Source organism: Bubalus kerabau, chromosome 1, assembly GCF_029407905.1.
Source record: "Bubalus kerabau isolate K-KA32 ecotype Philippines breed swamp buffalo chromosome 1, PCC_UOA_SB_1v2, whole genome shotgun sequence".
Lineage (NCBI taxonomy): Eukaryota > Metazoa > Chordata > Mammalia > Artiodactyla > Bovidae > Bubalus > Bubalus kerabau.
Window position 1 is genome coordinate 177784173 of NC_073624.1, and position 60580 is coordinate 177844752.

Below are 60580 nucleotides of genomic sequence, written 5' to 3' on the forward strand. Positions count from 1 at the left end.
TAATCTTCCTTGGTCCTGGCAGCATTCCAACCTTAATTATTTTCCTTTGATGCCCAGAAAAATAATAAGAGATCCAAAATGAACTTGTCTGAAAGACAATAGTAGTGATACCTCTATGATGTCAAAAGATATCCAAAGACATTTTACTTATTGTTCCCCCTAAGAGAAAATGAGCAAAGGGAGAAACTAACACTTCATAAAACAAAATATACAAAGTATAACAAAACTGGGCATTTTTAATATCAAGCCATAGAAGACTTGTTTCTCCTGGTCCTGTTTCATAATTACTTGACCAGTTAGTTTTTGTATGGTCTGATAAGGGATGAGGTTAGCTCCTTTCTCACTTTTCTCATGTAGCATCTTTCCTTAGCTGTTCTTGGACTTTGGTTTTTGAGAAACCCAATGGGCATACTCTGATCCTGGTTCTGAACTTCATCCAACTTGCAGAGGCCTCCTTGGGCCATGCTTTGTAAATCCATGGTGTCCTACACCATGACAATTCTGTATTTTTATGCTAAATAACTTCCTTCATATAATTAAGTCTAAGGACATTACATCATGACACATTTATTTCATTGTACTCTGACCTTATTGTTAGACTGTGTGACCCAAAAAGGCAGGGACCTTACCTGCTTTGTTCACTTTTGTACTTTTCAGAAAGGTATATGAATATATGCTTATCCAGAAAAACACAGAAGAGTGTGAAAAGCTATATAATGAAAGAATAAAGGATAGTACGTCAAGGCTGTATATTGTCACCCTGCTTATTTAACTTATATGCAGAGTACATCATGAGAAACGTTGGGCTGGAGGAAGCACAGGCTGGAATCAAGATTGCTGGGAGAAATATCAATAACCTCAGATATGGAGCTGACACCACCCTTATGGCAGAAAGTGAAGAACTAAAGAGTATCTTGATGAAAGTGAAAGAGGAGAGTGAAAAAGTTGGCTTAAAGCTCAACATTCAGAAAACTAAGATCATGGCATATGGTCCCATCACTTCATGGCAAATAGATGGGAAAACAGTGGAAACAGTGTCAGACTTTATTTTTCTGGGCTCCAAAATCACTGCAGATGGTGACTGCAGCCATGAAATTAAAAGACACTTACTCCTTGGAAGGAAGGTTATAACCAACCTAGATAGCATATTCAAAAGCAGAGACATTACTTTGTCAACAAAGGTCCATCTAGTCAAGGCTATGGTTTTTCCAGTGCTCCTTTATGAATGTGAGAGTTGGACTATAAAGAAAGCTGAGCACTGAAGAATTGATGGTTTTGAACTGTGGTGTTGGAGAAGACTCTTGAGAGTCCCTTGGACTGCAAGGAGATCCAACCAGTCCATCCTAAAGGAAATCAGTCCTGAATATTCATTGGAAGGACTGATGTTGAAACTGAAAGTCCAATACTTTGGCCACCTGATATGAATAGTTGACTCATTTGAAACGACCCTCATGCTGGGAAAGATTGAGGGCAGGAGGAGTAGGGGATGACAGAGGATGAGATGGTTGGATGGCATCATCGACTCAATGGACATGGGTTTGGGTGGACTCCAGGAGTTGGTGATGGACAGGGAGGCCTGGTGTGCTGCGATTCATGGGGTTGCAAAGAGTCGGACACGACTGAACAACTGAACTGAACTGAACTGAAACCAGGTTAGAGTGAAAAGTTTCTAAAAACTGTAGTGAGCAAAATTGAATGAAGAATCAGACTAAATGAAATGCGATATAAAATAGCAGTAATTTAATGGCATGAATATGTGCTGATATTTAATGCAGCAAAGGCCTGATAGAAGAGAATATAACGTGTAATGTACCGAGGACTTCCTGGCACATAGTGGATGTTCCATTATTTATTTTTGAATGATCAGGAATTAAGTCATAATAGTTTTGAATAGTTAGCAAATAGCAAGGTCATGTTTCCATTTAGTTGCAAAAGATTATATTGTCAAATAAGATCTGGCCTGAAGCTGATTCATATGATGTTTAATAGAAACCAAAGCAATACTGTAAAGCAACTACCGTTTAATTAAAAGTAAAAAAAAAATAAATAAAACAAATACTTACCAAAAAAAAAGAAAAAACAAGATCAATCATGAATGACTAGCTATCTGAAAGATTATGAAGTTGGTGTCCTAGCTCACTCATTTTACAAAAAATGAGGTATTACAATGTTAGTGTAAAGTGACCAATACATTTCAGATGAACATTCTAGAAAAGTATACATAAAATTTACTTGTGGCAAAATGAAAACCAAAAAACTCAGAAGTCAGAAGATAGATATTTTGAAATAAAATAAATATTTTATCATGAAAATATCCTCCAAAAGTGAATTGAGAAATAGTAATCCATAAATTTATTTATTTATTTTTAAATATAAATTTATTTATTTTAATTGGAGGCTACTTTACAAGTTGTAGTGGTTCTGCCATAAAATTTTTTGAAATGCTGATAACTGGAGAAAACTGGATAAATGATATATGACATAGTAATAACAGGCAAGTCAAAATGAGGATCAAATATGTAAAGTTTGCTGAAGCTGAGCCACAGTTTATGAAAACAAAAAAATGTCTTTCATAACCATTAGCCTGAGAAATAAGTGTAAAGACCTGTCACACTGCTTGGGGTTTGAACTTTTAAACCAGTAGCAAAAGCAGTGTTGCTAATTTTGCTGCCAGAAAACTAAAGTCTTACAGATTTGGGAAACAACCTGAAGACAGCTATAAATGTTATCGTGCAGATATTCTCTAACTCAAGTTTTCTGAGTCTCAACACTACTGACATTCCCAGTCAGATCAGTCTCTGTTGCTCTGTTTGTCCTGTGCATTGAAAGATGTTGAGAGCCTCTGTGGCCTCCACCCAACCCTCTCCAGTGAGACAGTCAAAATGTTCCTGGACGTTGCTCAGAATCTTCTGCATGAGAAAAATCCTTCTTGATGTGAACCACAGTTTGAGCTTAAAATCTCAACATATTTCTGTGGCATGAATGATATAGCACTTTAATGATAAAGAGTATGAAAGGCCATTCACCAAAAGTGTGAATAGCATAGCCACACTGTGAAATATTACCTAGCCACTGACACAAATACTTTAATTAATCAAGCAAACAAACAGACACAGCGATCTTTTGCTCTGGGCTGAGTTGAACTGGCTTCTTTTCTTTCTGACCTCATGTACCATCAACTAGATTGGAGACTCACCTGGATGGGGGAACTCTGGGAGAAAGGTCTCCTAGGGGGGAGTCTGAATTCTTCTCTGGAAGGCTAATGATGAAGACAAAGGCTCTGTCCCCAGACAAAACAGCAGGAAGGGATGAAGCTACAGCTCACTCCCAACCCCAGTCAGGATTAGGACTCCAAACAAAGGAAATAAAGTGTCCATCCAGCTCAAGATTACACACACTGAGAGACTGCAGATGTTAGTGTCTATAGGTCCCTCTACCTGCTCATTAGGCACATTTCTTGTTATTTCAACCTCTAAGCACGTAATTCCCCTGTGGAAACCTGTTCAGGAAGGAAGGAAGGAAATTTTCCCTAAAGATTCTCTATTCACAAGGGATCAGGGTAGAAGTCAAGAGAATCCACTTTTTTTTTCTTGTTTTTTTACTCCTTCTCCATAAAATTTCCTCCCTTTCAGGTCTCTAAATATCCTAGCGCCTTGTTTCAACCCTAAGTTAAAGTTTTCTCCAAGTCTAAGACTGAGTGTCTGAATTAGGTCTCTTGTATCTCCAAAGTTTTTTTTTTTTTCTCAAAGTTTTGATTTATGATGGGGATACAGACTCTAAATCTCCAGGAAATTTCTATTCTCTTTTTCAATAAGGGGAAGAACTGAGTTCTTTTGTTAATCAACCTTGGGGTACTACATATGTTGTCTTCATGACACTTTTGCCATAACATTTAGGAACTTCATACTTACATCTCTAGTTCTGAGCTTTCATGTAATTCTTCATTATAAAATATTTGTTGATGATAGTAAATATACTTGAATATTTTGTGCTAAAGCTTGATCTTAGTGCCTGATAAGAATTGCTTGATCGAATATTTACAGGTGTGTCATCTGTGAGGAAGTACATTTAAGAACTCCATTCTCCACTGCAGAAATGGAGCTTGGAGGTGTTTAATGATATGGCCAAAGTTAATATATGAGTATTTGATGGTCCTTGATTGTAAACCTGTCAGGGTGTGTTTAGTTTCCAAACTGTACACCAGTAGTTCTGAATCATAGGGGATTTTCTCCTGGGATGTTTGACAACATCTGAAATGATGCAGCCAAACATCTGAAATCTGTGGGAAAGCATCCCCAGAATAGCATGCTTCCTCAAAATGCAACAATAAAGGGTAGCAAAGTTATTCTAAGTCAGCCCTTTTCTAACTTCATTGTAGCTGCAAATCAACAACAATCCTACTACAAGTTCAGAATCTGGTCCTGGTGGGTCCAAAGACTGCATTTCTAACAAGCTGCTGGATGATGCTGACTCTACAGGTCCTGGTCTGTGGACACTCTTTGAGTAGCAAGGCTGTGATCCCATGATACAATTAGTTGTAGATAGTTTTAGGTCTTCTTCCCCAAAATGTGTCTTGGCATTTAACTTTGAAGATAGTGTATTCACTCATTTCAGAGGCTGTGGTTAATTCTGTGTCTGTTTCTTTTATAGAAGGGTTCTTGAATGATACAAAATGATACGCTTACAAAAATGACTGTATAGTAGGCAGAATGTTGTTTAGTGGCTAAGTCATGTCAACTCTTTGTGACCCCATGGACTGCAGTGCGCCAGGCTCCTCTGTCCATGGGTTTTCCCAGGCAAGAATATTGGAGTGTGTTGCCATTTCCTCCTCTAGGGGATCTTTCTGACCCAGGGATGGAATCTGTGTCTCCTGCTTGTCAGACAGATTCTTTACCACTGAGTCACCTGGAAGCCCAATCAGCGTAATAAGCCAGCTAATGTGTGTCATATTACAATTGACTGCCTTCACCCAGTTTGCCCAACTACCCCAATCCCCTTCCTCTCTGATAAACATCAATCCGTTCTTTGCATCTATAAGTTTTGGTCCATTTTTTATTTGTTTTGTTTTTTAGACTTCTTGTGCAAGTGAAATCATACTTGTATTTATCTTTCTCTGTCTGGCTTATTTAGTATGGCATAATACCTGGAAGTCCCATCCACATTGTCACAAATGGCCAGATTTTTATTTTTTATGGCTGAGTAGTATGCCATTGTGTGTGTGTGTGTGTGTGTGTGTGTGTGTGTGTGTATTTCACATCATTATCCATTCATCCATTAATGGACATGTAGGTAGCTTTCATGTCTTCGTCCATGTAAATAATGCTGCAATGAATACAGGGTTGCATATATCTTTTCAAATTACTGCTCTCATTTTATTCAGAGAAATACCCAGAAGTTGAATAGCTAGATAATATAGTAGTTCTATTTATAATTTTTGAGGAATCTCTGTACTGCTCTCCATAATGGCTGTACACATTAACATTTCTACCAACAGTGCACTAAGGTTTCCTTTTCTCCACATCCTCACCAACATTTGTTATTTCTCCTTTTTCATTTTTTAAGAAGCTTTAAAAAATTAGCTTTATTAAGGTATAGTTAATATTTATAATTCTAAGATACTTAAAGTGTACATAATGATGATTTGATTTATGTATACTTTGTGAAAGGAATTCTCCTTTAACTTACACACTGATTACTTTACACACTTATCTTGTTTTTTTGTGTGTGTGTGTGTGTGTGAGAAAATTTAAGTTCTACTCTCTTCAGTTCAGTTCAGTCACTGAGTCGTGTCTGACTCTTTGCTACCCCATGAACTGCAGCACGCCAGGCCTCCCTGTCCATCACCAACTCCTGGAGTTTACTCAAACTCATGTCCACTAAGTCGGTGATGCCATCCAACCATTTCATCCTCTGTCATCCCCTTCTTCCATTTTCAGTCTTTCCCAGCCTCAGGGTCTTTTCAAATGAGTCAACTCTTTGCATCAGGTGGCCAAAGTATTGGAGTTTCAACTTCAACATCAGTCCTTCCAATGAATATTCAGGGCCCATTTCCTTAAGGATGGACTGGTTGGATCTCCTTGTAGTCCAAGAAACTCTCAGTTCAAAAGTATCAATTCTTGGCTGCTCAGCTTTCTTTATAGTCCAACTCTCACATCCATACATGACTACTGGAAAAACCATACCCTTGACTAGATGGACCTTTGTTGGCAAAGTAATGTCTCTGCTTTTTAATATGCTGTCTAGGTTGGTTATAACTTTCCTTCCAAGGAGTAAGCATCTTTTAATTTCATGGCTGAAATCATTATCTGCAGTGATTTTGGAGCCCCCCAAAATAAAGTCTGCCACTGTTTCCACTGTTTCTCCATCTATTCACCATGAAGGGATGGCAAATATGCTACTGTCTTAGCAAATTTCAATTGCACAATGCAGTGTTGTCAAAATAGTCATCATGATTTATTTGGTTGGCCAAAAAGTTCATCTGGGTTTTCTGTATGATATTATGGGGTGTGTGTGTGTGTATGCATATAAATTTAGATTAATATTAGACTACCCAGATGAATGGAAAAAGAAGATATGGTACATATATGCAATGGAATATAGCTCAGCTATAAAAAGGAAAGCATTGAGTCAGTTGTAGTGGGGTGGATGAACATAGAGCCAGTTATACAGAGTGAAGTAAGCCAGAAAGAGAAAAACAAATATCATTTATTAATGCATATACATGGAATCTAGAAAAAATAGTACTGATGAACCTATTTAGAGAGAAGAAATGGGGATGTAGGTTAGAGAACAGACTTGTGGGCACTGTGGGGGAAGGAGAGGATAGGACCCACTGAAAAAACAGCACCGATATATAAACACTACCATATGTAAAATAGGCAACTAGTGGGAAGCTTCTGTATAACACAGGGAGACCAGCCTGGCACTCTGTGATGACCTAGATGGGTGGAAGGGGGGAGTGGGAGGGAGATTCAAGAGGAAGGGTATAATAAATATATGTATATACATTTATGGATATAAATATATGTATATATATATAATTATGACTTATTCACATTGATGTATGGCAGAGACCACCACAACATTGTAAAGCAATTAACCTCAAATAAGAAAAAATGTCAAACACATGAAAAGATGCTCAACATCACTCATTATCAGAGAAATGCAAATCAAAACCACTATGAGGTACCATTTCATGCCAGTCAGAATGGCTGCGATCCAAAAGTCTACAAGTAATAAATGCTGGAGAGGGTGTGGAGAAAAGGGAACCCTCTTCCACTGTTGGTGGGAATGCAAACTAGTACAGCCACTATGGAGAACAGTGTGGAGATTCCTTAAAAAACTGGAAATAGAACTGCCTTATGACCCAGCAATCCCACTGCTGGGCATACACACTGAGGAAACCAGAAGGGAAAGAGACACGTGTACCCCAATGTTCATCGCAGCACTGTTTATAATAGCCAGGACATGGAAGCAACCTAGATGTCCACCAGCAGATGAATGGCTAAGAAAGCAGTGGTACATATACACAATGGAGTATTACTCAGCCATTAAAAAGAATACATTTGAATCAGTTCTAATGAGGTGGATGAAACAGGAGCCAATTATACAGAGTGAAGTAAGCCAGAAAGAAAAACACCAATACAGTATACTAACGCATATATATGGAATTTATAAAGATGGTAACAATAACCCTGTATACGAGACAGCAAAAGAGACACAGATGTATAGAACAGTCTTTTGGACTCTGTAGGAGAGGCAGAGGGTGGGATGATTTGGGAGAATGGCATTGAAACATGTATAATATCATATATGAAATGAGTCACCAGTCCAGGTTCGATGCACGATACTGGATGCTTGGGGCTAGTGCACTGGGATGACCCAGAGGGATGGTATGGGGAGGGAGGAGGGAAGAGGGTTCAAGATGGGGAACACTTGTATACTGTGGAGGATTCATGTTGATATATGGCAAAACCAATACAATATTGTAAAGTTAAAAAATAGAATAAAAGAAAAAGAAAAAGAAAAAGAAAAAAATGTCAGGTGGTATACTTGTAACTCTGGGCTTCCCTCGTGGCTCAGATGGTAAAGAATCTGCCTGCAATGTGGGAGACTCAGGTTCGACCCCAGAGTCAGGAAGATCCCCTGGAGAAGGGAAAGGCAACCCACTACAATATTCTTGCCCTAAGAATCCCATGGACAGAAGCCCTTGGAGGCTATATTCTGCTGCTGCTGAGTCACTTCAGTTGTGTCCGACTCTGTGCGACTGCATAGACGGCAGCCCACCAGGATGCCCCGTCCCTGGGATTCTCCAGGCAAGAACAATGGAGTGGGTTGCCATTTCCTTCTCCAATGCATGAAAGTGAAAAGTGAAAGTGAATTTGCCCAGTCATGTCCCACCCTCAGCGACCCAATGGACTGCAGCCTTCCAGGCTATTCCATCCATGGGACTTTCCAGGCAACAGTGCTGGAGTGGAGTGCCATTGCCTTCTCCACTAAGGGGTCACAAAGAGTTGGGCACGACTGCATGACTAAATATTTGTAACTACATAGAAAAGTTGTAGGGGGTGGAGATAATAGGGAGAGTGTAGTAAAATCTTCCAGTTACAGGATGAATAAGCTCTCAGGCTCTCATCTTTCTTATAATAGCCATTCTAAAGAATGTGACATGATTTCTTTCTGTTTTGATTTGCATTTTCCTGGTAATTAATGATGTTGAAACATCTGTTTATGTGTCTGTTTGCCACTTGTATGCCTTTTTGGAAAAATATCCAGGTCATTTTAAGAATATTAATGACTTCAATCCATGAACTTAAGGTATATTTCCATTTATTTGTGACTTCTTCAATTTCTTTCCTCCATGTTTTTTAGATTTCAGTGTATAAGTCTTTTCCCTCTTTCATAAATTGTGCCAAGTTACTTTATTTTTTATGCAGTTTTAAATGGGATTGTTCTCTACATTTCTTTTTCTGATAATTCATTATTAGGGTCTAGAAACACGAGAGGTATCTGTATGTTGATTTTGTATCTCATAGTTTCATGAAATTTATTTATTAGTTCAAAAAGTTCTTTGTTAGAATTTTTAAATAAATAAATATATATATAGTATCATTTTATCTGTAAATGCTGCTGCTGCTAAGTCGCTTCAGTTGTGTCCAACTCTGTGTGATCCCATAGACGGCAGCCCACCAGGCTCCCCTGTCCCTGGGATTCTCCAGGCAAGAACACTGGAATGGGTTGCCATTTCCTTTTCCAATGCATGAAAGTGAAAAGTGAAATAGTGACAGTTTTACTTCTTCCTTTCTAATTTGGACTCTTTTATTACATTTTATTGTCTAATTATGGTGGCTAGGATTTCCAATACTATGTTGAATGAAAGTGGCCTGAGTGAGCATTCTTTTCTTTTTTTTGATCTTAGAGGAAAGGTTTTCATCTTCTCACCACTGGGTATAATGTTATCTGTGGACTTGTATATATAGCCTATATTATGTGGTGATATGCTTCCTCTGTACGCATTCTGTTGAGGGCTTTTATCATAAACAAACATTCAGTTCAGTTCAGTCGCTCAATCGTGTCCGACTCTTCGCGACCCCATGAATCACAGCACGCCAGGCCTCCCTGTCCATCACCAACTTCCGGAGTTCACTCAGACTCACGCCATCGAGCCAGTGATGCCATCCAGCCATCTCATCCTCTGTCGTCCCCTTCTCCTCCTGCCCCCAATCCCTCCAAGCATCAGAGTCTTTTACAATGAGTCAACTCTTCGCATGAGGTGGCCAAAGTACTGGAGTTTCACCTTTAGCATTATTCCTTCCAAAGAAATCCCAGGGCTGATATCCTTCAGAATGGACTGGTTGGATCTCCTTGCAGTCCAAGGGACTCTCAAGAGTCTTCTCCAACACCACAGTTCAAAAGCATCAGTGCTTCAGCACTCAGCCTTCTTCACAGTCCAACTCTCACATCCATACATGATCACAGGAAATTGCCTTGACTAGACAGACCTTTGTTGGCAAAGTAATGTCTCTGCTTTTGAATATGCTATCTAGGTTGGTCATAACTTTCCTTCCAAGGAGTAAGCGTCTTTTAATTTCAGTGATTTTGGAGCCCCCCAAAATAAAGTCTGACACTATTTCCACTGTTTCCTCATCTATTTGCCATGAAGTGATGGGGCCAGATGCCATGATCTTCGTTTTCTGAATGTTGAGCTTTAAGCCAACTTTCTCACTCTCCTCTTTCACTTTCATCAAGAGGCTTTTTAGTTCCTTTTCACTTTCTGCCATAAGGGTGGTGTCATCTGCATAGCTGAGGTTATTGATATTTCTCCCAGTAATCTTGATTCCAGCTTGTGCTTCTTCCAGTCCAGTGTTTCTCATGATGTACTCTGCATATAAGTTAAATAAGCAGGGTGACACTATACAGCATTGATGAACTCCTTTTCCTATTTGCAACAAGTCTGTTGTTCCATGTCCAGTTCTAACTGTTCCTTCCTGACCTGCATACAGATTTCTCAAGAGGCAGGTCAGGTGGTCTGGTATTCCCATCTCTTTCAGAATTTTCCACAGTTTATTGTGATCCACAGAGTCAAATACTTTGGCATAGTCAATAAAGCAGAAATAGATGTTTTTCTGGAACTCTCTTGCTTTTTCCATGATCCAGCAGATGTTGGCAATTTGATCTCTAATTCCTCTGCCTTTTCTAAAACCAGCTTGAACATCTGGAAGTTTACAGTTCACGTATTGCTGAAGCCTGGCTTGGAGAATTTTGAGCATTACTTTACTAGCATGTGAGATGAGTGCAATTGTGTGGTAGTTTGAGCATTCTTTGGCATTGCCTTTCTTTGGGATTGGAATGAAAACTGACCTTTTCCAGTCCTGTGGCCACTGCTGAGTTTTCCAAATTTGCTGGCATATTGAGTGCAGCACTTTCACAGCATCATCTTTCAGGATTTGAAATAGCTCAACTGGAATTCCATCACTTGCACTAGCTTTGTTCATAGTGATGCTTTCTAAGGACCACTTGACTTCACATTCCAGGATGTCTGGCTCTAGGTCAGTGATCACACCATTGTGATTATCTGGGTCATGAAATCTTTTTTGTATAGTTCTTCTGTGTATTCTTGACACGTCTTCTTAATATCTTCTGCTTCTGTTAGGTCCATAGCATTTCTGTCCGTTATCGAGCCCATCTTTGCATGAAATGTTCCCTTGGTATCTCTAATTTTCTTGAAGAGATGTCTAGTCTTTCCCATTCTGTTGTTTTCCTCTATTTCTTTGCATTGATCGCTGAGCAAGGCTTTCTTATCTCTTCTTTCTATTCTTTGGAACTCTGCATTCGGATGCTTATATAGAGAGATTTACAGCTGACTACACACTCATGGGGAGCACAATAGAAGTTGGTACAATTCCCCAGTATATAATTTCATTTGGTAATAAAATGTAGAGGCCTTGAATTGAAAAAAATGAAAATTTGGGGAAGTAAGTAGAAGGATCAAGTTCTACTTGAGCAACCTGATCAAAGAATTGGGCTCTGAGGTTTTGAGCCCTAAAATCACAGGTATTTCTTCAGCCCCAAGAAAAATGGTCCTTATATAGCTGCCATCCCAACGATCATTTTCAGAGCCCTCTTTATGTCTTTATTCCTCAGACTGTAGATGAAGGGGTTCAGCATGGGTGTGACCACAGTGTACATCACCGAGGAAACAGCACCTGATTGTGAGCTGTGAGTAGCAGCAGAGCTAAGATATACTCCCAGGACTGTACAGTAGAATAAAGAGACAACTGAGAGGTGAGAGGCACAGGTAGAAAATGCTTTATACTTCCCCCGAGCAGATGAAATTCCTAGTATAGAGGAAACTACCTTAGAATATGAGTAAAGTATTCCAGTGAGGGAAATGCCACCATACACCCCAGTTGCAAAATACATCAACAAGTCATTAAGAAAAGTGTCAGAACAAGCAAGTTGAACCACTTGATTAACTTCACAGAAAAAGTGGGGGATTTCCAAGTCTGTACAGAAAGCTAGCCACAACACCATTATGCTTTGTATCAAGGAATTCAGAGCACTCATGATCCAGGAGAGCAGAACCAGCAGGCCACAGACCCGGGGTTTCATGATGACTGTGTAGTGGAGGGGGTGGCAGATGGCCACAAAGCGGTCATAGGCCATCACGGTCAAGAGGAACACGTCCAATGTCGCAAAAAGTATGAAAAAATGCATCTGGATGATGCAGCCTTCATAGGTTATTACTTTGTTCTGTGTCCTTATGTTCTTCAACATCTTTGGGATGGTGGTGGAGATAAAGCAGATGTCTACAAAGGACAGATTGGAGAGAAAGAAGTACATGGGGGTGTGGAGGTGGGAGTCTGAGCTCACAGCCAGGATGATGAGCAGGTTTCCAATCACAGTGATCAGGTACATGGAGAGAAAAAGTCCAAATATGAGCGGCTGCAGTTCTGGTTCATTTGATAATCCCAGGAGAATAAATTCTGAAATTGGTGTCTCATTTCTGGGTTCCATGTGATGCAAATGACTTCCTGGAAACAAAAAATAGCATGACTAGTTTTTCAAAAATTGGCATTGCAAACATAGGTGAACTCTAACATTTATATTTTGCATTCAAAAAATATTCATGACTTTGTATAGAAATTTCCCCTTCAATCCAATCTCTGTGCCATCTCAAAATAGGAAAGCCTATCTTACAGTCAGCTTTTTCCCCCAGTGGTCAGGTATTCTACATTTGTAATGAGGGATTTTGTCATGCATTTGAGGGAATACAAATTTAAGACCTACCAAATTCTGGAGAAAGAGGAGAGGGTGCTGAGAGACAACAGGTCATGTAGTTCAATGGTGGAGAAAACATATAAGGAAAAAATTTAAAAACTCATACAAATGATCATATGTTGACAAGTGCTGTAAAGGAAAATAGATCAAATATAAAGAAGAGAGTTGATGAGGGTATTATTTTTTACTGGGTGTTCAGGTAGCCTGGAAAACATTTGATCAGAGACTTCAAGAAAGAGAAAGAAGGAGACATGAGTCTCTCTGGGTAGAAGTGTGTGCTAGTCAGAGGGAACAGCTGTGTTTCAAAACAACCGACTTTCTGACTTCCTTCTCTCCCAGTGACTCCCCACTGTGAAACAAGCCCCAAATTCCACAGCTTCAAATCCTAGCCTTGACTCTCCGTGACTGAACCACCATTTCAGCCTTGTGCTGCCTTCACTCACATCAATCTCATGAGTATTCAACTTGAGTCACAGCTTCACTTGATGCCACAGGCTCAAGACTCAGAGCTGATATGCACCTCCTTAGAGAATCAACCACTCTATTTGGAATTTCCACCCCTCCCTATCTCCAAAACACCATCTTCTTTTTTCAGATCATTTCTTTCATGAATTCTTCTCTTTTTAAAACATGTGCACAGAAAACAGGGAATTTCACTTACAGTCATTTAGCTACAGGGTTATCATTATGAGGTTTTAATTAATTCTGCATCTGTTATTCTCTGCTAGACTATACGTGCCATACTCTTCAACCCCTTAGATTTTGTTTAGTTGTGAGCAGTACCTGAATAAATACATACTGCATGAAGGAATGAAAAAGACATGTTCTCACAGAAATCACCAAAAAGGACCAGGGAAACATTAACATAGTTTTAAAAGACATGCTGGAGAAACATTTCCCATATTCTGAGATTCACACCTATTGGAGGTTCAGACTATGTAGCTTGTAAGAATAAAATAGGGTAGAAAAAATAAAATGCAAAATTAAAATGTCAGACTGCATCAAATACAGTAGGATTTTTCTGATTCTCTTTGTTCAGATGCCTGTGTTTGTGTATGCTCATGCCCATGCATGCAGGTATGGTTGGATCACATATAAAAGGCATGTCTTAGCTGGGACAGAGTCAAAAAAGTTTCTTACCCACTGCAATAAATGCAAGAAGACACTGGTAAGAGACCAGTCCCTGCCAAGGGAGAAGGAGTATAAATTGAGGCCAAGGCAAGAGCAGGTTGCAGAAGGACCAGACGGCAGTGTGGGGCTGAAGTGACCTCAGACTCAAGGGCCCACACACTGACTGCACTTCTATTCCTCCAGTGCCTCACTACAGTGTCCACATGAGGCCCTTCGTCAATTCTTTATTCCATATTTATTCCTGTGTAGCTGTCCACACTTATTTTCATATGGTGCAGTAGTGAATGAGACTTTCCCTTGTATTGCTTTTCTTTCTTTTTTAAAAATATTTTATTTATTTAACTTTGGTTGTGTTGGGTCTACATTGCTGTGCGGACTTTGCTCTAGATGCAATGAGCAGGGACTACTCTCTAGTTGTGGTGCGGCTTTCTCGTTGCTGTGACTTCCCGTTGCAGAGTCCAGGCTCTAGGGTGTGTGGGCTTGAGTAGTTGCACCTCCTGGGCTCTAGATCACGGGCTCAATAGTTGTGGTGAACAGGCTTAGTTGCTCCACAACATGTGGGATCTTCCTGGATCAGGGATTGGACCATGTCTCCTACACTGGCAGGTGGATTCTTCACTACTGGGCCAGTACGTAAGTCCCCTATCACTTTTCTTAAGTGGCATTTTTGTTATTCCTGTGCTCTGATTTCTTTTTTTGGTGGCAAACCCCTTGGTCACAGTCTACTTCTGTACTTTTGTCCCACCTGTGTTAAACTCCTCATAATGTACCCTACAAAATCCTATAAACACCACAGAACATATCCCTTCCTTCATGTCATTTGTATCTGATGACACTTTGCAATATATGCATTTATTTTATTCTGAAATATTTCTCCATTAAAACATTAGATCCAAATAATCAGTGACGTCACCTGTTTTATACATTCTGTTGTCTTCATAGAGGTATGAATAAAATTACAGGGGAAATGATAGAGCAAAAAAGAAAGGAACAATAACTCTCAAATGCCAGTATAGTAAACAATGTGCATAGACAATATGTAATAGAAAAGCAAATGATTAATCACCCCCCCCAAATATATTCAGCCTCCCAGGTAACAAGCCTAATGAAAAATTAAGCCTTTTAGCATAATGTGACTCTGTATACTAAATTCAATTTTTTCAAGTGAATACTCAATGTGAGAAAAGATTCTATGAAATGTGTGTCTTAAGAACTGTAAGCTTCTGGGTAGTAGCTATTCCATTGATCTGGATCTTCTTTATGAATATAAAACATGCTCAAATATACCCCATCTCAAAAATCAAAAATAAATACATAAGATGTCATCACTTCACTGCAAGCCACTCTTGACCAAATAGTATGTTTCCCTACTCTCTTAAACTGCAAATCTCCTTGGAAATGTTCAAATTTTACTGACACCACTGTGCCTGCCATTTCTTCTTGAGTCTCCCCTAACTAGGTTTCCATCCCCATCACATAATTATCAACAATTCTTGAATTGCTGAATGCAATAGGCACTTGTCTTTTTTACATATTAAACAAATTGATTATAAATTATTAAGACAACCTTGGCTCTGGACCAGCAGTTTGGGCTTTCAGGTGACTTCAGGTAAATGTTTTTGGGTTTCATGCTCTCTGACTTTCTCCTGCTGGGCTTTCAGACTCACCCAGATAGGAAGTCTGAGAGGAAGGTCTCTGTGTGGAAGTCTAAATTCCTCCTGAAGGGTTGATGGTGGAGACTGAAGCTCTGAATCCAGACAGGAAAGAAGGAAAGAGTGAAGCGTGGGTCTCTGAACCATACTTAAGAATCCAAATGCAAAACCATGCCCCATTCAGCTCAAGGTGGAGCTACTCAGACACTGCAGCAGTGGAGATATTTATAGCTCTGTGTATTTGCTTTATCTGCTCATTATACATGTTCAGCACATTTTCCACTATTACCTCAATCTTCAAACACATCATTTCCTCAGGGGAACTTGTCTGGACAGAATGGAATTTTTTCAGCTGATTGGTCATTCCCAGGAGACCACGTTAGAAGTCAAGTGTATCCCATTCTTACTACTACTCCATGAACACGCCTGTATCCCAGAGTTGTAACAATGAAACTTTTTGCAACCGTGAGTCAAAGTGTCCTCCAAATCTAAGTCTGAGGAACCTGTCTGGACTAGGTCCCTTGGTTTCAAAAGCACTGTCTTGTGATGGGGAATGCAGCTCTTGATATCTCCGGAAAATTATTATTTCCTCCTCCATAATGGATAGAGCTGTGTTCCTTTGCTATGAAACCAAGGTAAAATAATCCCTGACTTCAAAACGCTTTTGACACATCAATTAGGTGTTTTCTGTTTTAACACAAGTAAAAAGCTAGGATTTAATCCTTTAATCATAAAAAAACTTGGTAATGATAAGAGATCCACATGGATCTTTTAATGCACAATGGACTGAGCTTAGCATCTTATATCTGTTGTCTCATTTGTTACTTTGCAACAGAACATCTTATGAGGATGTACAATTATAAGCCACATTCTAAATCTGTAAAATTGTGGTTCAGAAGGGTGAGGTGATTAAACTGATTATCAGGGAAATGCAAATCAAAACCACAATGAGGTACCATCTCACACCGGTCAGAATGGCTGCTATCCAAAAATCTACAAACAATATATGCTGGAGAGGGTGTGGAGAAAAGGGAACCCTCTTACACTGTTGGTGGGAATGCAAACTAGTACAGCCACTATGGAGAACAGTGTGGAGATTCCTTAAAAAACTGGAAATAGAACTGCCTTATGACCCAGCAATCCCACTGCTGGGCATACACATTGAGGAAACCAGAAGGGAAAGAGACACATGTACCCCAGTGTTCATCACTGCAGTGTTTATAATAGCCAGGACATGGAAGCAACTGAGATGTCCATCAGCAGACAAATGGCTAAGAAAGCAGTGGTACATATACACAATGGAGTATTACTCAGCCATTAAAAAGAATGCATTTGAATCAGTTCTAATGAGGTGGATGAAACTGGAGCCTATTATACAGAGTGAAGTAAGCCAGAAAGAAAAACACCAATACAGTATACTAATGCATATATATGGAATTTATAAAGATGGTAAGAATAACCCTGTACACAAGACAGCAAAAGAGACACTGATGTATAGAACAGTCTTTTGGACTCTGTGGGAGAGGGAGAGGGTGGGATGATTTGGGAGAATGGCATTGAAACATGTATTATATCATATATGAAATGAGTCGCCAGTCCAGGTTCGATGCATGATACTGGATGCTTGGGGCTGGTGCACTGGGACGACCCAGAGGGATGATATGGGGAGGGAGGAGGGAGGAGGGTTCAGGATGGGGAACACATGTATACCTGTGGCGGATTCATTTTGATATATGGCAAAACCATTCAATATTGTAAAGTTAAAAAATAAAATAAATAATTAAATTAAAAAAAAAAGATATTATTCTTAAGAAATTCACACAGACTCAAGAAATAAAAGGGACTTTGCAAATATTTCTGATATGTTTGGAAGAAAATATGTGAAAGCAGGAAAATGAAATAAATGGGAAAGATTAACAAACTGCATTATTTACATATAAACAGAAGTTGAAGTCAAAAAATGTAAAATTAAGGAAGCAATAGAAAAGACAAATTGTATATTTACAGTCTTATGGAAGAATGGCAATTTCTGGATCCGCTTATTAGCCGTAGAAGAGTATGTCCTTTTATCGCTCAATGAATCTTTTCAGAGCCTCTTTTATGTCTTTATTCCGAAGACTGTAGATGAAGGGGTTCAGCATCGGGGTGACCACAGTGTACATCACTGAGGCTATTGCACTTGAGTGTGAGTTGTGGGCATCAGCAGGGTTAAGGTACACTCCTAGGATTGTACAATAAAATAAGGAGACAACTGAGAGGTGAGATGCACAGGTGGAAAATGCTCTGTACTTCCCCCGAGCCGATGAGATTCCTCGTATGGAGGCAACTATCTTAGAGTAAGAGTAAAGGATACCAATGAAAGGACCACCACTCAGCAGCCCAGCTGCAACATACACCATCATGTCATTAAGAAAGGTGTCAGAACAGGCACTTCGGACTACCTGATTGAGTTCACAGAAAAAGTTGGGGATCTCCGGGACTCTACAGAAGGACAGCCGCAACATCATTAAGATTTGTATCAAGGAATTCAGGGCACTCATCATCCATGACACTAGAACCAGCAGTCCACAGAGCCGGGAGTTCATGATGACTGTGTAGTGCAGGGGGTGGCAGATGGCCACAAACCGGTCATAGGCCATCACAGTCAGGAGGAAGTCATCCAACCCTGCAAAGACTAGTAGAAAGTATATCTGGTTGATGCAGCCTTCATAGGTGATAACTTTGCTCTGCATCTGGATATTCCACATCGTCTTTGGGATGGTGGTAGAGATGAAGCAGATGTCTACAAAGGACAGGTTGGAGAGGAAGAAGTACATGGGGGTGTGGAGGTGGGAGTCTGAGCTGATGGCCAGGATGATGAGCAGGTTTCCAAACACAGTGATCAGGTACATGGTGAGGAAAAGCCCAAATATGAGGGGCTGAAGTTCTGGTTCATTTGATAGTCCAAGAAGAAGAAATTCTGAAATATGTGTATCATTCTCTGGCTCCATGTGGTAGAGGGAATGACCTGGAATTAAATCCCCCAAAATGATATGACCACTTTTCACAAAAATGAGCATTACTGGCATAGTCAAATGATACAATTTATATTTTGCAGTCATGAAATCAATGCCTAGAATTTTGGGGTGAAATCTTTCCCCTTCAGGGCATTCCCTGTTCCATGTCTGATTACAAATTCCTGTTCCTTTGCAGCCATTTCCCCAAGAGGTCAGGTATTGCATACTTTTAATGAGATTTCTGTCAATCCTTTGGGGCTCATAAATTGAGTACTTACCAGCTTCAAGGCAAGAGGTAGAGTGTGCTGAGAGACAAAAGTTCCTATAATTGGATGATGGAAAAATAATGTTAGCAAATATAAAATCATATAACATGTTAAATGGTGACAGGTAAAATGAAGAAAAAGGGGGCATAAGGGAGAGAGGCTGGGGTATTATTCTTTACTGGGTGTTCAGGTAGGCTGGCAAAGTAGGTAACATTTGAACAGAGATCTCAAGGAAGAGAGGCCTGCCTGGTAGAAGGAATGGCCGGTGCAAAGGCCCTGAAGGAGGCACCTGTTTCAGGTATTCAGGCTCCAAAGAAGCCAGTTTTCCAAGGGGAAGATACAAGAGGGAGGGTGATGAGAGAGGGGGCCAGAGGATGCTAAGGAATGAAGTGACCCTCCTGCTGCTACTCAACCTTAAGGTACTGCTGCTGCTGCTGCTAAGTAGCTTCAGTTGTGTCCGACTCTGTGCGACCCCATAGACAGCAGCCCACCAGGCTCCCCCATCCCTGGAATTCTCCAGGCAAGAACACTGGAGTGGGTTGCCATTTCCTTTTTCAATACATGAAAGTGAAAAGTGAAAGTAAAGTCGCTCAGTCACGTCTGACTTGTAGTGACGCCATGGACTGCAGCCTACCAGGCTCCTCCATCCATGGGATTTTCCAGGCAAGAGTACTGGAGTGGGGAGCCATCGCCTTCTCTGACCTAAGATACAGGGAGTCCCTAATTCACAAGCTGTTCTTTGCACCTTATTAATTATATTTCCAAGGAATCCTGAGCACAAAAATCAATCCACTTTTTGTTTTCATATTTGGCTGACATTTTGTCATCTGTATTTTCAGGGGAACATTTTGGTGTAGACCAGTTCATGTATCCTTCCTTTGAGGACTCTCATGGCCTACAACACACACACACAACACTGTGGTGGGGCTATTCTTCTCTCTGTGACTTGTATTTAATCCCACGTCTTTTTTCCCTGCTAGACTGTGAGAACCTTGACACATGGAGCAATGTTATACACATTCACTACCTTTTCCCTACCCCAATCTGAGCAGATTTAGTGGGAAACTGTAACTAATTCAATATATATTGCATGGACTTGAAAGAATATGGCCTCACAAAAATTGCTGCTAATAAAAGACAATAAGAGATAGAAAAGATGCAAGGGAATACTAGAATAGGCATGGAGAACAAGCAAGAGGAATGTTTTCATATTCTCAGATTAGGTCCCATTGGGGGTTTGAACTATGGTTTGCAAAAATTAAATAGAAAATAATAAATGAAACACACAAAAAGTATCAGAGTGTATTGTAACTAGTAAGGATACACACAAAATCATTTCTGACCCTCTTTGCTCAGTCATATGCATGGGTAGGTACCTGTCTGTGTGTGTATATGTGTGTTTGTCTATGTTTGTCTATACAGACATGCCAGTGTGCATGTGCAGTTGTGGAGTCACGTCTGATTCTTTGCAATCAACCCAGGATCAGGATGTGAAAGGCGTATCTTACTTTGGGACTTAGTCAAAAAGTCTGAAGTGCACTGCAGTAAAGGCAAGAAAACTTTTAAAAGGGCAGTTCCTGCTAATGAGGGAAAATCAATATGAATAAAGAGCCCAACAGAGGAGCCAGGTTTCAGAGAGAAGAGGCAGCTGTTTGGGTGCTGAAGTACCTTGGATTCAAGGGAGCACAGACCACTGGACCTTTATTGCTCCACTTGCTTCATCATGTCATCAGTGTCAGGTCCCTGATCTAGTTTTTAATCCTGTACCTATTCCTATTTATTTACCACACTAGTTTTCATATGGTCCAATAGTGAATGAGGTTGGCCTTTCTCTTATTTTTCTCTATGTAATTCTTCTTTGTTACTCTTGGGATGTAAATTTTTTTTTTTCCTTTTGGACACATCCAGTAGGCTTCCTTTTTGACACTAGTCCGGGTTCTGCTCCTTATACCTTGTGCAAAGTTCTCCCCAGCTCATACTCTGTAATATACTGTGTTTGCCGCAACTGTCTGTCTCCATTCTTCAGATGGATTATCCCTGAGGATGTTATGTTATTCATGCATTTATTTTATTGTGTTCTGTTTTCTCGATTATAATATCCACATGAGCAAGAATCTCCTCTGCTTGGTTCACATTTTTGTTTTCATAAATGTGTGCACACATACAGAAAAAAGTGGAAAATGAGGTGGAAACAAAACTAGGTAAATATGGCAGTATCAAAAATAATTAAGTGAAATATAATTAAAGTCTGGCAGGCAGATTCTTTACCACTGTGCCACCTGAAAATCCACTAATAAAGTACTTATAAATAAATTAGCCAACCAACAAAGAGACATGTCCAAGTCTTGGCTCTGAACTAGTCTCCTGAGAATCTCTTGTGACCTTGGGTAAAACTTTTCATCTTCCCTTGTCTCTGAATCTTACCTGAAGTATCTGTGAGTCCTTAGACCCACCTAGTTAGGTTCTTTGAAAGGAAGATCTTGTGTGGAAGTCTGAATTCCTTAAAGATGGTTTATGATGGAGTCTGAAGCTGTGTTCTCAGACAAGACAGCAAGAGGAACTAAAGCCCCTTTGCAGATGCAGGACTCCAAAAGCAATGAGCATGTCTCCTCTACTCTGAGGCGGCAGAAGCAGAAGGACTGCAGCATGTGAGATATTTATGGATGCCTAGATTTGGTCATTAGGGACATTTCCCTCTTGTTACTCCATCCTTAAGCACGTGATTTCTCCCAGCGAACTGGTCTAGAGAGAAGTTTCTCGTAATGATTTTCTGTTCCCCAGAGACCAAGTTAGAAGTCAGGTGAATCCTGTTTATACTAGTCCTTCTCCACGACTCTTCTTTTTTTTTTTTTAATTTTATTTTATTTTTAAACTTTACATAACTGTATTAGATTTGCCAAATATCAAAATGAATCCGCCACAGGTATACATGTGTTCCCCATCCTGAACCCTCCTCCCTCCTCCCTCCCCATTCCATCCCTCTGGGTCGTCCCAGTGCACCAGCCCCAAGCATCCAGTATCGTGCATGGACCATGACTCTTCTGCCTTCTAGAGTTCCAAACTTCTAGCACAGTTATCCCAAGTTTTCCCTTCCACACTGACTTTGGGGTCTTCTTGAAATAACCCTATTGTCACATATTTTGGTGTCTTGTCTTTCTGGTGCAGGTTCCAAGGGTTGACACATAAAATGTACTGCACAAACCTATCGTCTTTAAGGAAAAAGTGAAATCGCTCAGTCGTGCCCAACTCTCCGTGACCCCCATGGACTGTAGTCTGCCAGGCTCCTCTGTCCATGGGATTTCCCAGGCAAGAATACTGGAGTGGGTTGCCATTTCTTTCTCCAGGGGATCTTACCAGTCCAGGGATTGAACCTGGGTCTCCCGCACTGCAGGCAGACTCTTTACCATCTTGAGTCACCAGGAAAAGATCCCTGTAAATGTAAAATCCAGCTCATTTGTGGGTTACTATGCTGGGGGTGGGGTTTTTGAAGAAACTACTTCTCTGCCTCTTCTGCCATGTTGATGTGGTCCTATTATCCTTTGTTTTGGAGCAGATGTTCAGCTGGGGCTTCCCTGATAGCTCAGCTGGTAAAGAATCTGTCTGCAATGCAGGAGACACCAGTTTGATTCCAGGGTCAGGAAGATCCCCTAGGAAAGGGATAGGCTATCCATTCCAGTATTCATGGGCTTCCCTGGTGGCTCAGATGGTAAAGAATCTTCCTCGAATGCAGGAGACCTCGGTTTGACTCTGTGTTGAGAAGATCCTTTGTAGAAGGGCATGCAACCAGCTTCAGTATTCTTGCCTGGAGTATCCCCATGGACAGAGAAGCCTGGCAGGTTACATTCCATGGGGGTCACAAAGAGTTGGACACAACTGAGAGACTAAGCACAGCACAGCAGCACAAATATTCAGCTAGTTTTCTGAGGAAATTAATCCACATGTAGCTGTAGATTTGGCATGTCCATGGGTTGTGGTGAGTTTAGGATCTTTCTATGCTTCAATTTTGTACTGCCACCCCAACATTTGATATTAGCCCAACAAGACTCATTTAAAGCTTTTGACGCCCAAACTATAAAAGCATATATTTTCTTATTTTAAGCAACTTATTTGGCATTATTTTACAACAGCAACATGAATCTAATATAGACATTTATTCAATAAAATTTGTTTACAAGAATTGATTTTAAACTTCTCAATTTATTCATTAGCTAGCTGACCTTGGATAAGGCATTTTATGTGGAAAAGCGTATGTAGGAAAAAAAATCATTTAAATCAATTTGAAGATATTCCACTTCATTAGCTGATACAATGAACTCCTCATTACATAATTGTAAATATTGCCTGACCAAGATGCCTTGTGATATTATCGTAGAAAACGAACCCATTATGCAAGTTGAGGTCACCTATTGTACTTTAAAATTTTGTGTTTATAGTTCTACATTCTTATGCTTCATGATAATTCAAATGTTCAACCTTTTTTTGGGTCTCTACAGTGTACAGGCTCTTTGTTGTGGTGTGCAAGCTTCTCTATTTGCTGTGCATGAACTCGAGAGCAAGCAATCTCAGAAGTTGTTGCTTGTAGGTTTCTCTAGTTGTAGCATGTGGGCTCTAGTTGTGCATGGGTTTAGTTGTCCCGTGGTATGTGGTATCTTACTTTCCTGACTAGGGATTGAACCCATGTCCCCTGCATTGAAAGGCGGATTCTTAACCACCTGATCACCAGTGAACTCCCAAAATATTCATTGTTTTCATTTCTATTTCCCTCAGGTTTCCTTTTAACACAGAGGAATTAATAATTGTGTCCACGTGTGTATATGTATGTGTATGATTGTGTTTATTTGAAAGAAAAATGTATACAAGCACACAGATAATCAGATACAACATTTACCCTTGTGTTCTTTGGACTGAAAAATGAACTTCTACACCTTTCATTTATTTTTCAGAGCATCCATATGAAGTTTCGTTTAGCATCCCCCACAATACGTTCAGAAATATGCAAACTGAGGCTCAAGGAACTGAAATTTCTCATAATTATATAACAAAGCATTTAAAGATATGCTTTAAATTATACTATCAAATTACACAGAAGTGGAAACGTGCAATATGCTCTTTAATTTTTGTATAACTCCTTTAATTTATCAAATTGTACACTCTAAGTATGCAGTATTTTTGTGTGCAATTATACTCTGATTGGAAAAGGCAATGGCTCCCCACTCCAGTACTCTTGCCTGGAAAATCCCATGGATAGAGGAGCCTGGTAGGCTGCATTCCATGGGGTCACTAAGAGTTGGACACGACTGAGCGACTTCACTTTCACTTTTCACTTTCATGCATTGGACAAGGAAATGGCAACCCACTGCAGTATTCTTGCCTGGAGATCCCAGGGATGGGGGAGCCTGGTGGGCTGCCGTCTATGGGGTTGCACAGAGTTGGACACAACTGAAGTGACTTAGCAGCAGCAGCAGCATACTCTGATTATTTAATTAAATTTAAAGAATTCAGTGGTGTATGGCTAAGGGTAGGATGTAAGCATTGGTAGCTGGTTCTCATTTAACAAAGGTAGGAGATATGTCATCTAACAGGGAAGAAAGCCAAGTATTATTTATGGGTGTAGGAACAGTGGAACTAAATTTAAGTTATTTGCATGGTAAACTCGTTCTTTTCTGTAAATATATGACTAGTCTTAACAGAACTATAGTAAACTGAAGATAAATTGATTCAAGACAGAAAAGCACTACAGCCTTACTAACATCATGGATGAGCCTTAAAAACACAGTATAGAGACTGACAGCTGACTACACACTAATGAGCTACACAAAGAAATCAATACAACTTCCCAGCATAAAACTTCATTGGAAAGTAAGGATATTATGGTACCCAAATTGACATAGAATGGCTTGTTATGCAGCAACAGCTAACTGATACAATAATCCAAATGAACAGAACTGAGAGCAATTATAATAACCTACAGCATTTTTTTTGGGGGGGGGTATGGTCTTATATTTGAGGAGAACATCCATGGCCATTCCATTACCCAAGCTTATTTCAGGTAACTATAGTTACAAGTGACTATTTTATAGGAAACTAGGAGAGGTGGACAGACATGCCTGCTGTAACAGAAAAACTGGTGAATCTGAATCATATGACTGCACAGGCTGTCAACCTCTCTTGTGGATCATCCTCTGATCATGAGGAAAGAAGAGACTCCTGAGTTTGAAAGACATGGGAAATGGATGAATTGATGTTGTTCACTCACCATCTTTGTGTACTTGTGACACATCAGGAAAGAGGAGATATTTCATAAAACAACAGAAAGAGTCATGTTAGTAGGTAGCATTAGAAGTTTTCAAGCACAAACAGGACAAAAAAAAAAAGTGACAAAACGTAAAATACAGTAACCAACCCTTCACCTCAATTAATAAAACCTCTCACTTGTGGGGAGACATCTTATCAGTTCTGTTCAGTTCAGTCACTCAGTTGTGTCTGACTCTTTGTGACCCCACAAATCGCAGCATGCCAGGCCTCCTTGTCCATCACCAACTCCCGGAGTCTACCCAAATTCATGTCCATCGAGTCGGTGATGCCATCCAGTGATCTCATCCTCTCCTGTCCCCTTCTCCTCCTGCCCACAATCCCTCCCAGCATCAGGGTCTTTCCCAATGAGTCAACTCTTTAGATGAGGTGGCCAAAGTATTGGAGTTTCAGCCTTAGCATCAATCCTTCCAATGAACACCCAAGACTGGTCTGCTTTAGAATGGACTGGTTGGATCTCCTTGCAGTCCAAGGGACTCTCAAGAGTCTTCTCCAACACCACAGTTCAAAAGCATCAATTCTTCAGCACTCAGCTTTCTTCACAGTCCAACTCTCACATCCATACATGACCACTGGAAAAACCATAGCCTTGACTAGACGGACCTTTGTTGGCAAAGTAATGTCCCTGCTTTTGAATATGCTATCTAGGTTGGTCATAACTTTCCTTCCAAGGAGTAAGCGTCTTTTAATTTCATGGCTGCAGTCACCATCTGCAGTGATTTTGGAGCCCCCCAAAATAAAGTCTGACATGGTTTCCACTGTTTCCCCATCTATTTCCCATGAAGTGATGGGACCGGATGCCATGATCTTTGTTTTGTGAATGTTGAGCTTTAAACCAACTTTTTCACTCTCCACTTTCACTTTCATCAAGAGGCTTTTTAGTTCCTCTTCAGTTTCTGCCATAAGGGTGATGTCATTTGCATATCTGAGGTTATTGATATTTCTCCCGGCCATCTTGATTCCAGCTTGTGCTTCTTCCAGTCCAGCATTTCTCGTGATGTACTCTGCACATAAGTTAAATAAGCAGGGTGACAATATACAGCCTTGACGTACTCCTTTTCCTATTTGCAACCAGTCTGTTGTTCCATGTTCAGTTCTAACTGTTCCTTCCTGACCTGCATACAGATTTCTCAAGAGGCGGGTCAGGTGCTCTGGTATTCCCATCTCTTTCAGAATTTTCCACAGTTTATTGTGATCCACACAGTCAAAGGCTTTGGCATAGTCAATACAGCAGAAATAGATGTTTTTCTGGAACTCTCTTGCTTTTCCCATGATCCTGCGAATATTGGCAATTTGATCTCTGATTCCTCTGTCTTTTCTAAAACTAGCTTGAACATCTGGAAGTTCACGGTTCACATATTGCTGAAGCCTGGCTTGGAGAATTTTGAGCATTACTTTACTAGCATGTGAGATGAGTGCAATTGTGTGGTAGTTTGAGCATTCTGTGGCATTGCCTTTCTTTGGGATTGGAATGAACATGGACCTTTTCCAGTCCTGTGGCCACTGCTGAGTTTTCCAAATTTGCTGGTATATTGAGTGCAGCACTTTCACAGCATCATCTTTCAGGATTTGAAATAGCTCAACTGGAATTCCTTCACCTCCACTAGCTTTGTCCGTAGTGATGCTTTCTTTTTTTTTTTTTTTTTTTTATCTTGAATCTATAACATTTTATTTTTTTTTTATTTTTTTTTTAATTTTATTTTATTTTTAAACTTTACATAACTGTATTAGATTTGCCAAATATCAAAATGAATCCGCCACAGGTATACATGTGTTCCCCATCCTGAACCCTCCTCCCTCCTCCCTCCCCATTCCATCCCTCTGGGTCGTCCCAGTGCACCAGCCCCAAGCATCCAGTATCGTGCATCGAACCTGGACTGGCAACTCATTTCATACATGATATTTACATGTTTCAATGCCATTCTCCCAAATCTTCCCACCCTCTCCCTCTCCCACAGAGTCCATAAGACTGTTCTATACATCAGTGTCTCTTTTGCTGTCTCGTACACAGGGTTATTGTTACCATCTTTCTAAATTCCATATATATGCGTTAGTATACTGTATTGGTGTTTTTCTTTCTGGCTTACTTCACTCTGTATAATAGGCTCCAGTTTCATCCACCTCATTAGAACTGATTCAAATGTATTCTTTTTAATGGCTGAATAATACTCCATTGTGTATATGTACCACAGCTTTCTTATCCATTCATCTGCTGATGGACATCTAGGTTGCTTCCATGTCCTGGCTATTATAAACAGTGCTGCGATGAACACTGGGGTACTCGTGTCTCTTTCCCTTCTGGTTTTCTCAGTGTGTATGCCCAGCAGTGGGATTGCTGGATCATAAGGCATGTCTATTTCCAGTTTTTTAAGGAATCTCCACACTGTTCTCCATAGTGGCTGCACTAGTTTGCATTCCCACCAACAGTGTAAGAGGGTTCCCTTTTCTCCACACCCTCTCCAGCATTTATTACTTGTAGACTTTTGGATTGCAGCCATTCTGACTGGTGTGAAATGGTACCTCATAGTGGTTTTGATTTGCATTTCTCTGATAATGAGTGATGTTGAGCATCTTTTCATGTGTTTGTTAGCCATCTTTATGTCTTCTTTGGAGTGATGCTTTCTAAAGGCCCACTTGACTTCACATTCCAGGATCTGGCTCTAGGTGAGTGATCACACCATCGTGATTATCTGGGTCATGAAGATCTTTTTTGTACAGTTCTTCTGTGTATTCTTACCACCTCTTCTTAGTATCTTCTGCTTCTGTTAGGTCCATAAAATTTCTGTCCTTTATCGAGGCCATCTTTGCATGAAATGTTCCCTTGGTATCTCTAATTTTCTTGAAGAGATGTCTAGTCTTTCCCATTCTGTTGTTTTCCTCTATTTCTTTGCATTGATCGCTGAGGAAGGCTTTCTTATCTCCTCTTGCTATTCTTTGGAACTCTGCATTCAGATGCTTATATAGAGAGATTTACAGATATTTACAGAGATTTACACACTCATGGGGAGCACAATATAAGTTGGTACAATTCCCCAGTATGTAATTTCATTTGGTAATATAATGTAAAGGCCTTGAATTCAAAGAAATGGAAATTTGGGGAAATAAATAGAAAGATCAAGTTCTACTTCAGCAACCTGATCAAAGAATTGGGCTCTGAGGTTTTGAGCCCTAAAATCACAGGCATTTCTTCAGCCCCACGAAAACTGGTCCTTATATAGCTGCCATCCCAATGATCCTTTTCAGAGCCCTCTTTATATCTTTATTCCTCAGACTGTAGATGAAGGGGTTCAGCATGGGTGTGACCACAGTGTACATCACCGAGGAAACAGCACTTGATTGTGAGCTGCGAGTAGCGGCAGAGCTAAGATATACTCCCAGGACTGTACAGTAGAATAAAGAGACAACTGAGAGGTGAGAGGCACAGGTAGAAAATGCTTTATACTTCCCCCGAGCAGATGAAATTCCTAGTATAGAGGAAACTACCTTAGAATATGAGTAAAGTATTCCAGTGAGGGAAATGCCACCATACACCCCAGTTGCAAAATACATCAACAAGTCATTAAGAAAAGTGTCAGAACAAGCAAGTTGAACCACTTGATTAACTTCACAGAAAAAGTGGGGGATTTCCAAGTCTGTACAGAAAGCTAGCCACAATACCATTATGCTTTGTATCAAGGAATTCAGAGCACTCAAGACCCAGGAGAGCAGAACCAGCAGGCCACAGACCCGGGGTTTCATGATGACTGTGTAGTGGAGGGGGTGGCAGATGGCCACAAAGCGGTCATAGGCCATCACGGTCAAGAGGAACACGTCCAATGTCGCAAAAAGTATGAAAAAATACATCTGGATGATGCAGCCTTCATAGGTTATTACTTTGTTCTGTGTCCTTATGTTCTTCAACATCTTTGGGACGGTGGTGGAGATAAAGCAGATGTCTACAAAGGACAGATTGGAGAGGAAGAAGTACATGGGGGTGTGGAGGTGGGAGTCTGAGCTGACAGCCAGGATGATGAGCAGGTTTCCAATCACAGTGATCAGGTACATGGAGAGGAAAAGTCCAAATATGAGGGGCTGCAGTTCTGGCTCCTTTGATAATCCCAGGAGAATAAATTCTGAAATTGGTGTCTCATTCCTGGGTTCCATGTGATGCAAATGACTTCCTGGAAACAAAAAATAGCATGACTAGTTTTTCAAAAATTGGCATTGCAAACATAGGTGAACTCTAACATTTATATTTTGCATTCAAAAAATATTCATGGCTGAGTAATACTCCATTGTGTATATGTACCACTGCTTTCTTATCCATTCATCTGCTGATGGACATCTAGGTTGCTTCCATGTCCTGGCTATTATAAACAGTGCTGCGATGAACATTGGGGTACACGTGTCTCTTTCCCTTCTGGTTTCCTCAGTGTGTATGCCCAGCAGTGGGATTGCTGGATGATAAGGCAGTTTTATTTCCAGTTTTTTAAGGAATCTCCACACTGTTCTCCATAGTGGCTGTACTAGTTTGCATTCCCACCAACAGTGTAAGAAGGTTCCCTTTTCTCCACACCCTCTCCAGCATGTATTACTTGTAGACTTTTAGATTGCAGCCATTCTGACTGGTGTGAAACGGTACCTCATAGTGGTTTTGTGGCGAATTCATTTTGATGTTTGGCAAAACTAATACAAGTATGTAAAGTTAAAAATAAAATAAAATTAAAAAAAAATTCATGACTTTGTATAGAAATTTCCCCTTCAAGCCAATCTCTTGTGCCATCTCAAAATAGGAAAGCCTAACTTACAGTCAGCGTTTTCCCTCAGTGGTCAGGTATTCTACATTTGTAATGAGGGATTTTGTCATGCATTTGAGGGAATACAAATTTAAGACCTACCAAATTCTGGAGAAAGAGGAGAGGGTGCTGAGAGACAACAGGTCATGTAGTTCAATGGTGGAGAAAACATATAAGGAAAAAATTTAAAAACTCATACAAATGATCATATGTTGACAAGTGCTGTAAAGGAAAATAGATCAAATATAAAGAAGAGAGTTGATGAGGGTATTATTTTTTACTGGGTATTCAGGTAGCCTGGAAAACATTTGATCAGAGGCTTCAAGAAAGAGAAAGAAGGAGACATGAGTCTCTCTGGGTAGAAGTGTGTGCTAGTCAGAGGGAACGGCTGTGTTTCAAAACAACCAACTCCCTGACTTCCTTCTCTCCCAGTGACTCCCCACTGTGAAACCAGCCCCAAACTCCACAGCTTCAAATCCTAGCCTTGACTCTATGTGACTGAGCCACCACTTCAGCCTTGTGCTGCCTTCACTCACATCAATCTCATGAGTATTCAACTTGAGTCACAGCTTCACTTGATGCCACAGGCTCAAGCCTCAGAGCTGATATGCACCTCCTTAGAGAATCAACAACTCTATTTGGAATTTTCACCCCTCCCTATCTCCAAAACACCATCTTCTTTTTCAGATCATTTCTTTCATGAATTCTTCTCTTTTTAAAACATGTGCACAGAAAACAGGGAATTTCACTTACAGTCATTTAGCTACAGGGTTATCATTATGAGGTTTTAATTAATTCTGCATCTGTTATTCTCTGCTAGACTATACGTGCCATACTCTTCAACCCCTTAGATTTTGTTTAGTTGTGAGCAGTACCTGAATAAATACATACCGCATGAAGGAATGAAAAAGACATGTTCTCACAGAAATCACCAAAAAGGACCAGGGAAACATTAACATAGTTTTAAAAGACATGCTGGAGAAACATTTCCCATATTCTGAGATTCACACCTATTGGAGGTTCAGACTATGTAGCTTGTAAGAATAAAATAGGGTAGAAAAAATAAAATGCAAAATTAAAATGTCAGACTGCATCATATACAGTAGGATTTTTCTGATTCTCTTTGTTCAGATGCCTGTGTTTGTGTATGCTCATGCCCATGCATGCAGGTATGGTTGGATCACATATAAAAGGCATGTCTTAGCTGGGACAGAGTCAAAAAGGTTTCTTACCCACTGCAATAAATGCAAGAAGACACTGGTAAGAGACCAGTCCCTGCCAAGAGAGAAGGAGTATAAATAGAGGCCAAGGCAAGAGCAGGTTGCAGAAGGAGCAGATGGCAGTGTGGGGCTGAAGTGATCTCAGACTCAAGGACCCACACACTGACTGCACTTCTATTCCTCTAGTGCCTCACTACAGTGTCCACATCAGGCCCTTGGTCAATTCTTTATTCCATATTTATTCCTATGTATTTGTCCACACTTATTTTCATATGGTCCAGTAGGGAATGAGACTTTCCCTTGTATTGCTTTTCTTTCTTTTTTAAAAATATTTTATTTATTTAACTTTGGTTGTGTTGGGTCTACATTGCTGTGCGGACTTTGCTCTAGATGCAATGAGCAGGGACTACTCTCTAGTTGTGGTGCGGCTTTCTCATTGCTGTGACTTCCCGTTGCAGAGTCCAGGCTCTAGGGTGTGTGGGCTTGAGTAGTTGCACCTCCTGGGCTCTAGATTACAGGCTCAATAGTTGTGGTGAACAGGCTTAGTTGCTCCACAACATGTGGGATCTTCCTGGATCAGGGATTGGACCATGTCTCCTACACTGGCAGGTGGATTCTTCACTACTGGGCCAGTACGTAAGTCCCCTATCACTTTTCTTAAGTGGCATTTTTGTTATTCCTGTGCTCTGATTTTTTTTTTTTTTTGGTGGCAAACCCCTTGGTTACAGTCTACTTCTGTACTTTTGTCCCACCTGTGTTAAACTCCTCATAATGTACCCTACAAAATCCTATAAACACCACAAAACCTACCCCTTCCTTCATGTCATTTGTATCTGATGACTCTTGGTAATATATGCGTTTATTTTATTCTGAAATATTTCTCCATTAAAACATTAGATCCAAATAATCAGTGACGTCACCTGTTTTATACATTCTGTTGTCTTCATAGAGGTATGAATAAAATTACAGAGGAAATGATAGAGCAAAAAAGAAAGGAACAATAACACTCAAATGCCAGTATATTAAACAATGTGCATAGATAATATGTAATAGAGAAGCAAATTATTAATCACCCCCCCCCCAATATATTCAGCCTCCCAGGTAACAAGCCTAATGAAAAATTAAGCCTTTTAGCATAATGTGACTCTGTATACTAAATTCAATTTTTTCAAGTGAATACTCAATGTGAGAAAAGATTCTATGAAATGTGTGTCTTAAGAACTGTAAGCTTCTGGGTAGTAGCTATTCCATTGATCTGGATCTTCTTTATGAATATAAAACATGCTCAAATATACCCCATCTCAAAAATCAAAAATAAATACATAAGATGTCATCTCTTCACTGCAAGCCACTCTTGACCAAATAGTATGTTTCCCTACTCTCTTAAACTGCAAATCTCCTTGGAAATGTTCAAATTTTACTGACACCACTGTGCCTGCCATTTCTTCTTGAGTCTCCCCTAACTAGGTTTTCATCCCCATCACATAATTATCAACAATTCTTGAATTGCTGAATGCAATAGGCACTTGTCTTTTTTACATATTAAACAAATTGATTATAAATTATTAAGACAACCTTGGCTCTGGACCAGCAGTTTGGGCTTTCAGGTGACCTCAGGTAAATGTTTTTGGGTTTCATCCTCTCTGACTTTCTCCTGCTGGCCTTTCAGACTCACCCAGATAGGAAGTCTGAGAGGAAGTCTAAATTCCTCCTGAAGGGTTGATGGTGGAGACTGAAGCTCTGAATCCAGACAGGAAAGAAGGAAAGAGTGAAGCGTGGGTCTCTGAACCATACTTAAGAATCCAAATGCAAAACCATGCCCCATTCAGCTCAAGGTGGAGCTACTCAGACACTGCAGCAGTGGAGATATTTATAGCTCTGTGTATTTGCTTTATCTGCTCATTATACATGTTCAGCACATTTTCCACTATTACCTCAATCTTCAAACACATCATTTCCTCAGGGGAACTTGTCTGGACAGAATGGAATTTTTTCAGCTGATTGGTCATTCCCAGGAGACCAGGTTAGAAGTCAAGTGTATCCCATTCTTATTACTACTCCATGAACATGCCTGTATCCCAGAGTTCTAACACTGAAACTTTTTGCAACCGTGAGTCAAAGTGTCCTCCAAATCTAAGTCTGAGGAACCTGTCTGGACTAGGTCCCTTGGTTTCAAAAGCACTATCTTGTGATGGGGAATGCAGCTCTTGATATCTCCGGAAAATTATTATTTCCTCCTCCATAATGGATAGAGCTGTGTTCCTTTGCTATGAAACCATAGGTAAAATAATCCCTGACTTCAAAACGCTTTTGACACGTCAATTAGGTGTTTTCTGTTTTAACACAAGTAAAAAGCTAGGATTTAATCCTTTAATCATAAAAAAACTTGGTAATGATAAGAGATCCACATGGATCTTTTAATGCACAATGGACTGAGCTTAGCATCTTATTTATGTTGTCTCATTTGTTACTTTGCAACAGAACATCTTATGAGGATGTACAATTATAAGCCACATTCTAAATCTGTAAAATTGTGGTTCAGAAGGGTGAGGTGATTAAACTGATCATCAGGGAAATGCAAATCAAAACCACAATGAGGTACCATCTCACACCGGTCAGAATGGCTGCGATCCAAAAATCTACAAACAATATATGCTGGAGAGGGTGTGGAGAAAAGGGAACCCTCTTACACTGTTGGTGGGAATGCAAACTAGTACAGCCACTATGGAGAACAGTGTGGAGATTCCTTAAAAAACTGGAAATAGAACTGCCTTATGACCCAGCAATCCCACTGCTGGGCATACACATTGAGGAAACCAGAAGAGAAAGAGACACATGTACCCTAGTGTTCATCACTGCAGTGTTTATAATAGCCAGGACATGGAAGCAACCGAGATGTCCATCAGCAGACAAATGGCTAAGAAAGCTGTGGTACATATACACAATGGAGTATTACTCAGCCATTAAAAAGAATGCATTTGAATCAGTTCTAATGAGGTGGATGAAACTGGAGCCTATTATACAGAGTGAAGTAAGCCAGAAAGCAAAACACCAATACAGTATACTAATGCATATATATGGAATTTATAAAATTGGTAACAATAACCCTGTACACAAGACAGCAAAAGAGACACTGATGTATAGAACAGTCTTTTGGACTCTGTGGGAGAGGGAGAGGGTGGGATGATTTGGGAGAATGGCATTGAAACATGTATTATATCATATATGAAATGAGTCGCCAGTCCAGGTTCGATGCATGATACTGGATGCTTGGGGCTGGTGCACTGGGACGACCCAGAGGGATGGTATGGGGTGGGAGGAGGGAGGAGGGTTCAGGATGGGAAACACATGTATACCTGTGGCGGATTCATTTTGATATATGGCAAAACCATTCAATATTGTAAAGTTAAAAAATAAAATAAATAATTAAATTAAAAAAAAAGATATTATTCTTAAGAAATTCACACAGACTCAAGAAATAAAAGGGACTTTGCAAATATTTCTGATATGTTTGGAAGAAAATATGTGAAAGCAGGAAAATGAAATAAATGGGTAAATTAACAAACTGCATTATTTACATATAAAGAGAAGTTGAAGTCAAAAAATGTAAAATTAAGGAAGCAATAGAAAAGACAAATTGTATATTCACAGTCTTATGAAAGAATGGCAATTTTTGGATCCGCTTATTAGCCGCAGAAGAGTATGTCCTTTTATCGCTCAATGAATCTTTTCAGAGCCTCTTTTATGTCTTTATTCCGAAGACTGTAGATGAAGGGGTTCAGCATCGGGGTGACCACAGTGTACATCACTGAGGCTATTGCACTTGAGTGTGAGTTGTGGGCATCAGCAGGGTTAAGGTACACTCCTAGGATTGTACAATAAAATAAGGAGACAACTGAGAGGTGAGTTGCACAGGTGGAAAATGCTCTGTACTTCCCCCGAGCCGATGAGATTCCTCGTATGGAGGCAACTATCTTAGAGTAAGAGTAAAGGATACCAATGAAAGGACCACCACTCAGCAGCCCAGCTGCAACATACACCATCATGTCATTAAGAAAGGTGTCAGAACAGGCACTTCGGACTACCTGATTGAGTTCACAGAAAAAGTTGGGGATCTCTGGGACTCTACAGAAGGACAGCCGCAACATCATTAAGATTTGTATCAAGGAATTCAGGGCACTCATCATCCATGACACTAGAACCAGCAGTCCACAGAGCCGGGAGTTCATGATGACTGTGTAGTGCAGGGGGTGGCAGATGGCCACAAACCGGTCATAGGCCATCACAGTCAGGAGGAAGTCATCCAACCCTGCAAAGAGTAGTAGAAAGTATATCTGGTTGATGCAGCCTTCATAGGTGATAACTTTGCTCTGCATCTGGATATTCCACATCATCTTTGGGATGGTGGTGGAGGTGAAGCAGATGTCTACAAAGGACAGGTTGAAGAGGAAGAAGTACATGGGGGTGTGGAGGTGGGAGTCTGAGCTGACGGCCAGGAAGATGAGCAGGTTTCCAAACACAGTGATCAGGTACATGGTGAGGAAAAGCCCAAATATGAGGGGCTGAAGTTCTGGTTCATTTGATATTCCAAGAAGAAGAAATTCTGAAATATGTATATCATTCTCTGGCTCCATGTGGTAGAGGGAATGACCTGGAGTTAAATCCCCCAAAATGATATGACCACTTTTCACAAAAATGAGCATTACTGGCATAATCAAATGATACAATTTATATTTTGCAGTCATGAAATCAATGCCTAGAATTTTGGTGTGAAATCTGTCCCCTTCAGGGCATTCCCTGTTCCATGTCTGATTACAAATTCGTATTCCTTTGCAGCCATTTCCCCAAGAGGTCAGGTATTACATACTTTTAATGAGATTTCTGTCAATCCTTTGGGGCTCATAAATTGAGTACTTACCAGCTTCAAGGCAAGAGGTAGAGTGTGCTGAGAGACAAAAGTTCCTATAATTGGATGATGGAAAAATAATGTTAGCAAATATAAAATCATATAACATGTTAAATGGTGACAGGTAAAATGAAGGAAAAGGGGGCATAAGGGAGAGAGGCTGGGGTATTATTCTTTACTGGGTGTTCAGGTAGGCTGGAAAAGTAGGTAACATTTGAACAGAGATCTCAAGGAAGAGAGGCCTGCCTGGTAGAAGGAATGGCCGGTGCAAAGGCCCTGAAGGAGACACCTGTTTCAGGTATTCAGGCTCCAAAGAAGCCAGTTTTCCAAGGGGAAGATACAAGAGGGAGGGTGATGAGAGAGGGGGCCAGAGGATGCTAAGGAATGAAGTGACCCTCCTGCTGCTACTCAACCTTAAGGTACTGCTGCTGCTGCTGCTAAGTCGCTTCAGTTGTGTCCAACTCTGTGCGACCCCATAGACAGCAGCCCACCAGGCTCCCCCATCCCTGGAATTCTCCAGGCAAGAACACTGGAGTGGGTTGCCATTTCCTTTTTCAATACATGAAAGTGAAAAGTGAAAGTGAAGTCGCTCAGTCGCGTCTGACTCGTAGTGACGCCATGGACTGCAGCCTACCAGGCTCCTCCATCCATGGGATTTTCCAGGCAAGAGTACTGGAGTGGGGAGCCATCGCCTTCTCCGACCTAAGATACAGGGAGTCCCTAATTCACAAGTTGTTCTTTGCACCTTATTAATTTTATTTCCAAGGAATCCTGAGCACAAAAATCAATCCACTTTTTGTTTTCATATTTGGCTGACATTTTGTCATCTGTATTTTCAGGGGAACATTTTGGTGTAGACCAGTTCATGTATCCTTCCTTTGAGGACTCTCATGGCCTACAACACACACACACACAACACTGTGGTGGGGCTATTCTTCTCTGTGTGACTTTTATTTAATCCCACGTCTTTTTTCCCTGCTAGACTGTGAGAACCTTGACACATGGAGCAATGTTATACACATTCACTACCTTTTCCCTACCCCAATCTGAGCAGATTTAGTGGGAAGCTGTAACTAATTCAATATATATTGCATGGACTTGAAAGAATATGGCCTCACAAAAATTGCTGCTAATAAAAGACAATAAGAGACAGAAAAGATGCAAGGGAATACTAGAATAGGCATGGAGAACAAGCAAGAGGAATGTTTTCATATTCTCAGATTAGGTCCCATTGGGGGTTTGAACTATGGTTTGCAAAAATTAAATAGAAAATAATAAATGAAACACACAAAAAGTATGAGTGTATCATAACTAGTAAGGATACACACAAAATCATTTCTGACCCTCTTTGCTCAGTCATATGCATGGGTAGGTACCTGTCTGTGTGTGTATATGTGTGTTTGTCTATGTTTGTCTATACAGACATGCCAGTGTGCATGTGCAGTTGTGGAGTCACGTCTGATTCTTTGCAATCAACCCAGGATCAGGATGTGAAAGGCGTATCTTACTTTGGGACTTAGTCAAAAAGTCTGAAGTGCACTGCAGTAAAGGCAAGAAAACTTTTAAAAGGGCAGTTCCTGCTAATGAGGGAAAATCAATATGAATAAAGAGCCCAACAGAGGAGCCAGGTTTCAGAGAGAAGAGGCAGCTGTTTGGGTGCTGAAGTACCTTGGATTCAAGGGAGCACAGACCACTGGACCTTTATTGCTCCACTTGCTTCATCATGTCATCAGTGTCAGGTCCCTGATCTAGTTTTTAATCCTGTACCTATTCCTATTTATTTACCACACTAGTTTTCATATGGTCCAATAGTGAATGAGGTTGGCCTTTCTCTTATTTTTCTCTATGTAATTCTTCTTTGTTACTCTTGGGATGTAAATTTTTTTTTTTCCTTTTGGACACATCCAGTAGGCTTCCTTTTTGACACTAGTCCGGGTTCTGCTCCTTATACCTTGTGCAAAGTTCTCCCCAGCTCATACTCTGTAATATACTGTGTTTGCCGCCAACTGTCTGTCTCCATTCTTCAGATGGATTATCCCTGAGGATGTTATGTTATTCATGCATTTATTTTATTGTGTTCTGTTTTCTCGATTATAATATCCACATGAGCAAGAATCTCCTCTGCTTGGTTCACATTTTTGTTTTCATAAATGTGTGCACACATACAGAAAAAAGTGGAAAATGAGGTGGAAACAAAACTAGGTAAATATGGCAGTATCAAAAATAATTAAGTGAAATATAATTAAAGTCTGGCAGGCAGATTCTTTACCACTGTGCCACCTGAAAATCCACTAATAAAGTACTTATAAATAAATTAGCCAACCAACAAAGAGACATGTCCAAGTCTTGGCTCTGAACTAGTCTCCTGAGAATCTCTTGTGACCTTGGGTAAAACTTTTCATCTTCCATTGTCTCTGAATCTTACCTGAAGTATCTGTGAGTCCTTAGACCCACCTAGTTAGGTTCTTTGAAAGGAAGATCTTGTGTGGAAGTCTGAATTCCTTAAAGATGGTTTATGATGGAGTCTGAAGCTGTGTTCTCAGACAAGACAGCAAGAGGAACTAAAGCCCCTTTGCAGATGCAGGACTCCAAAAGCAATGAGCATGTCTCCTCTACTCTGAGGCGGCAGAAGCAGAAGGACTGCAGCATGTGAGATATTTATGGATGCCTAGATTTGGTCATTAGGGACATTTCCCTCTTGTTACTCCATCCTTAAGCACGTGATTTCTCCCAGCGAACTGGTCTAGAGAGAAGTTTCTCGTAATGATTTTCTGTTCCCCAGAGACCAAGTTAGAAGTCAGGTGAATCCTGTTTATACTAGTCCTTCTCCACGACTCTTCTTTTTTTTTTTTTAATTTTATTTTATTTTTAAACTTTACATAACTGTATTAGATTTGCCAAATATCAAAATGAATCCGCCACAGGTATACATGTGTTCCCCATCCTGAACCCTCCTCCCTCCTCCCTCCCCATTCCATCCCTCTGGGTCGTCCCAGTGCACCAGCCCCAAGCATCCAGTATCGTGCATGGACCATGACTCTTCTGCCTTCTAGAGTTCCAAACTTCTAGCACAGTTATCCCAAGTTTTCCCTTCCACACTGACTTTGGGGTCTTCTTGAGATAACCCTATTGTCACATATTTTGGTGTCTTGTCTTTCTGGTGCAGGTTCCAAGGGTTGACACATAAAATGTACTGCACAAACCTATCATCCTTAAGGAAAAAGTGAAATCGCTCAGTCGTGCCCAACTCTTCGTGACCCCCATGGACTGTAGTCTGCCAGGCTCCTCTGTCCATGGGATTTCCCAGGCAAGAATACTGGAGTGGGTTGCCATTTCTTTCTCCAGGGGATCTTCCCGGTCCAGGGATTGAACCTGGGTCTCCCGCATTGCAGGCAGACTCTTTACCATCTTGAGTGACCAGGAAAAGATCCCTGTAAATGTAAAATCCAGCCCATTTGTGGGTTACTATGCTGGGGGTGGGGTTTTTGAAGAAACTACTTCTCTGCCTCTTCTGCCATGTTGATGTGGTCCTATTATCCTTTGTTTTGGAGCAGATGTTCAGGTGGGGCTTCCCTGATAGCTCAGCTGGTAAAGAATCTGTCTGCAATGCAGGAGACACCAGTTTGATTCCAGGGTCAGGAAGATCCCCTAGGAAAGGGATAGGCTATCCATTCCAGTATTCATGGGCTTCCCTGGTGGCTCAGATAGTAAAGAATCTTCCCCGAATGCAGGAGACCTCGGTTTGACTCTGTGTTGAGAAGATCCCTTGTAGAAGGGCATGCAACCAACTTCAGTATTCTTGCCTGGAGTATCCCCATGGACAGAGAAGCCTGGCAGGTTACATTCCATGGGGGTCACAAAGAGTTGGACACAACTGAGAGACTAAGCACAGCACAGCAGCACAAATATTCAGCTAGTTTTCTGAGGAAATTAATCCACATGTAGCTGTAGATTTGGCATGTCCATGGGTTGTGGTGAGTTTAGGATCTTTCTATGCTTCAATTTTGTACTGCCACCCCAACATTTGATATTAGCCCAACAAGACTCATTTAAAGCTTTTGATGCCCAAACTATAAAGCATATATTTTCTTATTTTAAGCAACTTATTTGGCATTATTTTACAACAGCAACATGAATCTAATATAGACATTTATTCAATAAAATTTGTTTACAAGAATTGATTTTAAACTTCTCAATTTATTCATTAGCTAGCTGACCTTGGATAAGGCATTTTATGTGGAAAAGCGTATGTAGGAAAAAAAATCATTTAAATCAATTTGAAGATATTCCACTTCATTAGCTGATACAATGAACTCCTCATTACATAATTGTAAATATTGCCTGACCAAGATGCCTTGTGATATTATCGTAGAAAACGAACCCATTATGCAAGTTGAGGTCACCTATTGTACTTTAAAATTTTGTGTTTATAGTTCTACATTCTTATGCTTCATGATAATTCAAATGTTCAACCTTTTTTTGGGTCTCTACAGTGTACAGGCTCTTTGTTGTGGTGTGCAAGCTTCTCTATTTGCTGTGCATGAACTCGAGAGCAAGCAATCTCAGAAGTTGTTGCTTGTAGGTTTCTCTAGTTGTAGCATGTGGGCTCTAGTTGTGCATGGGTTTAGTTGTCCCGTGATATGTGGTATCTTACTTTCCTGACGAGGGATTGAACCCATGTCCCCTGCATTGAAAGGCGGATTCTTAACCACCTGATCACCAGTGAACTCCCAAAATATTCATTGTTTTCATTTCTATTTCCCTCAGGTTTCCTTTTAACACAGAGGAATTAATAATTGTGTCCACGTGTGTATATGTATGTGTATGATTGTGTTTATTTGAAAGAAAAATGTATACAAGCACACAGATAATCAGATACAACATTTACCCTTGTGTTCTTTGGACTGAAAAATGAACTTCTACACCTTTCATTTATTTTTCAGAGCATCCATATGAAGTTTCGTTTAGCATCCCCCACAATACGTTCAGAAATATGCAAACTGAGGCTCAAGGAACTGAAATTTCTCATAATTATATAACAAAGCATTTAAAGATATGCTTTAAATTATACTATCAAATTACACAGAAGTGGAAACGTGCAATATGCTCTTTAATTTTTGTATAACTCCTTTAATTTATCAAATTGTACACTCTAAGTATGCAGTATTTTTGTGTGCAATTATACTCTGATTGGAAAAGGCAATGGCTCCCCACTCCAGTACTCTTGCCTGGAAAATCCCATGGATAGAGGAGCCTGGTAGGCTGCATTCCATGGGGTCACTAAGAGTTGGACACGACTGAGCGACTTCACTTTCACTTTTCACTTTCATGCATTGGACAAGGAAATGGCAACCCACTGCAGTATTCTTGCCTGGAGATCCCAGGGATGGGGGAGCCTGGTGGGCTGCCGTCTATGGGGTTGCACAGAGTTGGACACAACTGAAGTGACTTAGCAGCAGCAGCAGCATACTCTGATTATTTAATTAAATTTAAAGAATTCAGTGGTGTATGGCTAAGGGTAGGATGTAAGCATTGGTAGCTGGTTCTCATTTAACAAAGGTAGGAGATATGTCATCTAACAGGGAAGAAAGCCAAGTATTATTTATGGGTGTAGGAACAGTGGAACTAAATTTAAGTTATTTGCATGGTAAACTCGTTCTTTTCTGTAAATATATGACTAGTCTTAACAGAACTATAGTAAACTGAAGATAAATTGATTCAAGACAGAAAAGCACTACAGCCTTACTAACATCATGGATGAGCCTTAAAAACACAGTATAGAGACTGACAGCTGACTACACACTAATGAGCTACACAAAGAAATCAATACAACTTCCCAGCATAAAACTTCATTGGAAAGTAAGGATATTATGGTACCCAAATTGACATAGAATGGCTTGTTATGCAGCAACAGCTAACTGATACAATAATCCAAATGAACAGAACTGAGAGCAATTATAATAACCTACAGCATTTTTTTTGGGGGGGGGGTATGGTCTTATATTTGAGGAGAACATCCATGGCCATTCCATTACCCAAGCTTATTTCAGGTAACTATAGTTACAAGTGACTATTTTATAGGAAACTAGGAGAGGTGGACAGACATGCCTGCTGTAACAGAAAAACTGGTGAATCTGAATCATATGACTGCACAGGCTGTCAACTTCTCTTGTGGATCATCCTCTGATCATGAGGAAAGAAGAGACTCCTGAGTTTGAAAGACATGGGAAATGGATGAATTGATGTTGTTCACTCACCATCTTTGTGTACTTGTGACACATCAGGAAAGAGGAGATATTTCATAAAACAACAGAAAGAGTCATGTTAGTAGGTAGCATTAGAAGTTTTCAAGCACAAACAGGACAAAAAAAAAGTGACAAAATGTAAAATACAGTAACCAACCCTTCACCTCAATCAATAAAACCTCTCACTTGTGGGGAGACATCTTATCAGTTCTGTTCAGTTCAGTCACTCAGTTGTGTCTGACTCTTTGTGACCCCACGAATCGCAGCATGCCAGGCCTCCTTGCCCATCACCAAGCTCCCGGAGTCTGCCCAAATTCTTGTCCATCGAGTCGGTGATGCCATCCAGTGATCTCATCCTCTCCTGTCCCCTTCTCCTCCTGCCCACAATCCCTCCCAGCATCAGGATCTTTCCCAATGAGTCAACTCTTTAGATGAGGTGGCCAAAGTATTGGAGTTTCAGCCTTAGCATCAATCCTTCCAATGAACACCCAAGACTGGTCTGCTTTAGAATGGACTGGTTGGATCTCCTTGCAGTCCAAGGGACTCTCAAGAGTCTTCTCCAACACCACAGTTCAAAAGCATCAATTCTTCAGCACTCAGCTTTCTTCACAGTCCAACTCTCACATCCATACCTGACCACTGGAAAAACCATAGCCTTGACTAGACGGACCTTTGTTGGCAAAGTAATGTCCCTGCTTTTGAATATGCTATCTAGGTTGGTCATAACTTTCCTTCCAAGGAGTAAGCGTCTTTTAATTTCATGGCTGCAGTCACCAACTGCAGTGATTTTGGAGCCCCCCAAAATAAAGTCTGACATGGTTTCCACTGTTTCCCCATCTATTTCCCATGAAGTGATGGGACCGGATGCCATGATCTTTGTTTTCTGAATATTGAGCTTTAAACCAACTTTTTCACTCTCCACTTTCACTTTCATCAAGAGGCTTTTTAGTTCCTCTTCAGTTTCTGCCATAAGGGTGATGTCATTTGCATATCTGAGGTTATTGATATTTCTCCCGGCCATCTTGATTCCAGCTTGTGCTTCTTCCAGTCCAGCATTTCTCGTGATGTACTCTGCACATAAGTTAAATAAGCAGGGTGACAATATACAGCCTTGACGTACTCCTTTTCCTATTTGCAACCAGTCTGTTGTTCCATGTTCAGTTCTAACTGTTCCTTCCTGACCTGCATACAGATTTCTCAAGAGGCGGGTCAGGTGCTCTGGTATTCCCATCTCTTTCAGAATTTTCCACAGTTTATTGTGATCCACACAGTCAAAGGCTTTGGCATAGTCAATACAGCAGAAATAGATGTTTTTCTGGAACTCTCTTGCTTTTCCCATGATCCTGCGAATATTGGCAATTTGATCTCTGATTCCTCTGTCTTTTCTAAAACTAGCTTGAACATCTGGAAGTTCACGGTTCACATATTGCTGAAGCCTGGCTTGGAGAATTTTGAGCATTACTTTACTAGCATGTGAGATGAGTGCAATTGTGTGGTAGTTTGAGCATTCTGTGGCATTGCCTTTCTTTGGGATTGGAATGAACATGGACCTTTTCCAGTCCTGTGGCCACTGCTGAGTTTTCCAAATTTGCTGGTATATTGAGTGCAGCACTTTCACAGCATCATCTTTCAGGATTTGAAATAGCTCAACTGGAATTCCTTCACCTCCACTAGCTTTGTCCGTAGTGATGCTTTCTAAAGGCCCACTTGACTTCACATTCCAGGATGTCTGGCTCTAGGTGAGTGATCACACCATCGTGATTATCTGGGTCATGAAGATCTTTTTTGTACAGTTCTTCTGTGTATTCTTACCACCTCTTCTTAGTATCTTCTGCTTCTGTTAGGTCCATAAAATTTCTGTCCTTTATCGAGGCCATCTTTGCATGAAATGTTCCCTTGGTATCTCTAATTTTCTTGAAGAGATGTCTAGTCTTTCCCATTCTGTTGTTTTCCTCTATTTCTTTGCATTGATCGCTGAGGAAGGCTTTCTTATCTCTTCTTGCTATTCTTTGGAACTCTGCATTCAGATGCTTATATAGAGAGATTTACAGATATTTACAGAGATTTACACACTCATGGGGAGCACAATATAAGTTGGTACAATTCCCCAGTATGTAATTTCATTTGGTAATATAATGTAAAGGCCTTGAATTCAAAGAAATGGAAATTTGGGGAAATAAATAGAAAGATCAAGTTCTACTTCAGCAACCTGACCAAAGAATTGGGCTCTGAGGTTTTGAGCCCTAAAATCAGCCCCATGAAAACTGGTCCTTATATAGCTGCCATCCCAATGATCCTTTTCAGAGCCCTCTTTATATCTTTATTCCTTAAACTGTAGATGAAGGGGTTCAGCATGGGTGTGACCACAGTGTACATCACCGAGGAAACAGCACTTGATTGTGAGCTGCGAGTAGCGGCAGAGCTAAGATATACTCCCAGGACTGTACAGTAGAATAAAGAGACAACTGAGAGGTGAGAGGCACAGGTAGAAAATGCTTTATACTTCCCCCGAGCAGATGAAATTCCTAGTATAGAGGAAACTACCTTAGAATATGAGTAAAGTATTCCAGTGAGGGAAATGCCACCATACACCCCAGTTGCAAAATACATCAACAAGTCATTAAGAAAAGTGTCAGAACAAGCAAGTTGAACCACTTGATTAACTTCACAGAAAAAGTGGGGGATTTCCAAGTCTGTACAGAAAGCTAGCCACAATACCATTATGCTTTGTATCAAGGAATTCAGAGCACTCAAGACCCAGGAGAGCAGAACCAGCAGGCCACAGACCCGGGGTTTCATGATGACTGTGTAGTGGAGGGGGTGGCAGATGGCCACAAAGCGGTCATAGGCCATCACGGTCAAGAGGAACATGTCCAATGTCGCAAAAAGTATGAAAAAATACATCTGGATGATGCAGCCTTCATAGGTTATTACTTTGTTCTGTGTCCTTATGTTCTTCAACATCTTTGGGACGGTGGTGGAGATAAAGCAGATGTCTACAAAGGACAGATTGGAGAGAAAGAAGTACATGGGGGTGTGGAGGTGGGAGTCTGAGCTCACAGCCAGGATGATGAGCAGGTTTCCAATCACAGTGATCAGGTACATGGAGAGGAAAAGTCCAAATATGAGGGGCTGCAGTTCTGGTTCATTTGATAATCCCAGGAGAATAAATTCTGAAATTGGTGTCTCATTCCTGGGTTCCATGTGATGCAAATGACTTCCTGGAAACAAAAAAATAGCATGACTAGTTTTTCAAAAATTGGCATTGCAAACATAGGTGAACTCTAACATTTATATTTTGCATTCAAAAAATATTCATGGCTGAGTAATACTCCATTGTGTATATGTACCACTGCTTTCTTATCCATTCATCTGCTGATGGACATCTAGGTTGCTTCCATGTCCTGGCTATTATAAACAGTGCTGCGATGAACATTGGGGTACACGTGTCTCTTTCCCTTCTGGTTTCCTCAGTGTGTATGCCCAGCAGTGGGATTGCTGGATGATAAGGCAGTTTTATTTCCAGTTTTTTAAGGAATCTCCACACTGTTCTCCATAGTGGCTGTACTAGTTTGCATTCCCACCAACAGTGTAAGAAGGTTCCCTTTTCTCCACACCCTCTCCAGCATGTATTACTTGTAGACTTTTAGATTGCAGCCATTCTGACTGGTGTGAAACGGTACCTCATAGTGGTTTTGTGGCGAATTCATTTTGATGTTTGGCAAAACTAATACAATTATGTAAAGTTTAAAAATAAAATAAAATTAAAAAAAAATTCATGACTTTGTATAGAAATTTCCCCTTCAAGCCAATCTCTTGTGCCATCTCAAAATAGGAAAGCCTATCTTGCAGTCAGCGTTTTCCCTCAGTGGTCAGGTATTCTACATTTGTAATGAGGGATTTTGTCATGCATTTGAGGGAATACAAATTTAAGACCTACCAAATTCTGGAGAAAGAGGAGAGGGTGCTGAGAGACAACAGGTCATGTAGTTCAATGGTGGAGAAAACATATAAGGAAAAAATTTAAAAACTCATACAAATGATCATATGTTGACAAGTGCTGTAAAGGAAAATAGATCAAATATAAAGAAGAGAGTTGATGAGGGTATTATTTTTTACTGGGTATTCAGGTAGCCTGGAAAACATTTGATCAGAGGCTTCAAGAAAGAGAAAGAAGGAGACATGAGTCTCTCTGGGTAGAAGTGTGTGCTAGTCAGAGGGAACGGCTGTGTTTCAAAACAACCAACTCCCTGACTTCCTTCTCTCCCAGTGACTCCCCACTGTGAAACCAGCCCCAAACTCCACAGCTTCAAATCCTAGCCTTGACTCTATGTGACTGAGCCACCACTTCAGCCTTGTGCTGCCTTCACTCACATCAATCTCATGAGTATTCAACTTGAGTCACAGCTTCACTTGATGCCACAGGCTCAAGCCTCAGAGCTGATATGCACCTCCTTAGAGAATCAACAACTCTATTTGGAATTTTCACCCCTCCCTATCTCCAAAACACCATCTTCTTTTTCAGATCATTTCTTTCATGAATTCTTCTCTTTTTAAAACATGTGTACAGAAAACAGGGAATTTCACTTACAGTCATTTAGCTACAGGGTTATCATTATAAGGTTTTAATTAATTCTGCATCTGTTATTCTCTGCTAGACTATACGTGCCATACTCTTCAACCCCTTAGATTTTGTTTAGTTGTGAGCAGTACCTGAATAAATACATACTGCATGAAGGAATGAAAAAGACATGTTCTCATAGAAATCGTCAAAAAGGACCAGGGGAACATTAACAGAGCTTTAAAAGACATGCTGGAGAAACATTTCCCATATTCTGAGATTCACACCTATTGGAGGTTCAGACTATGTAGCTTGTAAGAATAAAATAGGGTAGAAAAAATAAAATGCAAAATTAAAATGTCAGACTGCATCATATACAGTAGGATTTTTCTGATTCTCTTTGTTCAGATGCCTGTGTTTGTGTATGCTCATGCCCATGCATGCACGTATGGTTGGATCACGTATAAAAGGCATATCTTAGCTGGGGCAGAGTCAAAAAAGTTTCTTACCCACTGCAATAAATGCAAGAAGACATTTATAAGAGACCAGTCCCTGCCAAGGAAGAAGGAGTATAAATGGAGGCCAAGGCAAGAGCAGGTTGCAGAAGGACCAGACGGCAGTGTGAGGCTGAAGTGACCTCAGACTCAAGGGCCCACACACTGACTGCACTTCTATTCCTCCAGTGCCTCACTACAGTGTCCACATCAGGCCCTCGGTCAATTCTTTATTCCATATTTATTCCTGTGTATTTGTCCACACTTATTTTCATATGGTCCAGTAGGGAATGAGACTTTCCCTTCTATTGCCTTTCTTTCTTTTTATTTTATTTATTTATTTTTCTGCTTTTTCCTATTTTTCTTTTTTTAATTTAATTTTATTTTTTAACTTTACAATATTGTATTGGTTTTGCCATATATTAACACTTTTATTTATTTAACTTTGATTGTGTTGGGTCTACATTGTTGTGCGGATTTTTCTCTAGATGCAACGAGCAGGGGCTACTCTCTAGTTGTGGTGCGGCTTTCTCATTGCTGTGACTTCCCGTTGCAGAGTCCAGGCTCTAGTGTGTATGGGCTTGAGTAGTTGCACCTCCTGGGCTCTAGATCATGGTCTCAATAGTTGTGGTGCACAGGCCTAGTTGCTCCACAGCATGTGGGATCTTCCTGGATCAGGGATTGGACCATGTCTCCTACACTGGCAGGTGGATTCTTCACTACTGAGCCAATATGTAAGTCCCCTATCATTTTTCTTTTTTAATCCTGTGCTTTGATTTTTTTTTTTGGGTGGAAAACCCCTTGGTCACACTCTACCTCTGTTTCTGAGACTTGTCCCACCTGTGATAAACTCCTCATAATATACCCTACAAAATCCTATAAACACCACAGAACCCATCCCTTCCTTCATGTGATTTGTATCTGATGACACTTTGCAATATATGCGTTTATTTTATTCTGAAATATTTCTCCATTAAAATGGTAGATCCAAATCATCAGAGACCTCACCTGCTTTATACATTCTATTGCCTTCATAGAGGTATGAATAAAATTACAGAGGAAATGATAGAGCAAAAAAGAAAGGAACAATAACACTCAAATGCCAGTATATGAAACAATGTGTATAGATAATATGTAATAGAGAAGCAAATGATTAATCATCCCCCAAATATATTCAGCCTCCCAGGTAATGAACCTAATGCAAAATTAAGCCTTTTAGCATAATGTGACTCTGTATACTAAATACATTTTTTTCAAGTGAATACTCAATGTGAGAAAAGATTCTATGAAATGTGTGTCTTAAGAACTGTAAGCTTCCAAGTAGTAGCTATTCCATTGATCTGTATCTTTCTTATGAATATAGAACATGCTCAAATATACCCCATCTCAAAAATCAAAAATAAATACATAAGATGTCATCACTTCACTGCATGCCACTCGACCAAATAGTATGTTTCCCTACTTTCTTAAACTGCAAATCTCCTTGGAAATGTTCGAATTTTACTGACACCACTGTTCCTGCCATTTCTTCTTGAGTCTCCCCTAACTAGCTTTCCATCCCCATCACATAATTATCAACAATTCTTGAGTTGCTGAATGCAATAGGCACTTGTCTTTTTTACATATTAAACAAATTGATTACAGATTATTAAGACAACCTTGTCTCTGGACCAGCAGTTTGGGCTTTCTTGTGACCTCAGGTAAATGTTTTTGGGTTTCATGCTCTCTGACTTTCTCCTGCTGGCCTTTCAGACTCACCCAGATAGGAAGTCTGAGCGGAAGGTCTGTGTGTGGAAGTCCAAATTCCTCCTGAAGGGTTGATGGTGGAGACTGAAGCTCTGAATCCAGACAGGAAAGAAGGAAAGAGTGAAGCGTGGGTCTCTGAATCATACTTAAGAATGCCCCGTTCAGCTCAAGGTGGAGCTGCTCAGACACTGCAGCAGTGGAGATATTTATAGCTCTGTGTATTTGCTTTATTTGCTCATTATACGTGTTCAGCACATTTTCCACTATTACCTCAATCTTCAAACACATCATTTCCTCAGGGGAACTTGTCTGGACAGAATGGAATTTTTTCAGCTGATTGGTCATTCCCAGGAGACCACGTTAGAAGTCAAGTCTATCCAAATTCTTATTACTACTCCATGAACAATCCTGTATCCCAGAGTTCTAACAGTGACACGTTTTGCAACCCTGAGTCAAAGTGTCCTCCAAATCTAAGTCTGAGGAACCTGTCTCGACTAGGTTCCTTGGGTTTCAAAAGCACTATTTTGTGATGGGAATGCAGCTCCTGATATCTCCAGAAAATTATTATTTCCTCTTCAATAAGGGATAAAGCTGTGTTCCTTTGCTCTGAAACCATAGGTAAAATAATCCCTGACTTCAAAACACTTTTGACACATCAATGAGGTGTTTTCTGTTTTAACACAAGTGAAAAGCTAGGGTTCAGTCCTTTAATCATAAAAAAACTTGGTAATGATAAGAGATCCACATAGATCTTTTAATGCACCATGGACTGAACATAGCATCTTATATCTGTTGTCTCATTTGTTACTTTGCAACAGAACATCTTATGAGGATATACAATTATAAGCTTCATTCTAAACTTGCAAAATTGTGGTTCAGAAGGGTGAGGTTATTAAACCGATTATCAGGGAAATGCAAATCAAAACCACAATGAGGTATCATCGCACACTGGTCAGAATGGCTCCTATCCAAAAATCTACAAACAATATATGCTGGAGAGGGTGTGGAGAAAAGGGAACCCTCTTACACTGTTGGTGGGAATGCAAACTAGTACAGCCACTATGGAGAACAGTGTGGAGATTCCTTAAAAAACTGGAAATAGAACTGCCTTATGACCCAGCAATCCCACTGCTGGGCATACACACTGAGGAAACCAGAATTGAAAGAGACATGTGTACCCCAAAGTTCATCGCAGCACTGTTTATAATAGTCAGGACATGGACGCAACCTAGATGTCCATCAGCAGATGAATGGATAAGAAAGCTGTGGTACATATACACAATGGAATATTTCTCAGCCATTAAAAAGAATACATTTGAATCAGTTCTAATGAGGTGGATGAAACTGGAGCCTATTATACAGAGTGAAGTAAGCCAGAAAGGAAAACACCAATACAGTATACTAATGCATATATATGGAATTTAGAAAGATGGTAATGATAACCCTGTATGCGAGACAGCAAAAGAGACACAGATGTGAAGAACAGACTTTTGGACTCTGTGGAAGAAGGCGAGGGTTGGATGATTTGAGAGAATAGCAGTGACACATGTATATTATCATATGTGAAATAGATCACCAGTCCAGGTTCAATGCATGAAACAGGGTGCTCACGGCTGGTGCACTGGGATAACCCAGTGGGATGGGATGGGGAGGGAGGTGGGAGGGGGGTTCAGGATGGGGAACACAGGTACACCCATAGCTGATTCATATCAGTTTATGGCAAAAACCACTACAATATTGTAATTAGCCTCCAATTAAAATAAATAAATTAAATTAAAAAAAAAACAAAGCTATGAAGTGAGTAAGGTGTGTGTGGTGATTAGAACATGAAAAATTTCTAGTTCTCTTGCTGTAGGTCAGTGGTTCTCAGTCATTTTTCTGTATGAGATAGAAGAAAAGGCCTGATAAAGTGAGTTACTTAAATTACATAGTGAAGGTGCCAAGTAGAGCTTATTCAATATGAGTAATACAACTTCTAACTATTCTTTTAGTAAAATAAAAGAAAAAAAACTTGAAATGATATATGTCACTTGAAAAGATACTGTTCTTAAGAAATTCACATAGACTCAAGAAATAAAAGGGAATTTGCAAATATTTCTGATATAAGTTTGGAAGAAAATATGTGAAAGCAGGAAAATGAAATAAATGGGAAAGATTAACAAACTGCATTATTTACATATAAACAGAAGTTGAAGTCAAAAAATGTAAAATTAAGGAAGCAATAGAAAAGAGAAATTATATATTCACAGTCTAATGGAAGAATGGCAATTTCTGGATCCACTTATTAGCCGTAGAAGAGTTTGTCCTTTTATCGCTCAATGAATCTTTTCAGAGCCTCTTTTATGTCTTTATTCCGAAGACTGTAGATGAAGGGGTTCAGCATCGGGGTGACCACAGTGTACATCACTGAGGCTATTGCACTTGAGTGTGAGTTGTGGGCATCAGCAGGGTTAAGGTACACTCCTAGGATTGTACAATAAAATAAGGAGACAACTGAGAGGTGAGTTGCACAGGTGGAAAATGCTCTGTACTTCCCCCGAGCCGATGAGATTCCTCGTATGGAGGCAACTATCTTAGAGTAAGAGTAAAGGATACCCATGAAAGGACCACCACTCAGCAGCCCAGCTGCAACATACACCATCATGTCATTAAGAAAGGTGTCAGAACAGGCACTTCGGACTACCTGATTGAGTTCACAGAAAAAGTTGGGGATCTCCGGGACTCTACAGAAGGACAGCCGCAACATCATTAAGATTTGTATCAAGGAATTCAGGGCACTCATCATCCATGACACTAGAACCAGCAGTCCACAGAGCCGGGAGTTCATAATGACTGTGTAGTGCAGGGGGTGGCAGATGGCCACAAACCGGTCATAGGCCATCACAGTCAGGAGGAAGTCATCCAACCCTGCAAAGAGTAGTAGAAAGTATATCTGGTTGATGCAGCCTTCATAGGTGATAACTTTGCTCTGCATCTGGATATTCCACATCATCTTTGGGATGGTGGTGGAGGTGAAGCAGATGTCTACAAAGGACAGGTTGAAGAGGAAGAAGTACATGGGGGTGTGGAGGTGGGAGTCTGAGCTGATGGCCAGGATGATGAGCAGGTTTCCAAACACAGTGATCAGGTACATGGTGAGGAAAAGCCCAAATATGAGGGGCTGAAGTTCTGGTTCATTTGATAGTCCAAGAAGAAGAAATTCTGAAATATGTGTATCATTCTCTGGCTCCATGTGGTAGAGGGAATGACCTGGAATTAAATCCCCCAAAATGATATGACCACTTTTCACAAAAATGAGCATTACTGGCATAGTCAAATGATACAATTTATATTTTGCAGTCATGAAATCAATGCCTAGAATTTTGGTGTGAAATCTTTCCCCTTCAGGGCATTCCCTATTCCATCTCTGATTACAAATTCCTGTTCTTTTGCAGCCATTTCCCCAAGAGTTCAGGTATTGCATACTTTTAATGAGATTTCTGTCAATCCTTTGGGGCTCATAAATTGAGTACTTACCAGCTTCAAGGCAAGAGGTAGAGTGCTGAGAGACAAAAGTTCCTATAATTGGATGATGGAGAAATAATGTTAGCAAAATCATATAAAATCATATAAAATCATATAACATGTTAAATGGTGACAGGTAAAATGAAGGAAAAGGGGGCATAAGGGAGAGAGGCTGGGGTATTATTCTTTACTAGGTGTTCAGGTAGGCTGGCAAAGTCGGTAACATTTGAACAGAGATCTCAAGGAAGAGAGGCCTGCCTGGTAGAAGGAATGGCCGCTGCAAAGGCCCTGAAGGAGACACCTGTTTCAGATATTCAGGTTCCAAAGAAGCCAGTTTCCCAAGGGGAAGATACAAGAGGGAGGGTGATGAGAGAGGGGGCCAGAGGATGCTAAGAAATGAAGTGACCTTCCTGCTGCTACTCAACCTTAAGGTACTGCTGCTGCTGCTGCTAAGTCGCTTCAGTCGTGTCCGACTCTGTGCGACCCCATAGACGGCAGCCCACCAGGCTTCCCCGTCCCTGGGATTCTCCAGGCAAGAGTACTGGAGTGGGTTGCCATTTCCTTCTCCGATGCATGAAAGTGAAAAGTGAAAAGTGAAAGTGAAGTCGCTCAGTCGCGTCTGACTCGTAGTGACCCCATGGACTGCAGCCTACCAGGCTCCTCCATGCATGAGATTGTCCAGGCAAGAGTACTGGAGAGGGGTGCTATTGCCTTCTCTGACCCTAAGGTACAGGGAGTCTGTAATTCACAAGTTGTTCTTTGCACCTTATTAATTTTATTTCCAAGGAATCCTGAGCACAAAAATAAATCCACTTTTTGTTTTCATATTTGGTTGACATTCTGTCATCTGTATTTTCAGGGGAACATTTTGGTGTACACAAGTTCACACACACACACACACACACACAGAGCACTGTGGTGGGGCTATTCTCCTCTCTGTAACTTTTATTTAATCCCGTGTCTTTTTCCCCTGCTAGACTGTGAGAACCTTGACACATGGAGCAATGTTATACACATTCACCACCTTTTCCCTACCCCATTCCAAGCAGATTTACTGGGGAACTGTAACTAATTCAATATATATTGCATGGACTTGAAAGAATATGGCCTCACAAAAATTGCTGCTAATAAAAGACAATGAGAGACAGAAAAGATGCAGGGGAATACTAGACTAGGCATGGAGAACAAGCAAGAGGAATGTTTTCATGTTCTCAGATTAGGTCCCATTGGGGGTTTGAACTATGATTTGCAAAAATTAAATAGAAAATAATAAATGAAACCCACAAAAAGTATCAGAGTGTATTGTAACTAGTAAGGATACACACAAAATCATTTCTGACCCTCTTTGCTCAGTCATATGCATGGGTAGGTACCTGTCTGTGTGTGTATATGTGTGTTTGTCTATGTTTGTCTATACAGACATGCCAGTGTGCATGTGCAGTTGTGGAGTCTGAATCTTTGCGATCACCCCAGGATCATGATGTAAAATGCATATCTTACTTTGGGACTTAGTCAAAAAGTCTGAAGTGCACTGCAGTAAAGGCAAGAAAACTTTTAAAAGGGCAGTTCCTGCTAATGAGGGAAAATCAATATGAATAAAGAGCCCAACAGAGGAGCCAGGTTTCAGAGAGAAGAGGCAGCTGTTTGGGTGCTGAAGTACCTTGGATTCAAGGGAGCACAGACCACTGGACCTTTATTGCTCCACTTGCTTCATCATGTCATCAGTGTCAGGTCCCTGATCTAGTTTTTAATCCTGTACCTATTCCTATTTATTTACCACACTAGTTTTCATATGGTCCAATAGTGAATGAGGTTGGCCTTTCTCTTATTTTTCTCTGTGTAATTCTTCTTTGTTACTCTTGGGCTGTAATTTTTTTTTTCCTTTTGGACATATCCAGTAAGTTTCCTTTTTGACACTAGTCCAGGTTCTGCTCCTTATACCTTGTGCAAAGTTCTCCCCAGCTTATACTCTGTAATATACTGCATTTGCCGCAACTATCTGTCTCTATTCTTCAGATGGATTATCCCTGAGGATGTTATGTTATTCATGCATTTATTTTATTGTGTTCTGTTTTCTCTATTATAATATTCACATGAGCAAGAATCTCTTCTGCTTGGTTCACATTTTGGTTTTCATAAATGTGTGCACATATATGGAAAAAATTGAAAATGAGCTGGAAACAAAACTAGGTTAAATATGGCAGTATTAAAAAAATAAGTGAAATATAATTAAAGTCTGGCAGGCAGATTCTTTACCACTGTGCCACCTGAAAAGCCATTAATAAAGTACTTATAAATAAATTAGCCAACCAACAAAGAGACATGTCCAAGTCTTGGCTCTGAACTAGTCTCCTGAGAATCTCTTGTGACCTTGGGTAAAACTTTTCATCTTCCATTGTCTCTGAATCTTACCTGAAGTATCTGTGAGTCCTTAGACCCACCTAGTTAGGTTCTTTAAAAGGAAGATCTTGTGTGGAAGTCTGAATTCCTTAAGGATGGTTTATGATGGAGTCTGAAGCTGTGTTCTCAGACAAGACAGTAAGAGGAACTAAAGCCCCTTTGCAGATGCAGGACTCCAAAAGCAATGAGCATGTCTCCTCTACTCTGAGGTGGCAGAAGCAGAAGGACTGCAGCATGTGAGATATTTATGGATGCCTAGATTTGGTCATTAGGGACATTTCCCTCTTGTTACTCCATCCTTAAGCACGTGATTTCTCCCAGTGAACTGGTCTAGAGAGAAGTTTCTCGTAATGATTTTCTGTTCCCCAGAGACCAAGTTAGAAGACAGGTGAATCCTGTTTATACTAATCCTTCTCCACGAACTCTTCTGCCTTCTAGAGTTCCAAACTTCTAGCATTTTATCCCAAGTTTTCCCTTCCACACTGACTTTGGGGTCTTCTGGAAATAACCCTATTGTCACATATTTTGGTGACTTGTCTTTCTGGTGCAGGTTCCAAGGGTTGACACATAAAATGTACTGCACAAACTTATCGTCTTGAAAAAGTGAAGTCACTCAGTCATGTCCAACTCTTCGTGACCCCATGGACTGTAGTCTGCCAGGCTCCTCTGTCCATGGGATTTCCCAGGCAAGAATACTTGAGTGGGTTGCCATTTCTTTCTCCAGGGGATCTTCCCAGTCCAGGGATTGAACCTGGGTCTTCCGCACTGCAGGCAGACTCTTTACCATCTTGAGTCACCAGGAAAAGATCCCTGTAAATGTGAAATCCAGCCCATTTGTGGGTTACTATGCTGGGGGTGGGGTTTTTGAAGAGACTACTTCTCTGCCTCTTCTGCCATGTTGATGTGGTCCTATTATCCTTTGTTGTGGAGCAGATGTCCAGCTGGGGCTTCCCTGATAGGTCAGCTGGTAAAGAATCTGCCTGCAATGCAGGAGACACCAGTTTGATTTCAGGGCCAGGAAGATCCCTTAGGAAAGGGATAGGCTATCCACTCCAGTATTCATGGGCTTCTCTGGTGGCTCAGATGGTAAAGAATCTTCCTCGAATGCAGGAGACCTCGGTTTGACCCTGTGTTGAGAAGATCCCCTGGAGGAGGGCATGCAACCAACTTCAGTATTCTTGCCTGGAGTATCCCCATGGACAGAGAAGCCTGGTAGGTTACAGTCCATGGGGGTCACAAAGAGTTGGGCACAACTGAGTGACTAAGCACAGCACAGCAGCACAGATATTCAGCTAGTTTTCTGAGGAAATTTATCCACATGTAGCTGTAGATTTGGGGTGTCCATGGGTTGTGGTGAGTTTAGGATCTTTTTATGCTGCCATCTTGTACTGCCACCCCAACATTTGATATTAGACCAGCAAGACTCATTTAAAGCTTTTGACACCCGAACTATAAAAGCATATATTTGCTTATTTTAAGCAACTTATTTGGCATTATTTTACAACAGCAACATGAATCTAATATAGACATTTATTCAATAAAATTTGTTTACAAGAATTGATTATAAACTTCTCAATTTATTCATTAGCTAGCTGACTGGATAAGGACATTTTATGTGGAAAAGCATACATAGGAAAAAAAATCATTTAAATCAATTTCAAGGTCTTCCACTTCATTAGCTGATACAGTGAACTCCTCATTCAGATTAGATCAGTCGCTCAGTTGTGTCTGACTCTTTGAGACCCCATGAATCGCAGCATGCCAGCCCTCCCTGTCCATCAACAACACCTGGAGTTCACCCAGACTCATGTCCATCGAGTCATTAATGCCATCGAGCCATCTCATCCTCTGGCGTCCCCTTCTCCTCTTGTCCCCAATCCCTCCCAGCATCAGAGTCTTTTCCAATGAGTCAACTCTTCGCATGAGGTGGCCAAAGTACTGGAGTTTCACCTTTAGCATCAGTTCTTCCAAAGAAATCCCAGGGCTGATCTCCTTCAGAATGGACTGGTTGGATCTCCTTGCAGTCCAAGGGACTCTCAAGAGTCTTCTCCAACACCACAGTTCAAAAGCATCAATTCTTTGGCGCTCAGCCTTCTTCACAGTCCAACTCACATCCATACATGACCACAGGAAAAACCATAGCCTTGACTAGATGAACCTCTGTTGGCAAAGTAATGTCTCTGTTTTTGAATACGCTATCTAGGTTGGTCATAACTTTCCTTCCAAGGAGTAAGCGTCTTTTAATTTTATGGCTGCAGTCACCATCTGCAGTGATTTTGGAGCCCAGAAAAATAAAGTCTGACACTGTTTCCACTGTTTCCCCATCTATTTCCCATGAAGTGATGGGACTGGATGCCGTGATCTTCGTTTTCTGAATGTTGAGCTTTAAGCCAACTTTTTCACTCTCCACTTTCACCTTCATCAGGAGGCTTTTGAGTTCCTCTTCACTTTCTGCCATCAGGGTGGTGTCATCTGCATATCTGAGGTTATTGATATTTCTCCCGGCAATCTTGATTCCAGCTTGTGCTTCTTCCAGTTCAGCGTTTCTCATGATGTACTCTACATAGAAGTTAAATAAACAGAGTGACAATATACAGCCTTGATGAACTCCTTTTCCTATTTGGAACAAGTCTGTTGTTCCATGTCCAGTTCTAACTGTTGCTTCTTGACCTGCATACACATTTCTCAAGAGGCAGATCAGGTGTTCTGATATTCCCATCTCTTTCAGAATTTTCCACAGTTTATTATGATCCACACAGTCAAATACTTTGGCATGGTCAATAAAGCAGAAATAGATGTTTTTCTGGAACTCTCTTGCCTTTTCCATGATCCAGCGGATGTTGGCAATTTGATCTCTGGTTCCTCTGCCTTTTCTAAAACCAGCTTGAACATCAGGAAGTTCACGGTTCACATATTGCTGAAACCTGGCTTGCAGAATTTTAAGCATTACTTTACTAGCGTGTGAGGTCAGTGCAACTGTGCTGTAGTTTGAGCATTCTTTGGCATTGCCTTTTTTTGGGATTGGAATGAAAACGGACCTTTTCCAGTCCTGTGGCCACTGCTGAGTTTTCCAAATTTGCTGGCATATTGAGTGCAGCACTTTCACAGCATCATCTTTCAGGATTTGAAATAGCTCAACTGGAATTCCATCACCTCCACTAGCTTTGTTCGTAGTGATGCTTTCTAAGGCCCACTTGACTTCACATTCCAGGATGTCTGGCTCTAGGTCAGTGATCACACCATCGTGATTATCTGGGTCGTGAAGATCTTTTTTGTACAGTTCTTCTGTGTATTCTTGCCATCTCTTCTTAATATCTTCTGCTTCTGTTAGGTCCATACCATTTCTGTCCTTTATCGAGCCCATCTTTGCATGAAATGTTCCTTTGGTATCTCTGATTTTCTTGAAGAGATCTCTAGTCTTTCCCATTCTGTTGTTTTCCTCTATTTCTTTGCATTGATCACTGAAGAAGGCTTTCTTATCTCTTCTTGCTATTCTTTGGAACTCTGCATTCAGATGTTTATATCTTTCCTTTTCTTCTTTGCTTTTAGCTTCTCTTCTTTTCACAGCTATTTTTAAGGCCTCCGCAGACAGCCATTTTGCTTTTTTGCATTTCTTTTCCATGGGGATGGTCTTGATCCCTGTCTCCTCTACAGTGTCATGAATCTCATTCCGTAGCTCATCAGGCACTCTATCTATCAGATCTAGGCCCTTAAATCTATTTCTCACTTCTACTGTATAATCATAAGGGATTTGATTTAGGTCATACCTGAATGGTCTAGTGGTTTTCCCCTACTTTCCTCAATTTCAGTCTGAATTTGACCATAAGGAGTTTATGGTCTGAGCCACAGTCAGCTCCTGGTCTTGTTTTTGCTGACTGTATAGAGCTTCTCCATCTTTGGCTGCATTACATAATTGTAAATATTGCCTGACCAGGATGCCTTGTGATATTATGGTATAAAATGAACCCATTATGCAAGTTGAGGTCACCTATTGTACTTTAAAATTTTGTGTCTATATTTCTACATTCTTCTGCTTCATGATAATTCTAATGTTCAACCTTTTTTTTTTGGGGGGGGTCTCTACAGTGTACAGGCTCTTTGTAGTGGTGTGCAAGCTTCTCTATTTGCTGTGCATGAACTCGAGATCAAGCAATCTCAGTAGTTGTCGCTTGTAGGTTTCTCTAGTTGCAGCATGTAGGCTCTAGTTGTGGTGCATGGGTTTAGTTGCCCCGTGGTATGTGGGATCTTACTTCCCTGACTAGGGATTGAACCCATGTCCCCTGCATTGAAAGGCGGATTCTTAACCATCTGATCACCAGTGAAAACCCAAAATGTTCATTGTTTCCATTTCTATTTCTCTCAGGTTTCCTTTTAACACAGAGGAATTAACAGTTGTGTCCATGTGTGTATATGTGTGTGTATGATTGTGTTTATTTGAAAGAAAAATGTATACAAGCACACAGATAATCATATACAACATTTACCCTTGTGTTCTTTGGACTGAAAAATGAACTACACCTTTCATGTATTTCTCAGAGCATCCACGTGAAGTTTGGCTTAGTATCCCCACAATACCTTCAGAAATATGCAAACTGAGGCTCAAGGAACTGAAATTTCTCATACTTATGTAACAAAGCATTTAAAGATATGCTTTAAATTATACTATCCAATTATACAGAATTGGAAACATGCAATATGCTCTTTAATTTTTGTATAACTCCTTTAATTTATCAAATTGTACACTCTAAGTATGCAGTTTTGTGTGTGCAATTATACTCTGATTATTTAATTAAATTTAAAGAATTCAATGGTGTATGGCTAAGGGTAGGATGTAAGCATAGATTGCTGGTTCTCATTTAACAAAGGTAGGAGATATGTCATCTAACAGGGAAGAAAGCCAAGTATTATTTATAGTTGTAGGGACAGTGAAACTAAATTTAAGTAATTCACATGGTAAATTCATTCTTTTCTGTAAATATATGACTAGTCTTAACAGAACTATAGAAAACTGAAGATAAATTAATTCAAGACAAAAAAGCACTACAACCTTACTAACATCATGGATGAGCCTTAAAAATACAGTATAGTAGAGCCTGAAGTCAGGTAGGTTGATTCCTCCAGTTCCATTCTTCTTTCTCAAGATCACTTTGGCTATTCGAGGTTTTTTGTATTTCCATACAAATTGTGAAATTATTTGTTCTAGCTCTGTGAAGAATGCTGTTGGTAGCTTGATAGGGATTGCATTGAATCTATAGATTGCTTTGGGTAGTATACTCATTTTCACTATATTGATTCTTCCAATCCATGAACATGGTATATTTCTCCATCTGTTAGTGTCCTCTTTGATTTCTTTCACCAGTGTTTTATAATTTTCTATATATAGGTCTTTAGTTTCTTTAACATCACTCATTATCAGAGAAATGCAAATCAGAACCACTATGAGGTACCATTACACACCAGTCAGAATGGCTGCAATCCAAAAGTCTACAAGTAATAAATGATGGAGAGAGTGTGGAGAAAAGGGAACGCTCTTACACTGTTGGTGGGAATGCAAACTACTACAGCCACTATGGAGAACAGTGTGGAGATTCC

The 60580-nt window shown here is 40.4% G+C and overlaps 6 protein-coding genes across 6 annotated transcripts; all 6 read right to left on the reverse strand.

Annotated features, from left to right (window-relative positions):
* Positions 1-11583: 11583 nt before the first annotated feature.
* LOC129624501 (olfactory receptor 7A17-like) lies at positions 11584-12540 on the reverse strand. The gene has a single exon (XM_055542510.1). The coding sequence runs from the start codon at positions 12514-12516 to the stop codon at positions 11584-11586; it is 933 nt and encodes a 310-aa protein (XP_055398485.1). The 5' UTR covers positions 12517-12540.
* A 5089-nt stretch (positions 12541-17629) lies between these two features.
* LOC129619748 (olfactory receptor 7A17-like) lies at positions 17630-18553 on the reverse strand. The gene has a single exon (XM_055535099.1). The coding sequence runs from the start codon at positions 18551-18553 to the stop codon at positions 17630-17632; it is 924 nt and encodes a 307-aa protein (XP_055391074.1).
* A 9794-nt stretch (positions 18554-28347) lies between these two features.
* On the reverse strand, positions 28348-29304 carry LOC129624504 (olfactory receptor 7A17-like). Its single transcript, XM_055542524.1, has one exon. The coding sequence runs from the start codon at positions 29278-29280 to the stop codon at positions 28348-28350; it is 933 nt and encodes a 310-aa protein (XP_055398499.1). The 5' UTR covers positions 29281-29304.
* Positions 29305-34842: 5538 nt separating this feature from the next.
* LOC129619786 (olfactory receptor 7A17-like) lies at positions 34843-35766 on the reverse strand. Its single transcript, XM_055535156.1, has one exon. The coding sequence runs from the start codon at positions 35764-35766 to the stop codon at positions 34843-34845; it is 924 nt and encodes a 307-aa protein (XP_055391131.1).
* A 6316-nt stretch (positions 35767-42082) lies between these two features.
* On the reverse strand, positions 42083-45514 carry LOC129624510 (olfactory receptor 7A17-like). Its single transcript, XM_055542538.1, has 2 exons — positions 44569-45514; positions 42083-42246 (listed from the first exon to the last, which is right to left on the reverse strand). Exons 1-2 carry the CDS (start codon positions 45485-45487, stop codon positions 42215-42217), a joined length of 951 nt encoding a protein of 316 aa, XP_055398513.1. The 5' UTR covers positions 45488-45514; the 3' UTR covers positions 42083-42214.
* Positions 45515-51392: 5878 nt separating this feature from the next.
* On the reverse strand, positions 51393-53878 carry LOC129619821 (olfactory receptor 7A17-like). Its single transcript, XM_055535269.1, has 2 exons — positions 53838-53878; positions 51393-52344 (listed from the first exon to the last, which is right to left on the reverse strand). Exon 2 carries the CDS (start codon positions 52314-52316, stop codon positions 51393-51395), a length of 924 nt encoding a protein of 307 aa, XP_055391244.1. The 5' UTR covers positions 52317-52344; positions 53838-53878.
* Positions 53879-60580: the final 6702 nt, after the last annotated feature.

Excerpts from the sequence above, each read along its gene's own strand:
- LOC129619748 (XM_055535099.1), bottom strand. The coding sequence starts at position 18,553 with ATGGAGCCAGAGAATGATACACATATTTCAGAATTTCTTCTTCTTGGA.
- LOC129619786 (XM_055535156.1), bottom strand. The coding sequence starts at position 35,766 with ATGGAGCCAGAGAATGATATACATATTTCAGAATTTCTTCTTCTTGGA.
- LOC129619821 (XM_055535269.1), bottom strand. The coding sequence starts at position 52,316 with ATGGAGCCAGAGAATGATACACATATTTCAGAATTTCTTCTTCTTGGA.
- LOC129624510 (XM_055542538.1), bottom strand. The coding sequence starts at position 45,487 with ATGGAACCCAGGAATGAGACACCAATTTCAGAATTTATTCTCCTGGGA. Across the intron at positions 42,247-44,568 it reads TCTGAAAAGGATCATTGGGA|GAGTCTCTTCTTTCCTCATG; the intron begins TGGCAGCTATAT and ends TTTCAAACTCAG.
- LOC129624501 (XM_055542510.1), bottom strand. The coding sequence starts at position 12,516 with ATGGAACCCAGAAATGAGACACCAATTTCAGAATTTATTCTCCTGGGA.
- LOC129624504 (XM_055542524.1), bottom strand. The coding sequence starts at position 29,280 with ATGGAACCCAGGAATGAGACACCAATTTCAGAATTTATTCTCCTGGGA.